General features: G+C 39.2%; 1 protein-coding gene and 1 pseudogene across 2 annotated transcripts; both read right to left on the bottom strand.

Annotated features, from left to right (window-relative positions):
• Window positions 1-7646: 7646 nt before the first annotated feature.
• On the bottom strand, window positions 7647-44337 carry RNF11 (ring finger protein 11). The gene is made up of 3 exons (XM_079696708.1): window positions 44197-44337; window positions 9689-9858; window positions 7647-8354 (listed from the first exon to the last, which is right to left on the bottom strand). The coding sequence occupies exons 1-3, from the start codon at window positions 44317-44319 to the stop codon at window positions 8183-8185; spliced, it is 465 nt and encodes a 154-aa protein (XP_079552834.1). The 5' UTR covers window positions 44320-44337; the 3' UTR covers window positions 7647-8182.
• An 11530-nt stretch (window positions 44338-55867) lies between these two features.
• On the bottom strand, window positions 55868-58247 carry LOC307064295 (serine/threonine-protein phosphatase 1 regulatory subunit 10-like; annotated as a pseudogene). The gene has a single exon. The product of its transcript is annotated as a serine/threonine-protein phosphatase 1 regulatory subunit 10-like (transcript).
• Window positions 58248-68367: the final 10120 nt, after the last annotated feature.

The raw sequence follows: 68367 nt of genomic DNA, 5'->3' as shown, positions 1-68367 counted from the left end.
GAAGGGAGCATCAGGAGGATTTTAAAAAGCCCCAGCCTGCTGAGTGCTTGAATCATTCGACGAGGGAATAAAATCCAAAGACACTTTTCTCTGGAGTTACTCCCAAGTTTATCTCTTCTAAGATGATAGGGAGTGGACAACAGTCTCTGCTTCAAATTTAAAGCCCAACAGTGTGCCTTTTCAACAGTTTTCTTATGTCCTTAGCACCATCACACTAATTCAGTAATAAGTGAGAGGTGCCTGGATTCTGAAAACCAAGCAGCAGATGGGAACTTCTCACCCTCGCCCTCAGATGCAGCTTTCCAAGGTTGGAAAGTGCCTTTCTTCTTGGGTTAGCACAGCTCTGTGGAAATCTGGTACAAAGTTCATCACTGTCCAACAGGCTAAGTCAGTCCACAAACAAGGAGCCTCATTTAGGGGCCTGAAAAATCCATTTCGAAGTAAGCAAACTATGAGTTGCTTCTACTGTCAGCTCTTAAGTGACAAAATATAATAGAGCCCTTATTTTGGTAAGACATGCAATTACAGAAGGTCGCTATGGACTTCTAAAAGCTGACGTTCAAACTTAATCAGACACATCACAGCTAACACCTCACAGATGACTGGATAGGATGGTTTTGTTTTTCTTCATGTCCCGAACAAACACTTCATAACACCAGATACCATATGCCCTCGGGGGAATAATACTAGCTAATATTAAGTGCTATTTACCAGTTGTGATTCTAAGTACTTTACATTTGAAGTGGAGCTATTATTGCCATTTTACAGATGAGAAAACTGAGACATAGGTTAAATAACTTGCCTTAAGACCACACAGCTATTATGCATCAGAAATATTTGAAGTCAGGCAGCTGAACTCTAAAGCTCATGCTTTCCTGAACAGCTAGTCAAGCTTTCAAATTATCAGCTTAAAGTCGGATCTGACTTACATTGACTCTTGGGCCACTGTTAAGTATGGAAAAGGTACTGGCTGGTAACTCAAACACTAGAAATCCTTGGCGTGGAGCACATGGAGCATATGCCTGTGTGGCATGGTTCCCCTGTGGCACTTGGCATCATGAGGTAGGGACAGGGTCTATCTTGGACAAAGGCAATCCTTAAGCAACCATATTGCTCATAAAACCATCAGGATGTTGAAGGAAAAGGCATGATCTAATCCCCAGCTGGATAGGTAGAGTTCCAGTCAGCTACTCCAGAGATGGGTAGTGAACAGATGCAGAGGCTCAGGCCTGGACTGAGGCTTGAGTCCAAACCATATGCTAGAAGAGGTTTGCTGTAAGGCAGTAAGAGGTAGGAACACTGACAAACTGGGAAGCATATGATGCTGAAGTCACTCTTAGGATTTTAAGTTTAAGCACCTAAGAGTGCTGGCTGGCCAAACATATCACACCTGTGGGTCTAAGTGGTCCATGGGCCAGAAATCTGCCACCCTTGGGCTAAAGGTGACTTTCAGACAACTATCTATGGAAAAGAGGCGGGGAGCAAATTCATAAGAGAAAAGCCTGATGTACTAAAAACAGCAACTTTAAATTCTATTAATTACATGGGATAATAGTGGATAAAAGTACAGACTGAATTCAAATTATTCTGCTGCTTTGAGAATCAGTTTACTCTTCTATAAAAATGGGGCCAATGCCAACTGCTTCACAGGGCTGCTGAGAATAAAAAGAAATCAACTAAGCAAATAGCCCGGCACAGTCCTTAGGATATTAAGAAGGTAAATGTATTGGCCCACACATACTGTGGGAAGGCAGTGGTGAGTTTGGCCTAGGGGATGACTGAATCAATGGCTCTAGTGCATCCATTAGGCCTTCTCCATCTCTTGGCTTTGCTCGTGTTAGACTTATTCTCTTGAACTGACTTCTCTGCGTGGCAGTTCAGACCTTACGTCCTTACAGCTCTGTGACAAGAAAAGGGCTCCTTTTCCTACCTCCAGTATGAAAAATCCCCAGATAAGGACTCTGATTAGTATGACTTGGCTTGAATGTCCATCCCTTAGGCCAGTGGTTCCCCAGATCAGCATTAGATATCAGGGAATTTGTTGGAAATGCAATTATCAGCCCCCCTCCCCCTGATGCAGGGGTGAGGCCGAACCACCTTAACAAGTCCTCCAGGTGGATCTGATGCACACTGAAGCCTGAGAACCACTGCCCTGGAAAGGGAGTGAGGTACTACAATGGGTCTATCTTGGATTACATGCTCAGTTGGGAGTTATTACTAAAAAAGATGGGGTACTGGGCAGACAAAAACATGTATCCAATATGTCCTTTCTTTCAAAAGTTGATATACAGGAACTATGACCTGCCAACATTCTCAGGTGAAGGGGAGGATGAGGGCAGTACTGGTTAGAGACAAGGCTTATTAGAAAGCTGCCCATTCAGGAAGAGCTTTGCCTCTGTCCTCCTTGCAACCCTCAACAATCTTTGTAAGACCCCAATTTTCCAATGGGAACCTCCTTGATGGTGGCTCCCACTCCATCAGAAATGCTCAGATTCCTTAGGGCTTCTCTTCTTCCCTGCTTTCTCCTTCCCTTCACTTAATAAACATCTGTTGAGCACCTAAATGTCCTGCTCTCATGAAAGTAAACAAATTAGAGCCATGGAGTAAATAAACAGGGGCTGTTGGTCCAGAGGGTAAGAAACCAGCCATCAAACAATCCGGGCAAGTGAACTACAGGATGGAACTACAAAAGATCTAAGACAGGAAAGAGCTTGCCATTTTAGAAAGCACACAAAAAAGTCTAGAAAGTAGAGTACTATGAAAGGAGAGAGGCAGAAAGTCTACTGTCTTCATTAAGAAGCTTGGATTTTATTCTCCACACAATGGGAAGCAATTAAAAGTTCTAAGCCGATGAAAGACATCATCCAATTTACTCAAAACTATTTTAACTGCTGTGTGAAGAAGGTACTATACAGGGTTAAACATGGAAGTTGGGAGGCCAGTGCCATGCCAAAGGCCAACAGCACCAATTGCTTCTGCTTCATGAGAATTGCCATTAAAATACCTCCTCTTCCCTGCACCAGCTACCACACTTAGGGGGAAAAAATACTTTCAATATGCTGCTAAGTGATAATCAGGCTCTAAGAGTCAATGTGAGTTGGCATTTCTTGTTCTTTACTCTTCATGAGAAATCATCAACCAAACCCATAAACATGATTTCTTACTTAAAAGATATCTTCAATGCCATTAATGCAAAGTTTCAGAAATAAATAATCCTGAGAACAAGGCTTGCAAAAATGCCCAACCTGACAATGCCATTAGCACCCATCTCACTACTGAAAAGAAGAATGGTTATTATTCCTCATATCAAAATAACATCATGGACAGTGATTGTCAAAGGCCATGAGGACAAATGGTTTGTGAAAAACAACTTCCCTTCACTGCATACCCTAAAATTGTAGCCATTAACTTACCTGTCTGCTTGAGTTCAGCTACCCTCATGGAAAGAAGATCATTGTTCTGCACTATCTCAAAGCTGAAGACTGGCTGTGATCCTGGAATTGGCAGAATGTAGCTTATCCCCATACCTCTGGTATGGACAGTGCTGGAAGCCAATATGATAGCACAGTCCAGGCTTTCCAATTCACACAACACCTAAGACTTGCTTTTGGATCCTGAATGACTAGATTAACTACTATATGGCCCCCCCCAGAGAAAAGCTGGGCCCATCACTTGCTTAGCCAACCACATCTTCTCGTAAGCATTCATCACTATGACCAGACTCTTGAGGTAAACCCTCAGTTATCTTTTTCAACTTCTTTTTCTCAGCATGAAGAAATCTAGTCGATAAGCACTGCTGTTACACACTGATAAGAATGTATTCAAAGTAAACAGGCACTGCTCATCTTTTGATCACAATCAGTTTTAAATGCCTAAAATCTGTACCTTATTGATAATGCTGCTTCATTCATATGCAGAGAAAACCAAACTTCCTGTGGAAAGCATCCAAAGATGACTAAATCTTCCAGTGGACAGTTAGTTTTCTCAAAAAACAAAAATGTAAAAGAAAGTTAGTATCTCTTAAAGTTTCCATAAAAAATTTATGAAATGGTAGATGGTTTCAGTCTATCAGTAACATTAATTAGATGGATCCAGTTATTATCCTAGGCTAATGACCATTGCTTAGCGTGATAAGGCAAACAAGAACAATGTGGACAATTAAGATGTGCAGATAAATCCAAACCCCTTTTGTAAAATTTTACTGAAGCCTCTAACAAAAATTTTATGGATCAGGAAATGGGTTGTAAAGGGATTCATCTGGATTTTCATCCATGCTAAAGAGCAAGGAAACAGCCAAAGGATAAATGGAAAAGCAAAGTCTGGATACTCGTATCAGGACAATCAATATCTGAATAAATAATCACCCAGCACTGCTGTTTTTAGAACCAGAGGCTCTCAGAAAAAGAATTACAAAGTATATTTAAATTAATATTCCCCAGATACATGTGCCTCATCCATTTACTAACTTCTATATGTCATTTTAATATAAAAGTTAATGTGTTACAATGTAACTCTTAGGAGCTTAAAAAAAAGATGTATTTTTCTCTAGTTAAAAATAGTACTTTATGTGAAGAGAGAACCAACAAATAGTCCAGTTAACTTTCCCTAAATATGTAAAATGAACTTACCACATCTTTCAAACCACTCAGAAAAAGTAGTTTTAAGGTGTTTTATATAATGTAATCAAGCACTTACAGTTACTCCTCCCATTAAACCCTTATGTTTCACTTGAATTACTACAAACTAAAGTCCTCTCTAAATCTGAATTATGAGCATTAAACCACTCACTGCCTGGCCATAAGCAAACACCTATTCTGACAATACAGAACTGAGAAAAAATTCTTTCAGAGACCATTTCTTGGTAGCTCTTAGGTAAATCACCTAACAGTGGGTCAATCAGTAATGACATTAAATGCAAAGATGGAAATTTTTGTAGTTGGACATTTTTACTCCACACTTATTAATTTAATGATGGCAAAATACTTAGAAAGTGGGACCAAGGGGGAAGAAATTATAAGGAATTCAGCTATGTCCTCAAAAGGAATAACATAATGCAGTCAGAATAAGACTGCATAGGATGCTGATGGCTCTCATGCCCATGCCTCACATGATGGGGACATCTGAACCAGGCCTGTGTCTTAGGGAAGTCTAGTTGAGTGTAAGACTAGAACAGGGGAGCTAGATAGGGTATAGAAGGAGGGGTTACAAACTATCTTCACTAACTTTTTCCATACCCAGTAAAAGAATAGATGATCTTTAAATTCGGGTGGGTAAATTTAGTATTACTTCAGAAGATACTAACCAAAATCCACCTTTTCTCATGTCCACCAATTTCAAAATTAAAGGCTTAAAAAATTAGCTGATTAGCTCTGATGCATTTAACATGCAAGTGTCATCAGCTGACTCTGAGAAACTGATTGCTAGCCAATGCCTTTGTAAGCAAACATGGCCACCAATTGCCTACATTTCCGAATTATGCCAAAGAAACTTACCTTCTTTCCTGTTTGCCATTTTCAGTCTCAAGACCATAGGCAGTTCTGCTTTGGACTCCTTATTGTTATTCCTTTTTTAAAATGCATGCTTCCTTAAGAAGGAGCTTTGTTCACAGAAAATTTGTTACCTCAATGCTCACTATATTCTGTTTTATATTACACAGACACCGAAAGTAGTTGGAGAGTCTTCTAATACCTGAGATGTCTTATAAAGAATACTCATAGCATTTAAAAGGTTTGTGTGAACCAAACTACAAGTATCTGAAAGTATTTCAAATTGTTCAGTTTACATTTAAAAGAGTAAGATTCTTGTATTTTTTCCTGGTCAGGCTTTCCAGACATCTCAAATCCTACAGCCAAGCCTGAACATATCTTGCCCAAATCCAAATATGTTGTACCTATTATTTGGCTTAAGAAAATTTAGATGCTATCAAGCTTCTAAATTTATGATTAGATGGTATTAAATGCCAAGCCATAAAAAAAATACTTCCCCAAAAGTATATATACCTAGAAATTTTTAAGTAATTTATACATGTGTTTTAAAGAAAGGATTAGAATATTCTTATGTAATCAATTCTAACTTTAGCCCTTTACAACTGTATTATAACTTTATTTAACTTGGTAAAAGCCAAAACTGATGGTTCTTAACATGGTATGTGGAGATCAAAATTAAAGAATACAAAATACCTTAAAAAAAAAGCATTCAGCTCAATCCTGGTTCCTTCAATATTACTGCCAAACTTCTGTGAAAGAAGCCTTGTAATAAAGACTAACAGCAACATAGAAGATGATTAAAAAAAAAAAGTTCATTTACCAATTTTAACAATCTAGAAAAAAAGAAAGTGACTATAATACTTGATGACAGACATCATGTTTAAGTAGAAAACACAAAGATAGAAAAAGTAATACCGCTGAAAATATTGCACAACTTCAGGTGTTTCCTCCAAATTTGCTTTATGTAATTGGATATAAATTAATGAACAAAAACTTAAGCAAGATACATGTAACAATTTAACAGAACCTGATCATCTAATTTCTTTCAATTTTTCTTAAACTCATCATGGGGCTCCTAAGAAAATTAACCAACATGGATACTGCTACAGTTGAATGTCAAATCTTTAAGTGCTTATGACATACTAAATTCTTCTATAATGCAATTATGAAGAACCCTTCGAGAGACTTGTGTTTTGTATGTAGAAAAGTGTTAAAGTCAAATATTCAACTCAATATAAAATAAAAAGAAACATTTCTGATTTGTTGGGTTGAAATTGCTTCTCCTTTTGCTAATGAATGATTTTTTAGCTGTAATATCACTGAGTTGAACAAATACGTCACCTTCGAGTACATAAAGAAAAATAAACACATGCTAAATGGATAAAACATTACAACTACATCTTTACTAGACCATCTCTACCTCTAACACTTCAGAAGCTTAGAGATTCAGTGTTCTTATATTAACTGCAAGAAAAAGATAAGAGAAATTCCTTCTTTTTTGAGATCACAACTATGAAGTCATGTGGTTATACAAATTCTGCATTTGTGTGCAAAACATGAAACACATTTATCTTAATTCTCCCTGCTTAGAATTGTCAGTCAACTAGCAGGACTGTCCTTCCAACAGAAACAGAGATGTGTTTTATATAACTTCAGTAACCTCAGCACTACAATAAGAAGAGATGCAGTATCCTTTTGCTATGTTCAAGACAACAGGGAAGGAGGTCACAGGAAAGAATAAATCAAAATTGTTGCAACTGTGAAATTTTCTCAGTTTAACCATGGTGCCACTTTCATTTCTACATAAGCATGGTGGCATAATTCAAGCTCAATAAATCAGAATTCTTAATATTTAAAATTTACCTTGACTTTTAATTATCACCACATTAACAACCAAAATAATTAGGTGAAACACATAAGAAAGGGTAATATTAAACCCCACTTTACTAGAGTTGGTTTCTTGACACATTAACTCATTTTTTTATAGAAAAGGGATAGTGCATCTCAGTTTGCTTACAAGCTAGGAGATCACTTTGAATTCTGCATTTCCTAACTGCAAACAGATATAGCACTTATAACAGGTTATAAATAAACTGGTTTTCAAGCATAGAGCCAGCCCCAACGATAATAATACACTATTTAAAAAGACCTAAGGCAATGAATTCCATTTCCAATGGAAAAAAAGAACTGTGCAAACAAGCTTAAAACTACTTTTTTTGTGCCAGTGTTATAAAATGTAGCTTTTAATAAAACCTTGACCCAAATGCCAGCAACTTGAGAAAAGAATTTGGGTGGGGGGAAGAAGAAAGTTATTTCCTTTAGGAAAAACAACCACTATCTTTTTCCTAATCTTCAACATACACAATTTAAACACATACAGCTGCTGTTTAACACTTTACACAATTCCTATGTACTGGAGCAATAACAAGATCTAAATACAATTATATTTTTGAACACTGGGTCAAGGCTTTACATAAAAATACCTTCCTACTTTTCCCCCTAAGTTTCTAAAATATCACATACTTTTTTTCCCCAACATCTGCAGCCATTCAGGAATTCCTGCAGCCATGCAGGAATTTTTAGGAGACTTTTGTGCATGATCTTAATTCCTAATCCCTGGCTCTTTGGGCTCAGTGACAAAAGATCAAAACCACCAAAAATGATGGTTCACTTGAAGTCAGATGAGAGACCCTGGCTCAATTAGTCTCGTAGGACGAAAGCAGTGCTGCATCAACTGGCTCCATGCAGGAGGGGCACGTGAAGGATCTCATCAACCAGTCATCTATACAGTCCAGGTGATAGATGTGCATGCACGGCAGAAATCGAATTGGGTCCCCGTAAACAAAGTCCATCATACAGATCACACACCTGTTGAGGGTGAGGGAGAGAAATAAGAAAGCATTTTTAGAGAAGTGATCCATCTAGAATACTCTTTAAAATCCCCATTACAAAGACAGTGTTAATATGAACAGATGAAAATGGCTTGCCTGTCATCCTACCACCTAAGCATCCAGATTGAATTTTTTCCTAATAAGTGTTATACAGCCACAATCTCTTATTTCAATCACTTGGGAATTTGAAGAGTTTGAGAGCAATCAACAGGGCAAAGAGAAAGGTATCACATAGGGATCAAGACCACTGCTAGAATTTTACTTGTAAAACAGCTACATATTACAGAAGAAACCTTAAGGAGAATGTGAAGCTTTAGTACGTAGGAAACCATGTTAGATTAATTTTATTTGAACTGCTTTTTTAGTGTAAGCCCATATAGTTTTCACTTTAATAACTGTATGTAAATACAGAACCACTAATTTCAGCCTACTTACTAGGCTGCTACAGGCTAAAGTTCTCTTCAATAACCCCAGTTTCAAGCTCACTGCACTCTTCTACAGGTTCAAGAAGCAACCCAATTCAGCAGTCAATATTCTAGATAGGTTATAATCTTAAGTACTAGCCCTAAATGGTGCTACAGCTCAAACAGCCAAACACAACATAGTAAATTACTTTATGTCTGTGTTGGTAAAGACCATTCTCAACCTAAAAGGAGAATGGCTGTCCTCATTAGGGATTCTCAGACAATAATGAGCTCTGAGGACAAAATCTCCCTTATATTTAACTAATCAGGCTTAGTACAATTATTCTACAAGTTAAGAAATGGATAAGATTTTCCTCATATCACTAAAACCCTTAGCAAACCATTTTAATGGCTACATAACCTACCAAAGTATTCCTCTACTGTTATTTTTCACTAAATAAAACTATGGTGACTATCTTTATGCATAAAACTCTAGGGATTGAAGTGAGGTACATATTTTAGGGTAGATCTCTAGAATTAACTGTTTCAAAGGGTTTAGATCCTTGATATCCATTTGGCCAGTCCTTGACATCTGGCCAAATGGCTTTCCCAACTGATTAGGCCACCAGCAATGCTGGTACTAGTTCACAGTTATTACACAGGTAAATCATTTTTAACGGACATTAACTGTCATCCAAATGGACAGAGGCAACATATAAAATGGTCAGAATTCACACCATCATTTATTTCTTAGCTATTTTTACATGAAAATTCTTCTTAATTGCTACATCTAAACATTTCCTTGTAAGAACTGATTAAACATCTGACTTCCAAAATGCAGGAGAGTATTTTTAAAAATCAGATCCCTGAAGATAGATCTTTGAAATATGTATAAATTAAAACTTACTCCCGGATCTTTTTTTCTGATCCATCTCTTCCAGGGTCATAAACTCCTTTAGGCAGATGCTGTATAAGGCCTATTCTTTGAGCTATCCTAATTTGTTCCTCTTCAGTCAGCTGAGTTGCTAGGCGAGTCTGGCTAGGTGTTGGATGATAGACCGGAACTGGAACTTGTTCCTAAATTTTTTAAAATGGAGAAAAGAATTATTTTTTAAGAATTTGTTTTCTGGGGTAGTGTTTTCCTTTTGTTTCTTCCTTTTCTGGCTGGGGGAGGGGGCCTTGGGGAGAAGGAGACTGGAAAAGTATGCAGTAGCATGAGATTCTGTTTTACCCTGCCTTAACTTTAGCATATCTGACCTACGTTTAAAGGATACTGAAACACAGCTTTACAGAAAAACTGGAATGGAATGTTACTTCAAGTATTTCTACAGGAAAACCATATAACACAGACATATTCATTCCTGATACACAAAAAGATAAATCAATGTAACTAATTAATTAACCAAATGGACTGTATTCAATATTCTGTAGGCCACAATGGAGTTTTGTGGCCTCAGTATCATTATTTACATTAGAATTGGCCACTGTAGATTCCTCTTATTTTCAAACTTTTTCTTTCCATACAGACAACAATCTTAACATTAATTTATTATTTATTTGGAAAGACTGGACATTATTGCAATAAACTTCTGTAAAATTTCTTTTAGGCTTTTGGATACATATTTAGATATGATAATCCAGTGAGCCAAATGAGGCCACCTTCCTTCCAAATGGAATACACATCCAAGGACTCAACCAACCATGGATCATGTAGTACTGTAGTATGTATTTGTTGAAAAAAAAAATCTGTGTATAAGTGGACCCATGCAGTCCAAACCTGTGTTGTTCAAGGGTCAACTGTATTGCTTTTTTTTCCTACTCATATTTATGAGATAACTTTATTCACACTCTATACAGTCTTTCAACAGATACTTGAGTATCTATTATGTGCGAGGTGATGGGGAATGAAGAGTAAACAAAATCAGGTTCCTAGATTGAATGCTACTTTAGGTAAGATACTCAGAAAAAAATCTCTCTGATGAGACATTTGGGAAGAGACCTCAATGAATACGAGGGAAACAGTGCATCTCTGACCTAATGATTTCATTGTGGCTAAAACCATTTTTGAGCCACCTAATATGGTGTTTCAGACAACATCTCTACTGCATAAACTGAACCATAACACTTTCAATCCATGTATGATGTTTCCATGGGAAAATTTATGTTAAATCACAACTACCTAATCACATTACACTAGAAAATGTTATTTTCATTCATCCTGTACGATCACTCATAATTTCTACAATTTAAGCACTCATTTACAATGACAGCCAATATTTGCAAGTATGAGATTATGTCTCCAGGAATAATTGATAAATTTGTGTTAAGCTTTAAAAAAAAATTCTGTGAAATAACCTCCATAAGCATTCAGAACTAGCATCAGTTGAAGCTGTTTTGAGCCAATGGCTTCTGGGGTTCAAAATAAAATAATTAAGAATGCACCCATAAGCTGTGACAAAGCGAGAGAGAGGCATGGACATATATACACTACCAAACGTAAGGTAGATAGATAGTGGGAAGCAGCCACATAGCACAGGGAGATCAGCTCGGTGCTTGGTGACCGCCTGGAGGGGTGGGATAGGGAGGGTGGGAGGGAGGGAGACGCAAGAGGGAAGGGATATGGGAACAGATGTATATGTATAACTGATTCACTTTGTTATAAAGCAGAAACTAATTTAAAAAAAGAAAGAAAAAAGAATGCACCCATAATTAGAGACTTCATAAGGGCTCAAGTATAAATATCCTTTTCAAAGAGAAATTTTAGGGGAAAGTCTCAGATACATATAAAGTAGGCTCAAATACTGAAATATCTAATTCAAGGAAAAAGGCACTTCACTACAATGTCGCTTAAAGATACCATTATGTCCCTTTAAATTAGCCTTATTCTTATAAACCCCTTTTCTGACAGTAGTTATTATTGAGTTTCTTATCAAAGGCAGTTCAACTTAAGACTTTAAATAGGGCTTCCCTGGTGGCGCAGTGGTTGAGAGTCCGCCTGCCGATGCAGGGGACACGGGTTCATGCCCCGGTCTGGGAAGATCCCACATGCCGCGGAGCGGCTGGGCCCGTGAGCCATGGCCATTGAGCCTGCGCGTCCGGAGCCTGTGCTCCGCAACGGGAGAGGCCACAACAGTGAGAGGCCCATGTAACGCAAAAAAAAAAAAAAAAAAAAAAAAAAAAAAAAAAAAAAAAAAAAAAAAAAGACTTTAAATATTTCTCTTCTCTGAGATTCAGAACAAATCTGTAATTAAAGATTTCAAAACACAGTAAATCCTTTATCAAATAATTAAGATTACATTCTCTGGTAAAATGTCAGTAGTTCAAAGTTTCATGTTTTATGAATTTCCACATAAAATCATTACTGGTTACTTTCATACTTCTAGCTCATGATTTAGGAAATAATAACCAAGCATGTGAAGTGCTTATCAGAACTATATTCTTCATCCAAATATTTATTTAGTTCATATTACATGCAAAGAAGATTTATTATTAATATGGTTCTTGGATCCAGATAACCTTGGGTTAAAGTCACCTCTCTGCCACTTCACAGAGTGACCATGTTGACGTGATTTAACCTATCTGGGTTACCCTATCTTATATGGTTGCTATAGGACTTAAATGAGAAAGATGGTGAACCTTGGAATGGCAGGAACTCAATAAACAGTAGCTATTATAACTATTAACACTGCATTCGAAGAGCTGTTTATTACTGCAGCCCAATTAGCTGTTTCCTATGTTTCATGCTTGTCCATCTTACTGGCTTTGTTCTTGCTATCCCCTCTAGTATCCCCTGCAGGTCCCTTGGTCCAAATTCTACCTCGTCTAGCAGCTTGTTGACCTAAAGCTTTCCCCAATCCTCCTCCCTACCACCCAATATTGACAGACTCTGCCTCTAGCCTCAGCTGAATTACATAGGTGTCTACCTATAAAAGAATTAAGACGATTATACAGAATACAGTAAAACTTTTAACAAGTGCAGTCATCAAGTGAGAAGAGACTGTCAATTCTTCTAGCTTTCAAAGAGGAAGTGAAGTACAAAACTGGCTGCATTTCAGGACTTCCCTGGTGGTGCAGTGGTTAAGAATCCGCCTGTCAATGCAGGGGACATGGGTTCGAGCCCTGGTCTGGGAAGATCCCACATGCTGCGGAGCAACTAAGCCCATGCGCCACAACTACTGAGCCTGTGCTCTAGAGCCTGAGAGCCACAACTACTGAGCCCGTGTGCCACAATTACTGAAGCTTGCGCACCTAGAGCCCATGTTCTGCAACAAGAGAAGCCACTGCAATGAGAAGCCCATGCACCGCAACGAAGAGTAGCTCCTGCTCACTGCAACTAGATAGCCCGTGCGCAGCAACGAAGACCCAATGCAGCCAAAAATTAATTAATTAACTAATTAAAAACTGCATTTCTTTTTTTTTTTTTTTTTACAGTACACGAGCCTCTCACTGTTGTGGCCTCTCCCGTTGCGGAGCACAGGCTCCGGACACGCAGGCTCAGCAGCCATGGCTCACGGGCCCAGTCGCTCCACAGCATGTGGGATCTTCCCGGACCGGGGCACGAACCCGTGTCCCCTGCATCGGCAGGCGGACTCTCAACCACTGCACCACCAGGGAAGCCCAAAACTGCATTTCTTTAGCACAGTATGAAAACTTTCTTTCAGCCCTATATATCTACACCACTGTGACTACAGGCAATTTTTTGCTTTATAAAAAGTTATTTTTTTAACAAATATTTCCTTTTAAACAAGTCTGTATATATACAAAAATTTTCAGTTTGTAGGTCAAACTCAGAGAATCTTTTATGCACTAGAAAAATAACTTTGTTGACCAGGCTTTATAGTGCATATAAAAGTTACATGACCCTTCTGTTATTAAAGATCATAAAAATGGCTGTTGCACCTCTGGTTTAGAAATTCACCTCTTTAAGGTTTTCTACCTAGGAGGCTAACTTTCGATGCAGAAAAGTTTCATAGTTCAGAGTCAAAAAGGCTGTCCCTGCTCTGGTACTTATCAGTCATAAGAACTTGAGCAAGTTATTTACTTAACCTCTATTAGACTCAGTTTCTCTATGTGTAAAGTACCAGGACTACTGTAAGAATTAAAAGAGACTTGTAACTGCTGTCCCAGTACAGCATGAGACACACATACAAAAGCTCATTAAATAAATGTTAGCTAAATAAATGTTAGCTGCTACAATATTATTCTGTCTCTACTAGTATGTGACTATAGAAAAGCATTGCAACGTTTAAGAAATGGACTGAATTTTCAATTTTGTATGTCAATTATAACTCAATAAAGCTGAAAATGAAATAAAACAATTTTTTTAAAAAAAGAAGAAATGGACTAGACTATGACAGAGGTAAGTAAAACTTGTCAAAAAAGAATCTTAGAAATTCACTTAAGAACAACTCTCTCATTTTATAGGCCCAGGCTTGGCCTACGGTCACAAAATTACTGACAATGTTGGAATTAGAATTCTGGTCTCCCTTTTAAGCTGGTAATTTCCACTACATCATGCTTGGTTGCTGGATAGGAAGGAGATTCTCCAAGTTAAATGATTTGGAACTTGTCCATTTATATTACATTGAAATGACATTTTAAGAAAGCCATCAAAATAAAGAATTTCTAATAAAGTTATAAAGATCTTTCATCTTCAATAAAGGTTTTATCATTTCAAAAACTTCTAAAATTTAAGAATTTCAAAGAACATCAAATCCATTTTGAAACCGCCCCATAAAATATATTCTATTGCTGAAAGAAAAACAGAATCCCACACCCCCACTCCTACCTGGGGTACCTTCTCAGAATCCTAGGAATCAAAAGAATACCGTTTTTAAAACACTGCTATTTATGAATATGGAATTTTCAGTCTGAAAAATTAAATTATAAGATTTGAGTCTCTGATACTTCCTGCAGTGAGTAAGTTATTCTAACCCTCTGCTTTCTCTCCAACATCAAATGACTCTGGTTTGCAGACTTGAAGCTAACTACTATTGCCCCTGGCTTTGGTCCTATCTTTCTGGCTTGTCTCTGAATACAAGAAACTCTTCGGCCTCTGTTGTAACCCCCGCCAGGTCAGATTTCAACCCTTGAATTATGATTTCCAGTCTAGACTACCTTTCATTATTCTCAGTCCCAGACCAACTGACCAGTCTTGATGAGCTGCCATCCACATCAAGATATGACTCATAACGGAAGTCAGCAGAACAATTAGTACAAGACTGTGGGTAATGAGGTACTCCTTAATCCTTGAACATACCTACTACAAACAAAAAGACCTATACTACAAACAAAAAGACTTTAACTGTCTCTAGGCATGTGCTTTTTAAGAGGCTAGATTTCTTTGGTCTTGTGGTTCACATATGGGAACAGGGAACACAGAAAGCAGAACAGAAAAGGAAAGCTCTACCTTACGAAGAAGCATATTAATAGAAAAACAAAACCCCTATCTCTTGTTCACATTATGGATGTATTTTCGTTAAATGAAAGAAACCCTCTAGATATTTTAAGTGATTCACCATTCTAATTTCAGTTTATATGCAACTTTTCAGAAACCCGCTATAGGGAAGAAAATGACTAAGAGCTCCTGATATTTTAAAGATAGCCTCACCCTTCTTACCACACACACCTAGTTTTAATTCCCATCATACTTATTAAAAATGACCGTAAGTATGAATTACTATTTAGTAACTAGAGATCCAATGGTAATTTCTAGGTGGCAAAATGTAAACTTGTTTCTCCTGTCAGCTAGAAGACACTGAATGGAAGATTGGACGGGGATATAAAACCAGCACTGTTGAAAAGATCTGGACTCTGGGGCAGTTCTCAACACTCCCTAACTGATGGCTCACTGTGCCTAAACGCTTTGTGTGAACAGTACGATTTGTGCTGAACACCTGCTTTCCCTCTGGGAGTCTAGAATTTTGTTATACGTTAGGCAGTGGCTCAGTACTTTGGGCTTCCCTGGTAGACAACACTTCAAACATGTTGGCACAATTCAGTGCTGGAGAATTAAGCACATTCCGTGTGACTCCACTAGAAGAGAACTCTTAGAAGCCTATGCCTTTCCTATGGACCTATGCGCCTTTTCCCTTTACCAATTTTGATTTGTGGTCTTTTGCAGTAATAAATCATAGCTATGATTACAATTATATGCTAAGAACTATGAATCCTCCAATGGAACTGAAGATCATTCTAGATAATGTTAAGAGTGATAGGGGGAATTCCCTGGTGGTCCAGTGGTTAGGGCTCTGCGCTTCCACTGCACGGGGCTCGGGTTTGGCACTTACCCGCCTCCCCCATCCAAAAAAAGAGTGATGGATAGTGCCTGCATTGACTCCTTTGTTTTCAAGCAATTTATTTGGTGATGTTCATTAGAAATGCTCCTTTGTGGACTTCCCTGGCGGTCCAGTGGTTAAGACTCCGCACTTCCACTGCAGAAGGCATGGGTTTGATCCCTGGTCGGGGAACTAAGATCCTACATGCTGTGTGGTGTGGCCACAAAAAAAAAAAGAAATGCTCCTTTGTGAAAAATGTGTGTTTTGACAATGGCAGTTACACAGTACTTCTGTTATTCCTTTTTTCAAAGCAAGTTTGAAGGAACTAATATTTTGAACATTTATTATTTAGCACAGAGAAAAACACCTTTGACATAGAAGGGTTATATGCTGAACTGTGTCCCCCAAAATTCTTATGCTGAAATTCTAATCCCCAGAACCTCATGATGTGATGATATTTGGAGTGTGTGACTGTTTTTGTCCTGGTCTCTTCTACTGCCCTATACTCTTCATCAAAACTATATCCATGTTGACAGCTAAAACTACCACCTAGATATAAATGATTCACAAATTTATATTCCAGTCTAGATCTCGCTTTTAAACTCCAGGCTCTACTTTGACAGTTCTAATTCGATGTCCAAAAATGAACTCCCCTCCAAAACCTGGTCCTCTTCCCTATCTCAGTAAATGACACAACCACCTTTCTAGTTCTGGAAGACAGAAACATCCTTGGTACCTCCCTTCCCTTTACCTTCCTATATTTAATACATCACCGGGTTCTAGTGAATTTATTTTCTATTGAAATGCTGATGGAATCTGTTCATTTCTTTCCATGTCTATTGCCAATACTCCAGTCTAAGTTCCCATTTCTTTCCTGGTGTACAATATTAGCTAGGAAAATCTCAATTTGTTCTCTACCCAGAAGTTACAGCAATCTTTCCAAAACAAATCCAACCCTATGCCCTCCTCAACATACTTTAAAACTCCTTCAATAGCTTCCCACTGCTCTTAGGATGAAGTCCAAAGTCCTTAAGAAGACCTCCAAAGCCCTGCATAGTCTGGACACCTACCTACCTACCACTCACCCTCTCCTTCCTCATCTAACAACTCACTCACTGCTTTCTAGCCCCACTGGCCTTCTTTCAGATATTTAAAGAAGCATGATCTCTCTTATGTGAAGTCATAGCACCTGCTGTATTCTCTGCATGAAACACTCTCCTCCACCATCTCTCTGCTTAAATACCTCTTTTTTTCTTCCTTCTGAGCTCAGTTCAACTTCTATTTTTTCAGAAATCTTCCCTAACTAACCATTCTCCTCTATTATAGGCTCTTACACAACAAGTAACTTTCCTTCATAGCATCTGTCATATTTGTAATTTTATATTTAGTTATAGTAATTTAAATGTTGTCTTTCCCACCAGACTGTAAGATCAATGATAAAAATTGTGTCTGTTTTTGCTCCTCACTGAATGGATAGATGAATAAATGACCTACTAAAAATGTTATCTACTAATAGCTAAAAATAGTCACCCATTAACTTACTCCCGTGTTCCTTCTCATTTCAGTGTTTCTATACTTATTAAAGTTAGTATACATGCTATAACACTGGAATTACAGTTGTTTTTGCTTTGCTAAGTATATTCTTTAAGAATGACTGATAATAATAGTATCTCCACCAATCCCTCCAAAAAGTGAACACTAAATATGACTTTGAAGACCTGTGGAAAATAACGTTTACAAATTAATCATTTACAATGTACAAGGGCACTTAGTACAAAATGAATGGGTTTATGAAAATCTAAACCACCAATGTAGTAAATTGCTAATTAATATAAATGCTGGCAACCTTCAAGGGTGGTTCAGTCGGCTGCCCTCACCTCTATCTCTATGCCTATGAATATGATTCATGAAGTATTTTGTCTCTGGGCTAAAAAGGTGATTGCGTGACTATTTTACTAATGTATTCCTTCACCACTAGACTATAAGCTTGATAAAGGTAGGGATTATGTCTGTTTTGCTCACCAATATATACTATTTACCTAGCACAGTATCTTTCACATAGTAGGGATTCAAGCATTACTGGATAACTGAATGATTTAAATCAAAGCACTCATGTTCCTGTAATCCATGTCATATATTCTTATCAGGATTTTGTAAACATGCTATGAAAATTTTGCTAAGGATTTGGATTATGCCACAATAAAACCAAAAAGGAAAACCTGATATAAATTACAACCAACATTCCTTCTCCAAGTGATAACCTGGTTTGTTGCCTCTCTGAAATTTCAACCTACCTTTCTATCCCACAGTAACTTCAATTTGTCCAAAATCAAACTAATTATCTCCTTCTACTTCTACAATCCTTCTCAAGCTCAGAATTTCTATGCCCACTATCTAGGTTAATAATAGAAAAGTATAGTGGAAGGAATACAGACATATCATAGAATTTCAGCCTCTGGCACTTATCAGGTATGTGACCATAGGCAAGTTACTTAATACCTCTAAGCCTAAGGTTCCTCATCAGAAAAATGAATAGAATACCTATCTTAGAAGAATGTTATAAGGAATAACTAAGAAAATGTACCAACCACGATAGGGGCTCAAATATCTGGGCCTTCCTATAATGACATCATTAATCACCCAAGGTACACATCTCTTCCCCCTTTCCCTTTATCCCCAGCATCTACTTAAATGCCTTATCTAACTACCATTTTCTCAATGTTGATAGGAGACATACATGTACCTGCCCTGTGAGTTTAAATTTTGAGAAAGAGGGGATTCACAGTAAGAGAAGCAAATATATTTCAAGTAAATTTAAACATTTTTTTCCTCTTTAATGCTTTAATTCTCTACGTCTACATGCAAAAAACAAAAAAACAACAAAAAACCCCAAAGAGAATCCAAGCAAAAGCATTTGCCTTAAAGAAAGGGAAAAATTTAAATTAAAATGTGTTAGGAAAAGAAATGCAGCATCACGGAAAGGGGTAGAATAGACAAGGAACAAACGATTACAAAATGTGCTGAGGCAGAGCAAAGGGCAAAGACAGGGTCAGTCACACAAAAAAGCAAGGTTGACCTTCTGATGAGGAAAATCTCTGAAGCGTTCCAACTGTTTGTTAATAAATAATGTATCATCTATAAAATGATGAATGTTGTGAAAAATAAAATGGGCCCCAATCTCAGAATTTACAAGTCAAGAAAGAAACAGATCAAAGTGTGAACTTGTCTATCTGAAAGGCACTGCATTAAAAGTTGGACCCAGGTTAGGGAATATGATATAATTTCAGAAACTAAATAAAACAATGCAGTGGGGAAGTGCCTAAATAATGTGCTGAGGCTGGAAATAGTACAAGTCTGGTTTGTGGTGAAGGAAAAATAAAGTCACTGCCAAAGAATGCAGCTTGTCACCAAAAGCTGTATCCTTTCCTCCAGAAGAGTCAGCTCTTCTGATTTTCTCCTTACAGCCTTACAAACTGCTGCTGGCACCACCCCCTCCCCAGCTGCAGTTTCCTACTGGGAATGTTTTTTTCTGAATTTTGCCAGACTGAAACATAAGGCCATAAAATGGAGGATTTGGAATAAATGATCTCAATGCATATTCTAACTCTGATGTTCAATGAATCTTGACCAAAAACCCCCAAACCAACCAAACAAACAAAACCCCAAAGACTAGCATTAATGAAATTCCTGAACCATAAAGGATAACAATTATACATAGAGGGGAAAAAAGCCAGCATCCCATCAATGATACTGACAAATGATATGTTTTATTTAATGAGATCAAACCGAAGTGATCTGCATGGAAAAAGAGCATTGCTTCCAGGGAGGCGTTTTGGCATTTATTTGTTTGCTTATTTTTTAAAGAAATGAAAAAGTTGGCTTCTTTTATTCATTACATAAATATTTACTGAGCACTTGTCATACAGGATTATATACAGTATCCTAATTGGTGGAGAGCTGGTAGGCATCATCACCACAGGCACTCAGCATTAGCAAGTCATAAATCCATCTAAAGGTCAAGACAACTGAAATCAAGGTCACATTTTGAGCCTAGGCACAAATTACAGTATTTCTTGAATACTCAACCATATTTCAGATGCTGCTTTAGGCAAAGGAGATACAGTGGTGACCAAGACAGATGAGGTCTGTCCTTACAAAGCCTAAATCCCCTACAGTAGGGGGATACAGAGATATAGCAAACAAGAGAAGATGATTACCTCACCCATGGCTCCTACTATCCCTAAATTGCCCATGACCTGGCAACTCCTGGGACAGGCATACATTCCAGTGGACCCATAGGCTAGTCAACATTTGATGACTTGCAACCTCCTGACTGGTGAAGAGAGGATGAATCAACAGACTGTCTTCTCTGAGAATTAGAATTGGAAAACTGAATTAACTGACCTGAAAGGTCATTGAGCAGCAAATACAAGGTGTGTAAACTGAGGTTTGAGGAAACTGTATTAAAGACAGATTAGAAATGCTGAGTGAAGCAGACATTAGGAAAGCCCACAAATGAAAAATCCTGAAGCCTCTGGGTAAGAAAAATGGGAGAAAGTGGCTGCCTTGATTCCTTGACAGCTGTCTGATTCTAATCCATGTGTATATCGTTAAAATAAAGCACGTTTCCTCTGAGTTAATTTTGTCTAAAATAAGAGTCTCCTAAGCACCACCACTATTTTCTTTACTGAATGAGACCTAAATTAGACCACCTTTTCCTTCTCATCAAGCAAACTGGTTTCCAGAGGGGAAATGGTACCCACTTACTAACAAAGAATTGCTTACCAGTGGGGCAGATCTCCAGGGTAGTTGTGGGCCTAGAGATATCCAATCTGACTTAGTGCTTGAGTTATTGTTGGAACCACTTCTTTGCTACAGCCAAAAAAATACTGGAATTTTTCTCACTTAAGCATCCTATCTTTGAATTTTACCAGTTCAAAGAATAAGAATATACATTTCAATAACTATCTTTCATCCTTAAATGGAAGATTCAAATATATGACAACTTGAAAGCTAACAGTAATAAGCCCAAGAATTTTTTGCAAAACCAGAGTCAGGATATACACAGCCTTTATGGAGTTAAAAGACAAAAGCTTAAAAAGGTGTTAATTCCAAAAAGAATATGTTTGTCGCAGCCAAGCGTTGTCTTTGGAGCTCAGGAAGTCTGTTATTGCATTTACTGCACTAAGTTCTCTAACAGATACCTTCCCCCCTCTTTTTAAGGGTTATTTTTTGAAGGGCTAACATCATCAAAAAAAATTAATTCCCTCTGAAAACTGGTGAACTTCAGTTGCAAAAATTTTTTTTTTAATTTTTAAATTTTATTTTATTTTTGGCTGCATTGGGTCTTTGTTGCTATGTGTGGGTTTTCTCTAGTTGTGGCGAGCAAGGGCTACCCTTCGTTGTAGTGCGCGGGTCTCCCATTGTGGTGGCTTCTCTTGTTGTGGAGCATGGGCTCTAGGCACACAGGCTTCAGTCGTTGTGGCTCGGGAGCTCTAGAGCGCAGGCTCAGTAGTTGTAGCGCACGGGCTTAGTTGCTCCGCAGCATGTGGGAACCTTCTGGCCCAGGGCTCGAACCTGTGTCCCCTGCATCGGCAGGCGGACTCTCAAACCACTGCGCCACCAGGGAAGCCCTGTTACTCCTTTTTAAAACTGGGATTTTTATCTTCACTGAGTTGTAAAGAGTTCTGTATATATCCTGAACATAAGTCCTTATCAGATAGATGATTTGCAAATACTTTCTTGCATTCTATGGATTGTCTTTTCACTTTGCTGGTGTCCTTTGAAGCACAAGTGTTTAATTTCATGATATCCACCAAATTTATTTTTTGGTCAGTTGTGCTTTTTGTATCATATCTAAGAAGGCTTTACCTAATCCAAGGTCAAGAAGACATCTATATTTAAGAGTTTCATAGTTTTAGCTCTTACTAAAACTATAGTATAGGTAATATGAACCATTGAGTTTATTTTTGTATATGGTGAGAGGAAGGGGTCCAACCTCATTCTTTGTGAGTATGCAGGTGTCCCAGCACCAACTGTTGAAAATTGTTTTGAAAAGGCCTATATTTTAATGTGAGTTTTCCCAGAAGCCTAGTGAAATATTTCAGGGAGGAGGTTAAAGGAGTAAGGATTTTATAAGACTGCTTATTTTAAGCAAACGTGGTCCCTTCAGGAGGCATAAAAAAAAAATTACTCTGACCAAGTATGTTTTCTATGTCCTCTAGTCAAATCAGCTGCTGAAGCTTCTACATAGCTGGTTCTTATTTTCTAATGGACTATGCATTCAGTACCGTATCCCTGGGACTTCCCTGGTGGTCCAGTGGGTAAGACTCCATGCTCCCAGTGCAGAGGACCTCGGTTCGATCCCTGGTCAGGGAACTAGATCCTGCATGCATGCCACAACTAAGAGTCCACATGCCACAACTCAAGATCCTGCATGCCACAACTAAGACCTGGCACAGACTAAATAAGTAAATAAATAAATAAATAAATTTTTTAAAAAGCATGATCCATAAAAAAATACTGCTCAACCAGTCTTAATGAAAATGAAAATTTAAGAAAAATACCATATCCTTAATACTTGCCTTCTAATTGTTCATGTTGTTTCATGTAACATACCCTAACATAGAAAACGAAGAAAAATTATAATTGTCTTTACAGTGATCCTCTTTAAGACACAGACACCTCGGATCTCAACTTTGAGACTGTATTAAATAAATACTGAGATGCTGATACTTGTCCACTAGACTGCTCAGATTATGCTGAGTATCAGCACCTACAAGTCTTAAACTAGAAAATCAGGTTTAGGTTTAGATTCTCCCTCAAGCTCAATTCCAGGGGTCAGGTCATCAGGAAATCTCTAACTAGTAAGCAGAATATGGAATACAGAGTGCTTAAGTCCTTTTGCTAATGAACCTCAAAAAAAAAAAAAAGGCTTCCTAATACAAATGTAAGTAAAACGAAAGTTAAGATTACTAGAGAGATACTAATGTTCCCAAATGTAAAGTTGCCCTAAGCAAGGCTATCTACCCATCAGCCAGCTATTTACAACTTATTTTCAAACTGAAACTGTCAACACACTACTTTTTCATAAAAGCTCCCCTGGTACAATTTCTAGATGAGAAACACATCTCAACATCTCCTCTACCCCTACTACCATCAAGAATCAAGAAACTTATCCTGGAATATCAAGAAATAACCTGAATGTATAGGAGAGTAATATGGACTTAATAGATTTATAGATTTAATGGTTTTTTAAAATTGGAGCTTTCAAAACTACAGTAACATGAGAAAATGCTTGTAAAATGACACTGAGTAAAAACTAAAAGTATGCAAAAAATATTAGAGAGTAATATTATACATACTTTAAAATATTTGCATTTGGGATAAAAGTATAAAACTCAGTACCCTTTAGGTAGTTACCACCCATTCCTCCTTTTCCCCAGCCTGTTTCTATGGACTTACCTATTCTAGATATTTCATATAAATGGAATCACAGACTACATACATGACTTTTTTTTGGGTGTCTAGCTTCTTTCACTGAGCATTATATATTTGAGCTTCGTCCATGCTGTAGTATGTATTAAGTCCAATTTTAAGATACAGTGAACCAGTCATACATAATTCTTTTGAGTTTCTTGCATGTAGGGTACTATTAGCTAAACAATATTTGGTTTCAACAATGCAACTTGGAGTGCAAAGGTATACAAATCAGTGGAAATTAACTTTGTTTTTTATACTTAAAATTGTAAAACTACAAAGAAAAAGGATTGTTAAATTGCACTATATCTTTTTAAAGTATACAAACCACTTCTAGTTTAGAATTATGTAATGAAATCCAATGATACACGCTGTGTACCATAAGTCAGGAAAACATGGCTCACTGTGGTGTTACAAAATAGCTGTGTGACCCTGTCACACCCATTCAGTCAAATATCCAAGAGTACAGGACATCAAATGTTCTTAAATTTTTGTTCTTTATATTAAATAGCTGGCACTGAGGGATCACTGTTTAATAGGAGACCTGGCAGCAGTAGACAAGATATAATGAAGAAGGCAATGAAAGAAAGTAAGAACAGAAGTTTGAGATGATAGACGAGAGGTTGTTAATTGAGATCTGGGCTTAAGGGAGGTACATAAACCCCTTGAAATTGCATGCAAAATTCTGTGCATCTTCCCAGGAAGAGGACTTATGGTTTTCAGCTTCCCAAGAGTTAATAAATAATGAAAGGGTTAAGAGACACTTCTGTGAACTTGGATGGCTGCCACAGAACAGAAAAACCAGTTGAAGGAATATAAGGAAACATTTCAAACAAAGAGATAAAAGAAATCTTGGTTTGACTCCTTGCCCTTCACTTCAGATGGGCTAGATCTATCTAACCTTGAATGGAGGGTCCTAATTTGAGGCTACCAAAAAATAGTCTTAATCCTTCACTATCAAAAGGTGACTTCTGAAAGTGACTTTTGACTGACAAACATGTAGTTTAAGGAGTTTTCCTGGTTATTGTCTCCAACTTTGGTCTAGTGACTGACTCCCTTACCTCCATCTAGTTTATTGACCTGGCCAGATTTCCCTAGATGTGGTATTTTAATTCCGGCTTATTTGAGCAAGTGAGTCTCCACATATCAGCTCTTTAACCTGAATATTAAAGTTCAGTCTGCTGGCCCCAAAATGGACCACCTACCTCTCTGTATCCAGATCATTTGGACCACTTAACTTTTAGAGTCAAACATACAGTCCTGCTCACATGTGCACCTATCTCCAGTTAGTCTTTTCATCTTGTTAAAATAGAGGCACTAACAAAAGAATGGTAATGACCTAAATGTCCATCAAATAGGGAACTGATTAAATAAATAACAGTACACACAATGAATACTATGCAGCCCTAGAGAAGAATGAAGCTTTTTATGTACTGATAGGAAAACAGCTTCAAGATACAGTGTGGGAAAAAAAGCAACATGCAGAATTGTTTTGTACTGCGGGCTACTTTTTGTTTAAAGGGGTCAAGGAGGACTACTTGTATTTGTTTGCATGTGTATAAAATCTCTTGAAGGATATACAAAAAACATTAACTTTAGTTGCCTATTGGATGTGGAACTGAGTGGCTACAGAACAAATAAGATGTCTCATCCATACTTTTCTAGAATTTTACCACATGAATATATTATTTAAAATCATTAAAAAATAAATTTAAAGATTGTTTTCTTTTGTGTAGGCCAACCCTACTACCTCTGTTTGGATTCCATGTGCTTCCACCTTCTCAGAAACCTTATACTACAGATTTTTGCTGCTCTCCATATTCAACTTCTTTTCACTGCATCCTTCCCATCAGCTTATAAACATAAGTCTTTCTCATTAAAACAAACTAATCCACCGGCGATTCCACATCTAATTATTGCCCTATTCCTATACCCCTCCCCTGCTTCACAGCCGATCTTCTCCCAAAATAATCTGTTCTTGATGTTTCTATATCTTAATCTCCTGGAAAAATTCTTACCATACAATCCATTACTAAGTTCTGCTGTTTTTGTCTCTCAAATATCAATAGAATTCATTTATAACTCTTCATCTCTATTGCCAACACCCTAGCTAACAATATCTGCTAATGCAGTGGCTTCCTAAATAGTATACATACTCTTTGTTCTCAGAGACCTTCTTTAAAAATACAAATCTAATTTAATTTACATAATACCCCCTCCCAACCCCACCTAAAATCCTTCACTGGCTAGCTTTCCTCTGTTCTAGGATAAAGTCCAAAATCCTTAATAAAGATAAGAAATGTAAAGAACCTGGCACAAGCATCTTAATGACTATTCCCAGGGTACAAACATGTACCCACTTCTCTAAAATGCTCTTTTTAGAGAGGCAAGTTTGAATTCCTAAGGGATTTTGTTTGAAATGCCAGACATAAAAAATATTTTAAATGTATTTCATAATCTTATCCTTTTGGTACAATATCTTGGAGTCTTTCTCTGGACTGCAGGTCATGACCATTGTGGACTGTAAAATAAGTTTTAGAGGGTCAAAGCTAGGACTTTTCAGAAAATGAAATAGAATATACAGAATATATAATAGTAAGGGTCAATACTGTTTTATGAAACTTGTTTCCGTTTTTACAAACTGAAACATGGTATAAAATGTATTTTTTCTATTTTGAGTTGCCAAAAAAATATCTGAACCCATGGTCTAAGCAATTTGAGATTATGATACTACTGTTTTCCTACGATACAATGTTTTTCATCTATGACTAAGAAATTATACTTCAAGTTAACTTTCAATAGGTTTCAGAATTTCAGCCATTTTAAAATGGCTCTATTTCACACTATCTAATCTTAAATAAGGTCTGATAATTTACCTAACAGTGTTGCAACAGAAAAATTTAACTGAATACCTATACCACACACCTATCAGAACTCTGTGGTTCAAACCCCAAAGGCTTTGCGGTTTCTGGCAGCAGAGATATGAGCTCATTACCTGCAACTCAGAGACTGCCTCTCAGGGATTCTTAACCTTCTTTGTGGCATGGAAACCTTTACCAATCCGATGAGAAGTCATGGATCCCTTCTCAGACAGTGCTTTTGAATGGATACATAAGATTACCAAGGAAATTAGTTACACTGAAATATAGTTCTATTCTTGACCCTATAAGGATCTGTGGACCTAAGGGTAAGTATTCATCAATCTAAAGATTACACTGAGTTTAAAATTTATATGTAAGAAGTCCTAGGTAACTAAAGCACATTTTAAGAAATACAAAGCATTTTTAGAAAAAATATCTAGGAACAAGAGAAAATTCCAGATAATGAAACACAGTGGGGGATGGGAGGTGTATGTGAAAAATGAAATACTGATAAGCTTACCCCAATATTAAGGAAGGTTTCTTCCCTTTCTCTATTTCTCTACTCTCATGTATATATGGACTTCCTGCTAAAATCAACTTTATTTACTTAAGCAAATTTCTGCAATGGAAACTCTAAAAATAATTTTTTGAACCTTAAAAAAAAGTACAAGGTGCCTATATATCCAAATCCCCAAACAGTTTATTCACAAATAAAAATGCTGCTCTACTCATAGGTACTACCTTTGGGCTCTCTTCTACTGGCAGCTGCTAGGAAATATTATGACAAGCCTAATTATCTGATTTTCCAATAGGCAGAATATTAGAAGAGTTACTATAAGGGGAGCTGCATTAACAGCAGATGAAGAACCATCAGACAGTGGGAAGACAATGAGAAAAAAAATTATAAAATGCTGGTACAAGAATTAAAAGCAGAAGGACTTCCCTGGTGGTGCAGTGGATAAGATTCCACGCTCCCAATGCAGGGGCCCTGGGTTTGATCCCTGGGCAGGGAACTAGATCCTACATGCATGCCTCAACTAAGAGTTCACATGACACAACTAAGGAGCTTGAGTGCCGCATCTAAGGAGCTGCTGAGCCACGACTAAGGAACCTGAGAGCCAAAACTAAGGATCCGGCAAGCCGCAACTAAGACCTGGTGCAACCAATTAAAAAAAAAAAAAAAGAAAAGAATTAAAAGCAGAATAGATTTCATTCAGTAACACAAATATTCCTACATAATAAGACTCTGGGGCACCATTCTATCACCTACAGAGAATAATAAACTAATCCTTCTAATATGTTTTGAATCAGTAAAATGAGATGAAAATCTGCTCATAAGTCAGAATTTCAGTGATTTATGGGGGAAGGAGTGAGAATGAAAAGGGAGCATTGTGAAGTTTGAAAAGACCCAGCTGCGAATCAGTCTTAGAAAGACACTGTTACCAAAGACAGTGTTCTGGAATAAAAAAAAAGTTAAAAATGTAAAACATATTTTAGAAGGTTTCTATCCAAAACTTATCTATCCAAAATAAATTGTTTGAATTGGAAAATTTCACTTAAATCTAATTGCAGTTGTACTTTCTACAACTGGATCCATTCAGTTCTCCTGTGTGATTTCAATACCCCATCTTTTTAAGTCTTGTTTTTTAAGTCTCCTTGCTCCTTCATTACCCTGAACAGAATACTTATCAGTACCTATGGCTTCAGGGCCCTCTTAAGCTTCAAATCTACTTCTATTACTTCTACGTTTAAAAAAATATCACAGGGCTTCCCTGGTGGCACAGTGAAGAATCCACCTGCCAATGCAGGGGACACAGGTTCAAGCCCTGGTCTGGGAAGGTCCCACATGCTGCGGAGCAACTAAGCCCCGTGCGCCACAACTACAGAACCTGTGCTCTAGGGCTCGCGAGCCACAACTACTGAGCCTGCATGCCACAACTACTGAAGCCTTGTGCCTAGAGCCCATGCTCCGCAACAAGAGAAGCCACCACAAGAAGCCAGCACACCGCAACGAAGAGTAGCCCCTGCTCGACACAACTAAAGAAAGCCTGCGTGCAGCAATGAAGACCCAACGCAGCCCAAAACAAAAACAAACAAAAAAAAAAATTAAAAAAAAAATCACAGTAAAAGGCAAGAAACTAGGATACAAATGACTAGTGGAGATAATGCTAAATAAAACACATTCACACTATACTATAAATTAGCCTCAATCAGGAATTGGTGCCTTAATATCAATTAATGGCAAATGTACAATGTTTGATTTGAGAGAGAAAGGTTAGACAGGGAGCCCTGATCACCTAAGGGAGAAAAGAAAGGTGAAAGGGGAATCACCAATTGAGGATAGAAAAGAGGACACTGGAACACCAAAAACACTTTGTTAACTTTAGCATTTTACTGAGTGACAGTGGTGTGTATTTTCAAACGACAAAATAGATGTTATGCACAGGGATGTTTCTGTCAATTTAGCAGAACATTGCTGTGCTATATGAAACTTACCTTTATATGATTTAAGAGATCTTTTTAGAAGACCCACTTTATTATAAAAGGAGTCTCATTACCTCAATTATCACGTATAAACCACTTCATTCCAATATTCCATTCTTCTGACAGATTCACTTTACTGGAAAAGGACTCCCAGGTCCCCATGACTGCCTTTGAGTCAAATCCAGTGTTACCATATCTATTTTTTTTTGTGTGTGTGTGGTAAGCGGGCCTCTCACTGTTGTGGCCTATCCCGTTGCGGAGCACAGGCTCTGGACGCGCAGGCTCAGCAGCCATGGCTCACGGACCCAGCCACTCCGCAGCATGTGGGATCCTCCCGGACCGGGGCACGAACCCGTGTCCCCTGCATTGGCAGGCGGACTCTCAACCACTGCGCCACCAGGGAAGCCCCGCCATATCTATTTTGATTCTTCTACTATTCCTCTGCCACACTGTGCAATTACCTCTACCATCTAAAACTCAATTCTCATAGCTGACTAGCTCTACTGCTAAAACCTATTTCTTCATCTATAAGATGGGAATAACATTCACTTTCATATAATTATTATGAAAATTAAGAACTCCCAGTTTCTGATCTAGCATGTAAGCTTAGAAGTCACCACACCACCCTAACAAAAAAATCAACAACTCTTCTTAGATTGGTCAGAGATGTGAGGTCACAGAGCAAACTGCTGACCCCAAAACTTAAGAGACAGACAGATGGATACAGAAAATCACAACTTACCAGAGCAGAAACCTGTCAGCAGAACCAGTGCTGGGGTAGGAACACCTGAACTGTAATTCTGCTGGGGACTGTATGATTACTAGGGGTTCAGTGTGAACAAGTCTGAGTTAAAAACTCCAGGGGGACCCCACAGTCAATTTGTAAGTTTTATTTCCATGAGCTTTACCAGGTGTTCCCAGCGAGTATCAGAGAAAAATTCCCCTCATGCTCCCAAGAGGAGTGGGAAAGGAACCATTTTGATATATGCCAGAGCATTCTATTCTTCTTCACCTAAGGGGGTAGAGGCGGACACTGAGAAGCACTGGGAATTGCAAATTAAAACAAGCAAACAAAAACACCACTTACACCTATTAGAATGGTGAAAATTCAAAACACTTGACAGTATCAAATGCTGGCGAGGATGTGGATGGAGCAACAGGAGCTCTCCCTTACTGCTGGTGGGAATGCAAATGGCACAGCCACTTTGAAAGACAGTTTGGCGGTTTCTTACAAAACCAAACATACTCTTACCACATACAATCCAGCAATTATGCTCCTTGGTATTTACCTAAAGGAGTTGAAAACTTCTATCCACCCAAAAACCTGCACATGGATGTTAACAGCAGCTTCAATCATAATTCCCAAAACTTGCAAGCAACCAAGATATGCTTTAGTAGGTAAATGGATAAACTTGTGGTGAATTAAGACAATGGAATACTATTCAGTGCTAAAAAGTGCTAAAAAGAAATGAGCTATTAAGCCATGGATAAACATGGAATAAACTTCATTGCATGTTACTAAGTGAAAGAAGCCAATGTGAAAAGGCTACATGCTGTTTGATTCTAAACATATGACATTCTGGAAAAGAAAAACTATGGAGACAGTAAAAGATCAGTGGTTGCCAGGGGTTAGGAGGAAGGGATGAACATGTGGAGCACAGAGGATTTTTTAGGCGGGCAAAATATTCTGTATGATACTATACATAATGGAGAATCCATGTCATTGTACATTTGTCCAAACTCATAGAGTATACAACATCAAGAGTGAACCTTAATATAAACTATGGATTTTGGATAATAATGATATTTTAGTGTAGATTCATTTAAAAAAAATCAAATGTGGCCCTATCAAAATCCCAGCTGATTTATTTTCAGAAATTGACAATTGATCCTAAAATTCATATGGAATTATAAGGGACTAAGAATAGCCAAAATAATGTTGAATAATAAGAACAAAGTCTGAAGACTCACACCTCATGACTTCAAAACTTACTGCAAAACTAGTGTAGGACTAGCATTAAGAATAGACATGTAGGGCTTCCCTGGTGGTGCAGTGGTTGAGAGTCTGCCTGCTGATGCAGGGGACACGGGTTCCTGCCCCGGTCCGGGAAGATCCCACATGCCGCGGAGCGGCTGGGCCGGTGAGCCATGGCCACTGAGCCTGCGCATCTGGAGCCTGTGCTCCACAACGGGAGAGGCCACAACAGTGAGAGGCCCGCGTACTGCAAAAAAAAAAAAAAAAAAAAAAAAAAAAGAATAGACATGTAGGGACTTCCCTGCTGCTGCAATGGTTTAAGAATCCACCTGCCAATGCAAGGGACACAGGTTCGATCCCTGCTCCGGGAAGATCCCACATGCCGCAGGGAAACTAAGCCCGTGTGCCACAGCTACTGAGCCTGTGCTCTAGAGCCCGTGAGTCACAGCTACTGAGCCTGTGTGCCACAACTACTGAAGCCCAGGTGCCTAGAGCCCGTGCTCCACAACAAGAGAAGCCACTGCAATGAGAAGCCCGTGCACTGCAACAAAGAGTAGCCCCCACTCACCGCAAATAGAGAAAGCCCGCACACAGCAACGAAGACCCAACGCAGACAAAAATAAACAAAATTTAAATTAAAAAAAAAAAGAATAGACATGTAGGGACTTCCCTGGTGGCGTGGTGGTTAGGAATCCGCCTGCCAATGCAGGGGACACGGGTTTGATTCCTGGTCCATGGAAGATCCCACGTGCCGCAAAGCAACTAAGCCCGTGTGCCACAACTACTGAGCCTGCACTCTATAGCCCGCACACCACAACTACTGAAGTCCACATGCCTATAGCCAGTGCTCCACAACAAGAAAAGCCAAGCGTAGACATGTAGATCAATGGAACATAACTGAAGAGTCCAGAAATAACCCCTTAACACTTAACGGACAATTAATGTGGGGCACAACAATGGGGAAATATTGAACAAATGGTGCTCTGACAGGATAGTCACATTCAAAATAATAAATTTGGGCCTTCCTTACACTACACACAAAAATTAACTCTTAAAAGAAAACACAGGAGTAAATCTTTGTGAATGTGGGTTAGGCAAAATTTTCTTAGACACAACACCAAAAGCTCAAGTGACAAAAGAAAAAATAAATTGGATCCACCAGAATTAGCAATTTTTGTGCTCAAGTAACACCATCAAGAAAGTGAAAAGAGGGCTTCTCTGGTGGCCCAGTGGTTGAGAGTCCGCCTGCCGATGCAGGGGACACGGGTTTGAGCCCTGGTCCGGGGGGATCCCACATGCCGCGGAGCAACTAAGCCCGGGAGGCACAACTACTGAGCCCACGTGCCTAGAAGCCGTGCTAGGGAGAAGCCACTGCAATGAGAGGCCTGCGCACCGCAATGAAGAGCGGTCCCCGCTCGCGGTAACTAGAGAAAGCCCACGCGCAGCAATGAAGACCCAACGCAGCCAAAAATAAATAAATAAATTAAAAAAAAAAAAAAAAAAGTAAGTGAAAAGACCATAGCAAAGGAAACCATAAACAAAACAAAAAGACAACCCACAGAATGGGAGAAAATATTTGCAAAGAAACTGACCAACAGGGATTAATCTCCAAAATATACGAACAGCTCATGCAGCTCAATATCAAAAAAAAAGCAACCCAATCGAAAAATGGTTGGAATATCTAAATAGACATTTCTCCGAAGAAGATATACAGATGGCCAAAAAGCACATGAAAAGATGCTCAACAGGGCTTCCTTGGTGGCGCAGTGGTTAAGAATCCGCCTGCCAATGCAGGGGATGTGGGTTCGAGCCCTGGTCCAGGAAGATCCCACATGCCACAGAGCAACTAAGCCTGTGCACCACAACTACTGAGCCTGCGCTCTAGAGCCTGCAAGCCACAACTACTGAAGCCAGCACACGTAGAGGCCATGCTCCGAAACAAGAGAAGCCACCGCAATGAGAAGCCCACACACCGCAATGAACACCGCAACTAGAGAAAGCCCACACACAACAAAGACCCAATGCAGCCAAAAATTAATTAATTAATTAAAAAAAAAGATGCTCAACATCACTAATTATTAGAGAGATGAAAATCAAAACTACAATGAGGTATCACCTCACACCGGTCAGAATGGCCACCACCAAAAAATCTACAAACAATAAATGCTGGAGAGGGTGTGGAGAAAAGGGAATCCTCCTACACTGTTGGTGGGAATGTAAATTGGTATAGCCACTATGGAGAACAGTATGGTGGTTCCTTTTTTTTTTTTTTTAACATCTTTATTGGAATATAATGGCTTTACAATGTTGTGTTAGTTTCTCCTGCATAACAAAGTGAATCAGCTATATGTATACATGTATCCCCATATGCCCTCCCTCTTGCATCTCCCTCCCACCCTCCCCATCCGACTCCTCTACCGAGCTGATCTCCCTGTGCAATGCAGCTGCTTCCCACTAGCTATCTATTTTACATTTGGTAGTGTGTATATGTCAATGCTACTCTCTCACTTCGTCCCAGCTTACCCCTCCCCCTCCCCATGTCCTGAAGTCCATTCTCTACATCTGCGTCTTTATTCCTGTACTGCCCCTAGGTTTGTCAGAGCCAATTTTTTTTCTTTTAGATTCATTATGGCGGTTCCTTAAAAAACTAAAAATAGAGCTACCATATGATAAGCAACCCCTGGGCATATAGCCGGAGAAAACCATAACTGGAAAAGATACATGCACCCCCATGTTCACTGCAGCACTATATACAACTGCCAAGACATGGAAGCAACCTGGATGTCCATGAACAGAAGAATGGATAAAGAAAATGTAGTACATATATACAATGGAATATTACTCAGGCATAAAAAAGAATGAAATAATGCCATTTGCAACATGGATGGACCTAGAGATTGTCACACTGAGTGATGTAGGTCAGACAGAGAAAGACAAATATCATATGATAGCGTTTATACGTGGAAGCTAAAAAATGTTACAAATAAACTTATTTACAAACAGAAATAGAGTCACAGATGTAAAAAACAAACTTATGGTTACCAGGGGGGAAAATGGGGGGGGGGATAAATTGGGCAACAGGGATTGACATATACACACTACTATAAATAAAACAGATAACTAATAGGGACCTACTGTATAGCAAATGGAACTCTACTCAATGCTCTGTAATGACCTATATGGGAAAAGAAGTTTAAAAAGAGTGGATATATGTATATGTATAACTGATACACTTTGCTCTACAGCAGAAACTAACACAACATTGTAAATCAACTATACTCCCATAAAAATTAAACCACCACCCCCAAACTAGTCTATCTGTAGGAACAAGCAGGAGCAATCACTCACAAAGATCTAATAATGATATTTGAAGGGTGTTTTTTTGCGGAAATGATGGAAAAGTACAAATAAAACATGAAATTGAACAGGGTATGCTTGTTAGGGTCTCTAGAAGCAGAAAACAGCTTTATAGGGTATAATTACAAAATCTACTGGCTTTTTGTTTGCATTCGCTTCCAAAGATTCTGACAACAGTCTTAAAACAGTCTCAGAGTAGATGACTATCGCTGTCTTTATTTGTCCAAAATTCTGAAATTCTCATCACCAAAACAGCTGTCAGTCTGCTCCCAGTAACATTATGTTCTTCTGAAAAATACCACTTCATACCCTTTCTCTGAGCGCTTTCAATGGAAGGATTATTCATGTCACATATGTTCTCTGTCTGTAATTAACTAAGAGGAAGGGACATAAAGATTTAAAGGAAGGTAAACTCATGGTTACCAAGGAGGAAGGGGGGAGGGGATAAATTAGGAGATTGGGATTGACAATAGATAACTAATAAGGACCTACTGTATAACACAGGGAACTCTACTCAACACTCTGTAATGACCTATATGGGAAAAGAATTTTAAGAAGAGTGGATATATGTATAACTGATTCACTTTGCTGTACAGCAGGAACTAACACAACATTGTTAATCAACTATACTCCAATAAAAATTAATTTTTAAAAAGTGAAAAGACAGTCCACAAAACAGGAGAAAACTTGCAAATCTCATATCTGACAAGGGATCAGAATATATAAGAACTCTTACAACTCAATAAGGATCTGAATAGACATTTCTCCAAAGATGTACAAATGGCCAAGAAGCACGTGAAAAGATGCTCAACGTGAGCCTTTACGGAAATGCAATCAAAACCACAATGAGGACTTCCCTGGTGGCACAGTGTTAAGAATCTGCCTGCCAATGCAGGGGATTCGAGCCGTGGTCTGGGAAGATCCCACATGCCACGGAGCAACTAAAGCCTGTGTGCCACAACTACTGAGCTCGTGCTCTAGAGCCTGCGAGCCACAACTACTGAAGCCCGCGTGCCTAGAGGCTGTGTTCTGCGACTAGAAGCCACCGCAATGAGAAGCCCATGCACTGCAATGAAGAGTAGCCCCCGCTAACCGCAACTAGAGAGAGCCTGAGCACAGCAACGAAGACCCAACACAACCAAAAATAAATAAACAAATAAGTTAATTAATTTTAAAAAACCCCAAAAACCACAATGAGATACCACTTCATAGGCACTAGAATGGCTATAATTAAAAAAAAAAAAAGATAAGTTTTGGTGATGATGTGCAGAAATTGGAACCCTTGTGCACTGCTAGTGGGAATGTAAAACCATACTACAAGTGTTTTGGAGTTTGGCAGTCCCTCAAAAGGTTAAACATGGAATTACGTGACACAGCAATTCTATTAGGAAGTGTATAACCAAGAGATATGGAAACATATCTGTACAAAAACTTGCACACAAATGTTTATAAAAGCATTCATAAGAGCCAAAAAATGGAAGCCCAAATGTTCATCAATGAAGAATGGCTAAACAAAATGTGGTTGATCCACACAATGAAATACTTCACAATAAAAGAAATGAAGTCCTAATACATGCTACAACATAGATGAATCTTGAAAACAGTAAGAGACCATTAGAATGCATACTGGTATGCACTTCTCATTGGGGAAATGCAAATTAAAACCACAATGAAACACTTCTACACACTTATCAGAGTGTCTAAAATAAAAGACTGACAATTCCAGGTGCTGGTAAGGATGTAGAGCAAACAGAACTCTCGTATATAGCTGACAGGAGTGTAAAGTGGTGAAACCACTTTGGCAACTTATTTTGAAATGCATCCAAAAATAGGATGGATTGATAAAGGGGCTGGATATGTGTTAAAACAAACATAGCAAAATGTTAACTACAGTCTAAGTGGTAGGAATATGGGTATTCAAACAATTCTGTCAACTTCTCTGTTTTTGAAATTTCCATAATAAATTATTTCGGAAAAAACTAAATATATACCTGTTCCATTACCCAGCATTTCCACTCCTGAATATAAACCAAATAGATATTTACGTATATTTTAAAAAATGTTCACAGCACATTCATACAGTCAAAAACTAACACAACCCAAATATGAATTAATAGTAAAATGGATTTTAAAAGTATATTTATACAACTGAATCCTCTACAGCAATGAAAAATAATATGAGCTACTGCCACAAATATGGAACTTCATAACCGAATTTCACAAACAACGCTGAACAAATTAAGTTCAAAACTGGGCAAAACAAATAGAAGGTGGTAAGAGGTCAGAACAGTAGTTACCTTTGGGGAAGGGGTATTGACTGTTAGAGGAGATATGAGGGAGCCTTTTGGGGGGTTGGATATTGGCTATATCTTGATGGTGGTTATAATATGTAAAAGGTCACTGGACTATATAGTTAAGATGTTATTTATACTATTAAAGATATACTCTTTATTGTATATAAGCAATAAAAAGGTTTTACACACACACGCACATATTATACTTTAACTGTACAACATTATACAACTCCCTCTAAATTCATGCTCACCACCTATTGATTATTCTTCCAGCTCCAAGCTCCCCAACTCATAGTTTAATCAGGGCAGTTCTTTTGCTTTTATTATTTTTTACATTTATGTTCATCATTTGATGTCTTCAGAAGCTAAAGAGTTATTTTGTGATTCACTGCCCTATCATAAATTGATCCTCTAACTTAAAAAGTCTCAAGTTTAATACTTGATTATACTGTTTCACACTGAATAAATGCTTCATGTATATACATTAATCTTGTCTCCTTAAAGTGGTAGCTCCTTAAGGGTAAAGGACTCATTTCTCCTTTCACCTTGGTGCCCAACACATACCTGCTGACCGATAGAAGAAACGAAGTATCAAGTGTCCTGGTTTTTATCCTTAAATCCTTGCTATTCAGTTTACGGTAAACTGCTTTTTTTGCCACATATGTAAGAATTAAATTGTTATACAAAATTACATGTAATTTTAACTAAATGGATCAATTATAAAAGTCTCATTCTTCTTAAAGCCATTCAGCTTCATAAGAATTCATAAAGTTTTAATAAATTTAGGAACTAATATATCTGGAGGATTGCTTTCTTCATTCCCACACCTTCATATCCCTTACTTACCTTACTGTATGCTCTCTGGATTAAGTAACAAGATAATTACTCAACTGCCCCTGGGAGCACACTCCATGTTGGCTATTTAATTAAAAGATAGGTATATGTGCATTCATATTAAAATAAACTCAAAGTATTTTTAATTGGTTACAATAAGGAACTCTTCCAAGACTTGAAAAGCAACATACCATAAAGTCAAATTGAATATCAAAACCAAAAGGTCAGGCAGATTCTCCAAGAGCAGAAAATATATTTAGTTCTCCCTTATCACTTTACTTTTCAACTGCATGTAGCAATTTCTTCTGCCATTAAAAACACACACACTTTGGCTATCTATATGCTAGCTTTTCCTCACATTTCCACTCTGAGTCTTTAGTATCTTTACCACCTCACTCTTGAGTTCATTTACATCACAACTGCAAAAATCCTGAATACTGAACAGGTTAACAATGTCATAAATATTTGTTAAATTCAATATTAAAAGTTACTGACAAGGAATCAACTTCTGGAAATTTGTTACAGCCTATTTTTTAATAATCTGTTGATACAGGACAGAAACACATAATCCCTAACTCTTTGCTTTAAGAAAGGTAATACAGAAGATAATTACATTCAGAAATGGCTTGAGGCAAGATGACAAAGAAATACAACATCTAATTCCAACTGTATTTACAATCATCCTCTTTTCACTTCCTTCCTCATTTCTAGAAATTCTGAACTTGGCTGAGACAGTAAAGACAGAAAGAAGTGGTACAAGTTGAAGAAAAAGTCAGGGAAAACCTATAGTAGCCATTCTGTGACAATTTTTCTATGTAGAAGGACCCAAATAAAATTAAGATCTTAAAAAACAATCCCCTTCTACCTAAAGTATTATATTATGATTTTTAAAAGATCTAAATTTTACAAAAATATATACTAGAAAGTGCTAACTAAAAAATATTTTAAGAAAGTCTCAGACCTTATGTACCAAGTACTCATTACCCCTATCTTCTCAAGTTACCCTATAATTGGCTCTAGAATTAAATTGACACGCAGACTGTCCTACTCTTAAAGGTGCTCATACATTCTTAATGGCAAAGAATCAGCCTTAATTAAAGGACATCCAGAGGGGTAGATCATGCATAAACAAACAAAACCCTTGTAACAATGGTTACAAATAAATAAGCAAAGATATTTGCTTAGTTATTAAAAAAAAAAGAAGAGGCAAGCTGAGCTACACAGAACACAGACTAAACTCAAATGAAAACGAGGTAAACAGATTAACTTTCCCAAAGCTTATGCACATTATAAATTAGAAGTGATAGGACAAAACTGAATATAGTCAGATAAAATAGTTAATGTGGGAGAGAAAAATAGCAGAATCCTTTAAAGTACAAAAGCCTAACACTAAAGCACAGGATTCTGGGAACAATTTATAAATAATCGAACAACCGTAAGACTTCACACTCACAGAAAAACACAATAACTGATTTTCACATTTACTCAAGTATTTGAGTGCCTGCTATGTGAAAAGCACAGTTCTAGCAATGCAAAGATGAATCATCAGACTTGGATTCTAGTAGGGTACAGGCAACATTGTTATAAATAAGTTAAATCAAATAGGAAGGGTAAAGAAGTGTATAAAGAGGAGTATTCTGGGCAACAGGAATAGAATGAGCAAAGGCAGAGGCTGGAAAGCAGAAGGCACATACAGAACATAGCAAACTCCAGTCTGACCAGAGTATAGGTTTTATATAAGACTACGAAAAGCTGGAAAAGTATAAAAGAAGCCAGATCATAACTCTGAATGCTACGACAGATCTTCAGTGATGAGTCGGGAAGAATCATTAAGGATTAAGAGGCAAGGGAATCTGATATGGATAGAATTTACTGAACAATAAATGGTTGGGGATGAAATGCATGGAAGAGGAGACATCAAATAGGTAATTGTGAGAGGTCATGAAGACCTCAGTTCCAGTGGTGACAGTGTAAGAGGGAGAAGGCAGAGTTCTAAGTTAGACACCAGGTGTCTACAATGTGTAAGGTACCATTCCACTCCACTGAGAAACTTTTAAAATCTTAACACATCATTCTCACTTTTAAGGAAACAGTAATCTGGAAAAATAATAAATGTTAAAGCACCGAGAGCTAATAAGATAATATATGATTTCCAGATAAATATTACAAACAGAAAATACTGCACTTGAAGAAATCAGGAGAGGGGAAAAAAATGGTCAGTGGAGGCTTTATTAAAGAGGTTGGAGTTGATCTGCACCTCAATGAAAAGGTAAAATTTCAAGAGGGGAGGGATAAAATTTCACACAAAGGGAGTTTTTTTAAGTTAAATAATTTGTTTAATAAGAGCAAGATATGTGAGATACATTGAGGTAATTTCCAACAAAATAATAAACAAAACACTAATACATAAAAAAAAAAATTCAACTACCTGAACTTAACTTCATAAAGATACCAGAAAAACAAGGTATTATTACTATTACAGCTCTGAATGCTTAAAAATGAGTATTTTCTTATATTCTAGATCTTTAAACGAGAGGGGTTACTTTTAATGAGTTCCATAGGAGAGACCAAGCCTTAAAAAAAAAAAAGTAACCTTCAGTCAGTTTGAAATATCCAAAATGTTATGTTTTGTTATTTGTGAAAGAAGTTCCTCAAGACACAACATAATCTGATAAACTCTTCATATTTTACACGTAAGTGATATGAACTCAGACCCATCTGACTCCAAAACCAGAGCTACACTTGCACTCAGTGCTGTATTACCAATAATTTTTCTTTTGATTTTAAAATCTCAAATGTATTAATCACAAAGTGCACGGCAGAAGGAAGAGATGAGTAAATCTCAAACTACATAACTACTGCAAAAGTGAGAGATACCACTTTATTTATATATGTATATATATATTCAGATTAAAGTACTGTAAAGTGCTTTTTTGTTGTCAATGAATATTAATTTAAGAGTGCCACTCCCAAATTAGCCATGAGAAATGGGGGTTTTAGAGTGACTAGTTAGTGGTTTCTCAATCTGTTCACTTACACCTTTCAAAGCTGGGCTACCTACCTGGCCCTTTCCTCTTATCAACCTTCATTCCTCAGCCTTTCATGACTTATCCTCCCTCTCACAACCCTTCTAAGACTGCCCTTGATGGGCAGATTTCCTCTGTATTCTTTTTAAACATTCAGGAAGGAAAGAGTAGACGGCATGCCAAATTTCTTTGTTTTTTACCTTCTAATTCAAGAAAAGCTCTAACCTCTTCCCTCCAATTTCTTTAAGGACAAAGATTTAAGTTCTTTCTCACAAAATAAACATTTTGTTATAGAATATAAACAAGGTGGAAAAAACCTATTTTATCAATAATTATTTTAAACCAATTCCTATATTTAGTATTATTGGGATTTGATCTTTAGAATTGATTCCTTAAAAATGATCCATTATAAAGGAAAAAGGCACTAGGAATGTGCATAATTCTTATAAAACATTTTACTGCACTTGCCTCAAAATAAATATATTAATTCATTTAAAAGAAATCCAGTCATTCAACCAACAACTGAGTGCCTAATGTGTGCCAGGCACTATTTAGGCACTTGGGAAACAACAATTTTTTAAAAACTCCCCTTTCCTCAGGGAGTTTACCACCTAGCAGGAGGAGACAGATAATAAACAATAAATATAATAAGTAAAGGTAATGTGTTAGAAAGTGATAAACGCTATGGGAAAAAAATAGAACAGGGTAAGCGAGAATTCCAGGGTGCCAAGGCAAGTGCACTTTTAAATAGGGTGGTCAGAGAGGGTGTAAGAAGGTGTCATTTGACTAAAAACTTGAAGGTAAGGGAGTCAGCCATGATGATACCTGGGGGAAGAGTGCTCAAGGCACAGAAAAAACCAGAGTAAAGGTCCTGGAGTATCCTAGAAACAAGGAGGCCAGAGGAAGCCAGCAAAGGGCAGAGTAGTAAGAGGTGTCATAAGAGCTATGTATGGGAGCAGAGGGTATAGATCATGTAGGGTTTATGGGACACTAAGGAATTTGCCTTTTACTTTGAACGAAATGAGGATCCACAGAAAGTTGAGTAGAGTGTCATGATCTGTTTTACCATAATCACTCTGGATGATGGGTTAAGCACAGACTAAAGGGAGGGTAAGGGTGAAAGCAGAGAGACCAGTTAGGAGGCTACAAAAGAAACCCAGGAGAGAAATATGTACTTCCCATCAACTTTGATCACAGTAGTGCAGTGCTTACATTTAAGCATAAATAGATAAAACAAATCTCAGATCCTGCTAATAATAACTGGATGTTACAGAAGTTTTTATATAGAGCTCTTGGCATATAGATACATTGTACATCTTTTCTTTTAACCACTCACTACAGAGAAATGCCAAATGTGTTCCTTTATAATCAGTTATTCCCTCCATGAATTTTTAAAAAATCCTACTGTAACTGAGACTATTCTTTAAGGAAATAAGCCAATATTTCTGTAGCTCTGTCAATTATACACTATTTTTGAAGAAAAAAATAAGTCACTTCTATCCACTGAAAATATAAATCATTTACCTTGGATTAGTGTTTCTCAGATCACCTGATTTACATTCCTAAAAACTTCAATTCCTTCAGGTAAGACAAATTTCTACAAAAGTACCTCTTTTTATGCTTCTATCTTTAAAGAAATTACTTCTTTCAAATTGATGCCAAATTTGCATATCAGTATCTGGGTCGTTCATTTCAGGAAATGGCAACCACAAAAAACTCCCGCTGTCACAAACAACATGTTTCAAAAAACGTTCCTTCATGACACCAAAAAAACCCTCTTATCATCTTATCCTCCTGGAAAAGGCAAATACAATTCCCATAAATTCTACAGAAGTTATTCTTAACACTGTATTTATCATAAGGATATAAGAGAAAGAGTGTAGAAAGTCAAAGATATTTGACTTGCCTAGAAGGGGGCTAGGGAACATGGAAGGAGATTTTGAAATAAAAACTCATACCTCTAAAAAAATTTGCTTATGAAACTGAAATAAGCACACTGTCCTATAGCATTTAAGAAGGAAACCAAGAGTGAAATATAAACTATTTACTTGCTTCAAAGACTCAGAAAAACATCTAGGCTTAGCTTGGATTTTTTAAGAGACTTCCCTTGTGACAATTCTTTGGAAGAAATGGGTGTGTAAATTTACAAAACAACTGAATTCAAATTCATTAATTCACTCAACATTTAAGTGCTTATGTGCCAGAAATTGCACTAAGGGGGCATAGTCCCTGTTCTCAAGGGCTTACAGTCTTCACTCACTCCAGTTACTAAGCATCTACTATGAGCCAGATGTTGCGTATACAACAAACAGGAAACACAGGGTCCCTACCTGCATACAGCTTACACTGGAGAAGGAGGGAAATGCCTCAAGAATGAGACACACATCTAACTAAACAAGGATAACATTCAAGTGTTAAATGGGCTGCTTATGAAAGTGTGGACACTTCCTTCAGGGGGGACACAAAGAAGGGAGTAATGGATTCAGGGTGAGAGGGAGGGGAATGTAGGGACTTCAGATACAGTTGAGTCCTCAAAGAGGATTACGTGTTCACGTGCTGACCTTGGGGGAAGGGCTCCAAACAGAGGGGGCAAATGGAGCTAAGGCAGAGATGTGTGAACAGGCTGTTGTATTTGATAGGCCTGGAATATGAATGTGGGAGAGAAATCATGGAGACTTCTCTATGCCACAATTAAAAGACTAGACTTTACTGGCATATATGAAAGGCCCCTGAAGGGTTTTATTCAGAAAACCAGCATATGTGATCAGGTTTTTCTGGTGTGGTGAGACACTGATTTACATAGGAATGAGAAAAGAATAACACTAGATAATGATGTCACCACATGAAACAACAAAGGAGACTGCCCAGTTTGAAAATTAAACCCCATTCATGAAAAAAATTAAGCCACTTAACTATCCAAGCCCTTCTGGGGAAAAAGTTTTTAATCAGCATCATTTAAAATTGAAAAAGTAGAGGAAAGGTTTATATATATTACGGATTATAACATTTGCATATCTATTTTGAGTTTTCTAAAGCAGTCTTTAGCTCTTTATTAATTGTGTAAAGATATCTGGAGCTGCTGATTGCTGTACAAAAAGCAGTGAAGCTATTTAGAAGACAAGTCTTTGATACAAAGAGAGAACCACGAGTAACATAAGGTATTTCTCAAGTAAGGTTTGAAGGTTTCCAAAGTTCACGATAAGCAAGTTCTCTTAAGTCAGCGCGTTTAAAAGGTGTGTCACAGGGGTGGAGCAAAAGGAGGGATTAAAAATTAATATAAACATATATAAAAACAAGTAACTCCATGTTGCTGGAACCAAAATCTCTACTTGGAAATCTTCTCCCAAGCAGAGGGAGAAATGAACGCCTACCAGATCCAATGAATACAGGCAGACAGGAGGGAGGAAAGGATGATCGCACTTGAAAGTATAAACGGGGGGGGGGGAGGGGGTAACCACCTATCCAGAACCCAAAATCCAGCTGGCGATGCGATGAGGAAATCACCTCCAAACCTCACAGTTCAGGCATAAAGGCAGGAAAATATCACTTCCAAACTCCACCATCTAACCACCAGCCACAGGCCAAGGGGATATCACACATACTCGAATACCAGAACTCAAGGACAAGTACCATCCCCACGCAGTGCTTGAGGGGAGGTGAAGGATTCCCCCTATCCTGAGGGTGGGGAGCAATCACCCTCATATCCAGCCCTAAGGGGGTCAGTGCCCCTCAGGCCAGGGGCAGTGACAGCCCCGAAGATCCCACAATCTCAGCCAGAGCTGCCTCTACTCCTCGCACCCCCGTTGCCCAACACACACCCTCCCCTACCTGATATGGCGGCGGCGGCTCCTGATCCGGCTCCGTCCCCTCGCCAAAGCTAGCCCGGTCGGACTGAGACTCGTGAAGCAGGGAGATGTCATCCGAAGTGGGGGACTTGAGGCAGTTCCCCATCTTCCGGGACTGGGATGTGTGATCTGAGGGAGGGAGAAAGCAGTAGCGGGGTCGTTCGCACGCTCCGCGCTCAGCCTCGGTCAGCGAGGTGGGGTCGGGCGGCAGGCCGGGGCTCAGGCGGCGACGGCTAACCCGCCCCCCGGCGCCGCCGAAGAGCCGCTCATGCCAGCCCCCGGGGTTGGGGGCTTAAGGCTGGGCCGCGGGTTCCCTGGGGTCGCGGCGGTAGCCTCCTACGAGGCGGCGGCGGCGGCGGCGGCGGCGATGGGGGGGGGGGCGGGGAGACGAAGCACTTCCCCACCCCGCCCCCCCGCGGGGCGGCGGTGGCCACGGAGCTGCTGGGCCTAATCCAGGTCAGGAGGGGGGGGCGCGGCCGTCGCGGCTCCCTCAGCTGCTGCCTCAGCTGCTGCTGCCCCCGCCGACGCCGGAGCTGCAGCCGCGGGCCTCATCCTACTCCGCCTGAAAGCGGCGGCGCCGGCCAGAACGAGGCCAGCTGCGGTCCTGCGTCACGCCGCCGTGCGTGCTCTGGGCCCGCCCCCGGCGCTGGGAGGCGTGGGCGGCTCTCAGCTGCGCGTCCCCCCCACCCCGCCTCTCTTGTCTTCTCCAGTCCCCAGCAGCTGTTCCTGGGCCTGCGTCAGTTTCTGCTTCTCTGACAGTCTGAGACGTGACTCCGAAACCTCTCCTGCCTCTCCCGTGCCTCCCCAGACGCACTGCGCCCACCTCGCTTGTCTCAGCCCTTACCTGTGCGCTGTTTTGACAGTCTTCTCACCACCTTCAGCCAAGTGATCTATTTTTAAACCCGTATCTGAATGGATCACTCCCATGATTAAAATGTTAAAAGGTTTACCATTTATCCCTTCAGAATAGAGTCCAAACTCACTAATGAACCTTCCCTACTTCCCCAGTCACTTCCTAAACCTCCTACATCACAGCCAGAAAGATTCTTCTACCAATTGTTCTATTTCTTTCCATTCCCACCACCATAGTACAAGTTACCATCATTTCTCTGCTGTAATACTTTGAACTCTTTCCCCTGCATTCACCATTGCTCCCATTCAATCCACTATTTGTACAGTTGAGTTATCTTTTTTTAAATGTAAATATGATCATGTCATTCCCCTAGGGGGAATTTAAGCCTTTTAAAACCTTCAATGGCTTCCCAATGCTGTTATGACTAAATATTAATTGTTAGATTGTTTACAAATCTGGCTACCCCTCCGATCTCATTAGCGGCATTGTTCCCTGCATATTCTAAACTCTAGGATGTCTAAATAAAGTAGTTTCAGTTGTCTAGAGGACTATTCCCTCTGGCTGAGGCCTTTACCCATATTTTTTCTCTGACAGAAACTCACTTCTTCCCACTCCTGACCTTATACCTCCCATTAAGCTAAACTTTATCCCCACTTGTCTTCCTGGACTCAACTTTGGTGCCACTGGGAAGCCTCTCCTAACCCTCCAGTCTGGGTTAGTTGCCTCCTCTGTGCTCTCAGTCCCTGAGCTTCTCTCTGTCACAGCCTGATCAAGCTGAATCATCTGTACCTCTTCTGTGCAAGGCCTGGCACATTGCCTAAGGCAGTGTAGGCTTTCTTCTTGGTTGAATGAACAAAGAGCTCAAGAAGCAATGTATGTAAAGGAAGGAAATAAGAAAGATGAGAATGCTCCTAATAGTCATTCATTCAACAAGAGACTAAAATTGGGTCTTGACTCCATTTCTTTCATTCATCATGTACTGATTTTTTTTTCCCTAGACCTTATGCTAGGCACTAGGGAAACCTGGCTAGTTCCTGATGGAGCCCAGAATCCAGCTGGGAAGACAAGTAAACAGATGAGTTCTTCAGTCACCCACCACCAAACGTTTTTAGAGGGCACAGAAGGGAGTGATTAGACCATTGGGTGAGGATCAGATAGGATTCTTGGAAGCAGAACTGTGTCAAACTGGCATGGGCCTAAGTGCTCTAACTTTGGAGTCCCTATTCTATAAAATCACATATTTTATTTAAATGCACTCATATCTCATATTAAATATAACCATTTTGCTATTTACCCTCTTCCAAGACTTGCCTTCCTTCCTATTAATGGCTTCCACCTAAATAGGTGTATCCCTAATGCCATGTTTTTTATCAGAATCTTTTACACATCCCCAAGAATCATTACTTGATTCTCTGGCTTGGACAAATAAAATTATTGGATCATTTGGGAGGAAATTTTCAGGCATTTGCCTCTTTTCTCCTATTGCCATTTTCCTTGTCCCCTCTGAACTATTGCGACAACTTCTTAATGAAGCCCTTGCCTCTGCACCATCAATCCATTCTCCACACTACTGCCATGAAAAATGTAATCAGAGAGCATTCATAGACTCATGGTTCAGAAATTTAGCATGGCATTAAGGCCTTGAACCATTTGGTCCCATCCTGATCTCCCATATGACTCTGACTCCAACCAGGCATTCTATATTCCAGCCATATCACACTACTTACCATGCCCTCAGTTTTCACCGTGCTTTTCCACTTCTGATCTTTTGCCATGCTGTTCCCTTCTGTTGAAATCCAACTATCTTTAAGACCCTCCTTCATGTAGCTGACCTTTATTTCACTTAGTTGGAATATATATAACTATGTAAAATAAATGGGATCTATTATTGTATTATATTGTGTATATCTATAAAACATATGTGAATATTTTAACATAATTCATATATATAAACAGATATGTATGTATATATGTGAGTGTATGTGTGTGTGTGTGTGTATATATATATATATATATATATATATATATATATGTAAAATCATAACTTCCATTTATTAGCCTGAGCCTTGAAAGGTTAATGTTGACATTCCTGTTTTATAGGAATAGAAACATGGCTATTCAGGGGTAAAGCCAAGATTTGAATTATATACCAGTTGCCTTTATTAGGTTGTGGGAGGGAACTACAACTTTTTTTCATCCTGATATTCCTTTCTCAGTGTATAAAAACAAGAAAATGGGGGAAGACTTATCTTGAATGCCTTTAGCATCTACATGTACCTTTGTAAGGAAGTAGTTATTCAATGATCTTTCTTCCTAATCCAGATTTAGAAAAGAACCCTTGGGAAGTGTCCTGCAGACCAGAGAGTGTGATCTAATCACAAAACATAATTTTAAATAAAACAAGTAACCAAGACTATTGAAGTGACAAAGACTCTCCTAGACCCAACTCTAGTCAGGCTCCTCTAAGCCCTCAAGGCCCTAACCTTGGGTTCTGTGCTTAGCCCACTTATTCCAGTTTTAGCAAGATTCTAGCTGAGTTAGTTTAGCCAGAATCCCCCTCCCTCAGTATCTGACCACCTTGGCCTGCCTTCAGCAGCAATCCTATCAATGGGTTTAGCCAGAATTCCCTTTCAACCCTGATGTTTCCTCTTTGTAATTTTCTACCCACTTTCTCCCACCCTAGTCCTTGCCCATAAATCCCCACTTGTCCTTTTTGTATAATACAGAGTGAAGTCCAGTTCTATACTGAGGTTTCTCTTCCCCTTTTGCAATAGGTCCTGAATAAAATTTGCCTTCACTGCTTTAACTTGTCTGGTTCTGGTTTTCTCTGACAGCAGGAGATCTAATGCAGAAGCCGATATGAAAATCTAGTACCCTCTGTTGAGCCAGATTTTTTAAAATAGTCTTTATCTTTTTAGACCAGTTTTAGGTTCACATCAAAATTGAGCAGAAGGTACAGAGATTTACTATATACCCCTGCCCCTGTACATGCATAGCCTCTCCCATTTTCAACACCCTGCACCAGAGTGGTACATTTGTTACATTGATAAGCTATCACACAAAATCCTTGCTTAAGTTAGAGTTCACTCTCGGTGTTGTACATTCTATGGGTTTAGACAAATGTATAATGATGTGTATCTACCATTATAGAGTCATACAGAATAGTTACACTGCCCTAAAAATCTTCTGTGCTCAGCCTATTCATTCTTCCCTTGCCCCTAACCCCTGACAACCACTGATTTCTTAACAGACTCCATAGTTTTACCTTTTCCAAAATGTCATACAGCATGTAGTCTTTTCACATTGGCTTCTTTCACTTAAATGAAAATTAAGGTTCCTCTGTTTCTATCCATGGCTTGATAACTAATTTCCTTTTAGCACTGAATTATATTCCACTCTCTAGATGTCCCACAGTTGATTTATTCATTTATCTACTGAAGGACGTTTTAGTTGCTTCCAAGTTTTGGCAGTTATGAATAAAGCTGCTATGAATATCTGCGTATAGGGTTTTTTCCCCAATTTTTTAATTGTAGTAAAATACACTTAACATAAAATTTACCACCTTAACCATTTTTAAGTGTACAGTTCAGTATTTAATACGTTCATAATATTTTGCAGCCATTACCACCGTTCATCTCCAGAATGCTTTTCATCTTGTAAAACCAAAACTACCCATTAAACAATAACTATCCTTTTTCCCCTCCCCTCAGCTCCTGGCAATCACCATCCTACTTTCTGTCTCTATGATTTTGACCACTCGAAGTATCTTATATAAGTATAATCATACAGCATTTGTCCTTTTGTGACTGGCTTATTTCATTTAGCATAATGTCTTCAAGGTTCATCCATGGTATAGTATATTGCGAATTTCCTTCCTTTTTAAGGCTGACTGCTGTAATATTCCATTATATGTATATACCACATTTTGCTTATCTATTCATTCATTGATGGACACTTGGATTGCTTCCACATTTTAGCTACTATCATGCTGCTATGAACATGGATGTACAAATATCTCTTCAAGACCCTAATTTCAATTCTTTGATTATACACCCAGAGTGGAATTGCTGTATTATATGGTAATTCTATGTTTAATTTTTTGAGGAACTGTCATACTGTTTTTTCACGGTAGCTGTACCATTTTACATTCCTTCAAACAGTATGTTTGCAGGTTTTTATGTGAGCATAAGTTTTCAACTAATTTGGATAGTACCAAGGAACACAATTGCTGGATTGTATGGTAAAAGTGTGCTTAGTTTTGTAAGAAACTACTAAACTGTCTTCCAAAGTGGCTGTACCATTTTACATCCCCACCAGCTATGAATGAGTGCTCCTGTAGCTCCATATTCTCACCAGCTTTTGATGTTGTCAGTGTTTGGGGTTTGGCTATTCTAATAGGTACATAGTAGTATCTCATTGTTATTTGATTTCCATTTCCCTTAAATTTTCCTTTCACATGCTTATTTGCCATCTGTATATTTTAATTGGTGAGGTGTCTGTTGAGGTTTTGGCCCATTTTTTAAAAGAATTGTTTATCTTCTTGTTGAGTTATAAGAGTTCTTTATATATTTTAGAGGACAGTCCATTATCAGATATGTCTTTTGCAAATATTTCTTCTCAGTCTGAAACTTGTATTTTCATTCTTTTGAAAGCATCTTCTGCCCAGCAGAAATTTTTAATTTTAATGAAGTCCAGCTTATCAATTCTTTCTTTCATGGATTGTATCTAAAAAATCATCAGCAAACCCAAAATAATCTAGATTTTTCTCCTATGTTATCTTCTAGGAGTTTTATATATTTGTATTTTACATTTAGATGTGATCCATTTTGAGTTAATTTTTGTGAAGTGTGTAAGGCCTGTGTCTAGATCCATTTTTTCACATGTGGGTGCCCAGTTGTTCTAGTACTATTTGTTGAAAAGTTTATCTTTTCTCCATTGTATTGTCTTTGCTCCTTTGTTAAAGATCAGTTGACTATATTTATGTGGGACTATCTGGGCTTTTATTATGTTCCATTAATCTGTTTGTCTATTCTTTCACCAATAACATACTGTCTTCATTATTGTAACTTTATAGTAAGTCTTGAAGTTGGGTAGCATCAATCCTCCAACTTGTTCTTCTTTTTCAATAATCTATTGGCTATTCTGGGTCTTTTTGCCTCTCCATATAAACGTTAGAATCAGTTTGTTGATAACCTCTAAATAACTTGCTGGGATTTTCATTGGAATTACATTGAATCTATAGATCAAGTTGGGAAGAACTGACATCTTGACAATATTGAGTCTTCCTATCCATGAATATGGACTATCTCTCCATTCACTTAGTTCTTCTTAGATTTCATTATCAACATTTTGTAGTTTTTCTCATATAGTTCTTATACATATTTTATTAGGTATGTATCTAAGTATTTCATTTTGAGGAGTGCTAATGTTAAGTGACAGTGTGTTTTTAATTTCAAATTCCACTTGTTCATTGCTGGTTATATAGGAAAGCAATTGACTTTTGTATGTTAACACTGTATCCTCCAATCTTACTATAATCACTTATTAGTTCCAGGAGGGGTGTTTTGTTGATTCTTTTGAATTTTCTATAGAGATAATCATGTTTTCTATTACCAAAATCAGTTTGATTTCCTTCTTCTCAATCTGTATAACTTTGATTTCCTTTTCTTTTTTTTAACTTTTTATTTTATATTGGAGTATAGTGATTAACAATGTTGTGATAGTTTCAGGTGCACAGCAAAGGGACTCAGCCATACATATATGTGTGTCCTTTCTCCCCTAATTATTTCTTTTTCTTGTCTTATTGCATTAACTAGGACTTCCAGGACAATGCTGAAAAGCAGTGGTGAGAGGGTACATCCTTTCCTTGTTTTTATCTCAGTGGAAAATCTTCTCACTAATGTTGGAATCTCACCATTCAGTATAATGCTACTGCAGGTTTTTTTGTAGATATTGAGGAAGTTCCCCTCTAGTCCTAGTTTACTGGGAGTATTTATCATGTATGGGTGTTGTGGGCTCAGTAGTTGTGGCTCACGGGCTCTTAACCATTCTTAAGTGTACAGTTCAGTGGTTTTAAATACCTTCACATTGTTGTACAGCCATCACCACCATCCATTCCCATACCTCTTTTCATCCTGTAAAACTGAAACTTAATAGGTATAGTGATACCTATTTAAAAAATAACTCTCCAGTTATCACTGTGCACAAGCATTCCAATTTCTCCACATCCTTGTCAACACTTTTTGTTTTCTGTTTTTTTGATAGCAGCCATCCTAGCTAGTGTGAGGTCATATCACATTATAGGTTTTTTTTAATATTTATTTTTATTTACTTATTTGGTTGTGCTGGACCTTGCTGGCTTCTTTTGCTGTTATTGTTTTTATATTCATTTTTTCTTTTTTTTTAAATTAAATTTAATTTAATTTTTTTATACAGCAGGTTCTTATTAGTTATCTATTTTATACATATTAGTGTATATATGTCAATCACAATCTCCCAATTCATCCCACAACCCCTCCCCCAACCCCGGCTGGCTTCTTTAATTGCGACACCTGGGCTCCTTAGTTGCGGCTTGCAGGCTCCTTAGCTGCAGTTCGCCAGCTCCTTAGTTGTGGCATGCATGTGGGATCTAGTTCCCTGACCAGCAATTGAACCCAGGCCCCCTACATTGGGAGCGTAGAGTCTTAATCCATGCGCCACCAAGGAGGTCCCCACATTATAGTTTTTTTGTTTGTTTGTTTGTTTTTCTGGTACACGGGCCTCTCACTGCTGTGGCCTCTCCCGTTGCGGAGCACAGGCTCCAGACGCGCAGGCTCAGCGGCCATGGCTCGCGGGCCCAGCCGCTCCGCGGCATGTGGGATCTTCCCAGACCAGGGCACGAACCCATGTCCCCTGCATCGGCAGGTGGACTCTCAACCACTGCAACACCAGGGAAGCCCCACATTATAGTTTTGATTTACATTTTCCTAATGATCAGCAATGCTGAGCACCTTTTTGTGTGCTTCTTGGCTATTTGCATATCTTCTTTGGAGAAATGTCTATTCAAGTATTTTGCCCATTTTTGAATCAGGTTGCTTTTTTATTGTTGAGTTTTAGAAGTTCTCTATATATTCTATGCATTAATGCCTTATCAGATAAATGATTTGCAGATATTTTCTCCCATTCTGTTGTTTTCTTTTTTACTCTGTTATAGTGCCTTTTGATGCACAAAATTTTAAATTTTTCATAAAGTACAATTTGTCTGATTTTTCTTTTTTTATTTATGTTCTTAATTCATAGCTAAGAAATCATTTCCAAGTTCAATGTTGTGAAGCTTTTGTCCTATGTTTTCTTCTAAGAGTTTTATTCTTTTAGGTTTTACATTTAGGTCCATGATCCATTTGGAATTTTTTTTTTTTTATATTATGTTAGCTAAAAGTCCAACTTCATTATTTTGCATATGTATATCCATTTTTCCCAGAATTCTTTGTTGAAAAGACTGTTCTTTCCCCATTGAATGATCTAGGGACTCTTGTCAAAAATCATTTGACCATATATGTGATAGTTTATTTCTGGGCTCTCTATTCTATTCCATTGGTCTATATGTCTGTATTTATGACAGTACCACACTGTTTTGGTTACTGTAGCTTTTTAGTACGTTTTGAAATCAAGAAGTGTGAGTCCTCCAGTTTTGTTCTTCTTTTTCAAGATTGTTTTGACTATTTGTGGTCTCTTGAGATGTCACGTGAATTTTAATATGCTTTTTTTCTATTTTTGCAAAAAAAAAGTAGTTGATATTTTGGTAGGGATTACATTCAATCTGTAAATTGCTTTGGGTAATATTGACATTTAAACAATATTAAATCTTCCATTCCATAAATACGAGCTGTGTTTCCATTTATTTATGTCTTATTTAATTTCTTTCAGCAATGTTTTATAGTTTTCATTATACTCAACCTCCTTGGTTAATTCTTAAGTAATTTACTCTTTTTGATGCTATTGTAAGAGGATTTTCTTTGTAACTTCCTTTTCAAATTGTTCATTCTTAGTATGTAGAAATCCAACTGATTTTTGTGTTGACTTCGTATCCTGCTTTTTTGCTGAATTAATTAATTAGTTCTAACAAGTTTTTTTGGGGGGAGGAATCTTTAGGATTTTCTACATATAAGATTATACCATCTGAAAATAGAGATACTTTTACTGCATTCTTTCCAATTTGGATGCTTCTATTTCTTTTTCCTTGCCTAATTGCTCTGTCTACCACTTCTAGTACTATGTTGAATAGAAGTGGTGAAAGTGGGCATCCATCCTTACCTTGTTCCTGATCTTAGATGAAAAGCTTTCAGTTTTTCACCATTGAATATGATGTTAGCTGTGGGTTTTCATACACAGCTTTTGTTATATTGGGGTCATTTCCTTATATTCTTAAGTTTGAGTGTCCTTTATCATGAAAGGGTGTTGACTTTGACAAATGCTTTCTCTGTGCCACTTGATATGGTCATGTGGGTTTCTCCCCCTTCATTCTGTTAATGTGATGTATTGTATTGATTGGTTTTCATATAATGAAACATCCTTGCATTTCAGAAATAAATTGCACCTAGTCATGGTGTATAATCCTTTTAACATGTTGCTGAATTTGCTTTGCTGGTGTTTTGTTGAGGATTTTTGCATCAATGCTCGTAAGGGATATTGATCTTTAGTTTTCTAATAGTATCTTTGTCTGGCTCTGGTATCAGGGTAATGCTGGCCTCACAGAATGAGCTAAGAAGTGCTCCCTCCTCTTCAATTTTTTGCAAAAGTTTGGGAAGGATTGGTGTTTGTTCTTTTTAAAATGTTTGGTAGAATTCACCAATGAAGGCATCAGGAAGGGAGTTTTCCTTTGTAGGGAGATTTTTTGGTTGTGAATTCAATCTCTTTACTCGTTATACGTCTATTCAGATTTTCTGTTTCTTTGTGATTTAGTCATGGGTTATTTTTCTAGTAATTTGACCATTTCATCTTGGTAATCCAATTTGTTGCTATATACTTGTTGATAGTAATATCTTATAATACTTATTATTTCTGTAGAATCTGTAGTTATGTCCCCACTTTCATTTCTGATTTTAGTAATTTTAGTCTTTTCTCTTCCTTTTTGGTCTCTCTAGCTAGAGGTTTGTCAATTTTGTTGATTTTTTTGAAGAAGCAACTTTTTGTTTCATTGATTTTTTTCCCATTGTTTGTATGTTCTGTTTCATTTATCTCTGCTTTATCTTTATTATTTCCTTTTTTTTCTGCTAGCTTTGGGTTTAATTTGTTCTTCTTTTTCTAGTTCCTTAAGTTGTACAGTTAAATTGTTGATTTGAGATCTTTATTTTTTTTAATGTGTTTATAGCTATAAATTTTCCCCTTAAAACTGATTTCACTGATCCCTATAAGTTTTGGTATGTGTGTTTTGCCAACTATTGTTGTAGAGCATACTATTTTTTTAATAAGCTGTTTCTCTTTCCACTGTTTATTATTAATGTACAAAATATACAAAATGAAAAGAAAAAGAAAATGCTCATCCTCAAATTCTTTGTGGCTCTAACCCAAGACTGTGCACAAAATCCAAACAATGCACTGTTTTCTTAGAAAACAACTGATGCTGAGACAAGTGAAGGAGAGGGCTGTGAGAAGGCAAGTCATCTTATTGAATCCACCCAGGAAAGCACTTGGTGGGGATTCAGAGATGGCTGACAGGGCAAGGGAGCTGGAGGCCTCACACTGACAAGGTTCCAGGTGGAGGCCAGGAGCAAGCTAACTCCCAGAGGAGTGCAAGTAGTGTGACTGTCAGGTCCAGCACACTGGGCTTCAGCTGATAGAAAGCTGGTCTCACTGAAGTGTTTTACAGTTTCCAGAATGAGCTGTAGACCACCATCAATGGCCTCACCTATGCAAGCTGAAACTTTCACTGGATGCCAGTATGAATTTGCCATCATTGAGCCTAGCAGATCCATGATGCAAACTTGGGTATTCACAGAAGATTGCAAAGTCTTACTTGAGAAAGGACTCAGAATGTAAAGCTTGTGTCAGAGGAGGGGTGGACATGATGTGTACTCCAGAACTCAAATCCAGCTGGATTGAGCCTTCTCAGTGCAGTAAGATACACAATGCCCCTTTTGCCATCTCCTCACCCCATAAGGAAGAATGAACTTGACTGGGACGATTTCATAAGTGCAGTTGATCTTGCATCAGAGTCCTGTGTGCATGAGGAGGACCCACAATAGGAGAGTAGAGGTATTCTCCAGGATAACCAGCTTTAGGTTCTCAGGCATCAAGGGTAATACCAGAAAGGGGCTTGGGATACAGGGCAAATCTCCTCAAAAAGTGAAGGCAACTGGGTCTCCTCTTAAGCAGTCCAAGGTACAGAATGTGTCCAGTCTCTCTCCTCCCCAGATTGGAGGAAAATATGTACATCAATGTGCACCAGTGATCAGAAAACCCACAGGAACCCAGGCAGGTGGGCCCTGAGGGGGCCAGCTCATCAGCTGGGGAAAGGGGAAAATGGGCCTCAAAGAAGCCATAAAAGTGTGGAAGGAGAAAGGCTACAGTACATAAGGGCGTGTGTGGATGGGGCAGGCAGTTGATTCCCTAGGACAGGAGAGGCCATTGACACTCGGGTGGTAGAAGGCACAGTTGTTCTCATAGCAGCAGTTGCTATGAGAACATCATGATATGTCAACAAACAGGGCAGTTTGACATGTTTCATCCATGGCTGTGGCCTCCATCATGCCCTTGGTGACCCCCTCCTCCATGGCCAGGGCCATCATAGCCACAGTACTTATAAGGGGGTGGCCTTCAATGGTCATGGCCTCAGTGACCAGGGACATAATGAGGCAGTGGCCATGGGGCCCCTATATACAGGGCTTTCATGGGGCTGATGTCCATCACCAGCACCCATTCCTCCACCAGGGCCTTCATGGATACCATGCCCACTGCCTCCAACCATGCCCCCATCAGGGTCCCCTCGTCCATTTGGGGGTCCTCCTGCAGAGCAGCCTCTTCTGGTCCCTCAGAACGGAAGAGGAGGAAGAGGTTCATTTCCTCCTTGGCCACCATGGACTCTATGGGATGGTCCAGGACCTGGTCCTGGTACCTCCAGCGTCAGGCCACACTGAATGGGGAAACCTGGGTCACCCTAGAAGGGATTGCACTGCCCCCAGGGAGGGGGTGGGGGACCCAGGAGATGTGGACCACTGGCTCACCAGGGCCCCCAGGGCCTCCATGGGGACCTGGCATAGGTCCCCTAGGTCCAGGGGGGGAAGTGCTGTATGCCCTTGGGGCTCCCGGGGCCTCCTGGTAGAAAACCATTGGCTATCAGATCAGGGCCTAAGAGTATGTGTGGCACCGGCATCTGCTTGACCTTGTCTGAATAGTCTGTTTGCTTCAGCAGTTCCTCTGCGGTATGACTGTTAGGGCTACGCATGATGGAGGGAGGATCTCCTGCACATCGATGCCTCCTCCTCCAGAACCCGGGGGGCTCTTCCCAGCACCTATGTTTTCCATAAGATCGTCCAGAACAGAAGGCAACTTGGAAACACTTACCCCGTCGGGTGAACCACAGCCCACCCAACCTAATAGGCTCCAGGGTCTCAACATATGGGGTTTTATCCATGGAACATTCCTCATCTAGGGGCATGAATTTTGGAGGGATAGGCTCATAGGGCTCAGGATCAGGATTGTGAGGACTTTCCTTTCTCAGGAAGAGCTCCTGAAGCATCCCCTTCTCCTACTCAGCCTGGATGTACTGATCCTGGCTACTGCTTCCAGGGGTGATGAGAGGCGAGAGCAGCACCGGGAGCCGGGGGCACACCCAGGACACATTCTCCTCCATGTTGTTTTTGCTCAGACACCGGGCTACCTCAAATGCGTGTTGGCCTGACAGTATCTCTCACTTAGCTGACTTGCCAAAGTCCTTGATCTTATTCACATTTACTCGTTCAGTTTCATTCAGTTCAAAATAGAAATACTCTCTGTTTGCCCTCCTCAGGTCACGTCACAGTTTTCCTCTTCCTGCCTTTCCCGGTCAGCTGGCTAAGATCTCCACTGGCTTTGCATCCCAAGCTCCTGGTTCCAAAGAGGCGGTATCCATGAGTTCTGGGACTTCAACAGGGGGAACTGGGGTCCCTGGACATTCTGTGTCCATAGCCGCAGAAGGAGGTGCTGGCTCTGGGGAAGAAGGTTTGCTGTGCTTGGTTCTGTGCTTGTTTTCCATTCAAACGGGCTTGACTTGGCAGCTGTGGGTGACAGCACCTTCTTCTTAATTTTGATGCCTGGAACAGGTGCTGAATTTAGCGCATCCAGAAAGCCCAGGCCCTCCATAGGCTATGGTGGGATGATCTTCACTTTGATCTCTTTGGTGGCATTGGGTGTCATGTTGAGTGGCTTGTATTTCTTCTCTGCAGGGGGTGCAGCATCTCCTGGGGCAGCTGTGGAACTCTGACACTTGAGGGAGATGGGTTTAAGGTTGTACTTGTCAGAAACCACCACTGCACTGGCATTCTTCTTTAAAGGCACCAAAGACAGAGTCTCCAGCTCTAGCCTAGTGGAAAGGAATGTGACGTGACGGGGCACCATGGTTCAGAGAGACCTGGGCTTCTCCCTCTTCTTCTCTGGGGCCTCCTCAGTCTGAGTTTCAGCCTTCACGTCAGTCAAAGGTCACTCAGGAGGGGTGGTTCAACTCTTTCCCTCTTCTTTCCATTTCTTCTTATCTTTCTCAGCAGGCTGGGCACTGCTCTGGGAGTGGATGACAGTCATTCAGTCGCTGATAAGGACTGAGGCCAATTTCCAGAGCTCTTCATCCTTACTTGACTTGCTCAGTTGCTTCACCAGTTTGGCTGTGTTGTGCTGCTTGAGATGGTCAACAGTGAGTGGTAGATGCTGCAGCATCAGCAGAATTTGCTTCAAGGGGGGAATGTTGTTGGTTGTCTTTGAATACATCAGCCAATTGTTAAGAAACTTGTAACTACCAACATCAGTAAACTTGACCAATATTTCTAGTGAACAGGTCTGCAGGAGAGTGTTCAAGTAAATACATCGACTCACTATCTTTCGTGCTTCCTTTATCATACTGAAGATCTTTGAAATCCCATCCACACTCTTGATTTCCCCATCTCAGTTAAGGAAGCTATCCAGCTTCCTTAAGCTTAAGGAGGCTCTTTGGGGTCTATGGGACCTGAAGCCATGATCGAGGTTTTATCGGGCTTGGGGTGGAGGGGGTTAAAATTTGGGAAAAAAAATAAAACAACCAACCAGAACCCCAAACTCAATTATTTGGGGGGCCTCATTGGCTCAAAAAGTCTCTTTAAAAAAAACTAAGGCTAGCTCAGTATTCATCCCCCCACAACCAACTCCATTTAGGGAGGGGGGTTGTAGAAAAAAGTTCTGAGTGGATTCAAAAAAGTAAATGCTGAATGAGTGAATTTGGGTGTGTTTGGGAAGGGAGGGTTGTTAATTATTTTTGAAGCTACGTGGTGATGGTCCTTCAGCCACAGATTTCAAGTCCCAGGCAGAGTGGGCTGGTGGGGTGGGCAAGATAGGTGGCAAGGGGTAGAAGACACAAGTGCTTGGGCTTGTGGCTGCTGTTTTCCCTCCCCTGACACCCTCAAGTTCCTTTCAAGGTCTTCGATGTTGCTGCCGTTTGTTTCTTTTTTCCTCATGGCTGTCCTTTCTCTGAGAAAATTCAAACCTCTAAAAGAACCCCAGAATCGAGCCTTCTATTTCTCCCTTCAATTCCATCAGAAGGAAAAGAGAAAAATGCGGGGGGGGAGGAAATAGGGGTGTCAGCCCTTTAAATCCCCTGGAATTTAGCTATATGGGTAGGAGCTTGCAACAGGGTGGGATTTGCAGCAACAACTGCCTGCCTCTTTGTCTGCAGCTCTGTGATCAGAAGCAAGTCTTCCCCTGGAAGTTGTAAGCAAACCTTCAATAGACTCCAGAATTCCAAATAGTTACATGAGGCAGATTCTGCTAGTGAAGTTGTTGTCTAGGTGGGGAGATAGAATACTGGTGCTTTCTACTTTGCCGTCTTCCCAGAATCCTCTCTTGCTAACATTTTGTCCTCTGAAGATGAATTGTGGTGATTACAATCTTTACAGTAAAACCAGGAGCTGAAACTGCCAGTAGTCCTCTTTTGGAGTTTCATTCTAAAGGAAAATTTAAAATAAAAAATAAATACATAGGGCTTCCCTGGTGGTGCAGTGGATAAGAATCCACCTGCCAATGCAGGGGACACGGGTTTGAGCCCTGGCCCGGGAAGATCCCACATGCCACGGAGCAACTAAGCCCGTGAACCACAACTACTGAACCCTCATGACACAACTACTGAAGCCTGCACTCCTAGAGCCAGTGCTCTACAAGAGAAGTCACTGCAATGAGAAGCCCACACACCACAACGAAGAGTAATCCCCGCTCGCCACAGCTAGAGAAAGCCTGAGCAGCAATGAAGACCCAACACAGCCAAAAATATAAATAAATAAATAAATAAATAAATAAATAAATATATATATATATATATATATATATTTCACTGACAGCTAATCTCAGAAACAACGATCTAAATGTTTGATCATAGGGAAATATTAAGTAATTGTGTATTTACTACAAGAGGTATTTTCTAAAATGGTCACTCTCTACATTACTTTCTGTTCCATTGCCTTGCTTTAATTTGCTTTATAGCACTTGACATTTGCACTGTTTGTTGTATGTCTCTCTCACTGGCATTAAGTCCTCAGGGTAAGAGCTTTGACATATTTATTACCGAATCCTTGTCATCTAAAATAGAACCTGACAAATTATAAGAACTAAGCAAATATTTGTTGGGTATATGCATGAAGGAAACATGAAATTTTGGGGGTCATACTATTTAGTAAAAAGTGCAGAAAATGAAATGTATTCTTCCATTAAAACAATAAAAAATGACACACATTGACAGAGTTTGGAATTTAGGAACTTGGAGACAGTGGTCACCAAGGTTATGTGGAGAAATGAAAACAGTTTATACGATAGGAGACAGGATTGTCGGCAATGTTTTCTCCCCCTCTTTCTCTTTATTCCTGGTATTAGTGATTCAAAATTGTCTGTACACTGAAAAAAAACAACTTTAAAAAAAAGTCATTTTCCTGAGGCAGATGAAAGTATGGATAGAATATTATGCTTACCAAACTTATTCCTGACAAATTGGGCTCTATATTCCAGGTAGGAAGGAACAGTCCCTGGAACTTTCAGAGAGAGGACAATAAAGACAAAGAAGGAGAATGATTTGCTTAGTGTTTGAACAGTAAGTCACAGAATACTTTATAATTAAAGAATGTGGGGAGCAGGGGACAGAAACTAGCTTCTCTGGTCTGTTTCCACAGGCTCTATTCTGCATTTAACAATAGAACACCAATAACTAGCCAAAGCCAGAACATTAGAGTCACACATTCTGTACATGTCACAAAGGTGCCAGAGGCAGGAAACAAATGGCAGCTGATATTCAGACCCTGCTCTACTCTCCAAGCCACTGAAACCTGGTGTGAGCCTGTATCTGCCCAGAGAATATACATTTTTCTAATTTTCACACAGGCATTGCAGGGGACAGGTATTGGAATGGGTCTTTGACTTAGCATGTTGGAGTCTGTTGCTGAGTAAAATACCTCTTTGTTGAACCACGCCAATCTCCACTCCACTAAGGACTAAGGTCAGGCTTAATATGTAGCCTTCAAATAACCATATGAAAAGGCAGGATGAATATTTATGACACACAGTTACCCAGACTTGCACACATGTTGGAAAACCGAAGTTTATATGCTGGATGTAAATATAGAATATTAAATGACCTTATCTTCCTCTGATCCTATGCCATGATTTAATGAAGAAACAGGGTGGGAGGGTTGCAAATAGAAACAGAGAAAGAAAAGCTTTGGAGTCACAACTCTTAGAATCAATAGGAAAAACATTAGGTTGAAATGAAGTCTCCAATCACCTTCTCCCTATACCTCTCTGACTACCTCAGGAAAAAAACATTAAAATAATTTCAGGTTTGTACTCCTCACATTCTCCACATCAATCACATGAACTCCTCAGTGTTTCTCAAACATACCATGCTCTCTCACCCCGCCTCTTCTTGACCCATGCCTAGAAAGTCTTTCACTGTCTTCTCTTCTCAGCAAATTCTCTTCAGCTTTTAAATCTCAGCTCTAAGATCATTTCTCTAGCAAGCCTTCCCAATATTCCCTCTTTCCCAGTGTAGATATTCCCTCATCTTCGGTGTTCCCCCAGCATTTGGCATAACTCTCTATTAGTATCTAGCATTATCTGTGAACATATCTACTAACCTCATTAGACTGTGGGCTATCTTAGAATAGAAGATAATGTTTATATCCTGCTCAGCATCTAACATGGTACCTAACAGACAGCAGCATTTCAGAAATGTTTCTTGGACATTGAATGAAAGAAAGAATGAATGAGTGCTATGACCCATGCATGCATCTGAAGGCAGAAGATCTGGGTTCAACTCTTTGTTTTACTGCTAACTTTCTTTATGTGGCAGATTAAATATGGCCACAAATTCTTTGATGCTCCTTCTATTAAGAGATGATGTCCATATACTTTCCTCTTGAATCTGAGCAGAGTCTGTAACTGCTTTAGCTAATAAATAAAATATGGCAGAAATGACATTGCCAGTTTCCAAGCCCAGGACTTAAAAAACTGGAAGCTTCCATTTCTTATCTCTTGGAACGCTGCCTCCTGGATCCCTTGGGTGTCACATAAGATGTTTGACATCCCTTCTGTACACACTTCATGAGCAGGTTTTGAGACTACATGCAGAAGAGAAGGGCCTGACTGAGCCCAGCCTTCAAGAGAGAGAAAAAGAGAAGGCCTTCAAGAGAAGGCTGAATCTATCCTTCCAGTTGTCCTTGCCAATGTCTCAGTCATGTGAGTGAAGCTATCCTGGATCCTTCAGACCAGCCCAACTGCCAACTGAATATCAAAACTGACCCCAGTTCACTTCATGTGGAGCTGAAGAACTGGTCATTCAAGGCTTACCTCAAATATTGACACATAAAATCGAGACATATAATGATTTTGTTTTAAAGCTACTAAGTTTTGGGGTGGTTTGTTAGGCAACAACTGATAACCACAACAGAAGTTGATAACTGGGAATTGGGCACTTCTATAACCCAAAACCCCAAACATGTGACATTGGCTTTGAGACTGGGCAATGTGTGGGGACTTGAAGGGCCTTGAGGCGTCTGTCAGTGAAAGCTAGAAAGACTTGGAGGAGGTGTTGGTGATCACTTTCAGAACAGTAAAGGAATTGTTACTGGAAGCTAGACAAAGGTTTGGCAACAAGGTTACTTGTGGTAACAGGGAAAATAGAAAGGTACCTAATGAATTTGAGGATCTGTTTGGCAAGTTTCCAGGCAGAAAGTCCAAAGTGTCAGCTGGCTTTTTCTAGCTATTTATAATGAAATATGAGAAGAGAGAGGTAAACTAAAAAAGGACCCAGGATAGTATTTCCAGGCAGCACAAGAATCTCAGTGGAAAAAAATGGCCTCATAGTAAAGATCAGCTCTAAGGTGTTGCTAGCAAAATGAGATCACAGGGTAAAGACAAGTCGAGCATGCAACCGTAAAGTCCTTTGTTAAGACCTCAGAAAGATTTTTTTAATTGAGGTAACATTGGTTGATAACAGTCATGTGTATAACATTATATTTAGACTTCTATATACACTACAACATACTTACCACCAAAAGTTTAGTTTCCATTCACCACATACAGTTGATCCCCTTTACTCATTTCACCCTCCCCCCATACCTCTTCCGCTCTGGAAGCCACTACTTTGTTCTCTGTATCTATGTGCTTGTTTTTATTTTACTTTTTAAAAATATTCCACATATGAATGAAATCATAAGTTGTTTGTCTTTCTCTCTGACTTATTTCACTTAGCCTAATACCCTCAACGTTCATGCATGTTGTGGCAAATGGCAAGATTTCATCTCTTTTATGACTGAGTAGTATTCCACTGGTGTGTGTGTGTGTGTGTGTGTGTGTGTGTATGTATAGCACATCTTCTTTATCCATTCTTCTGTTGATGGGTACTTAGGTTGTTTATATATCTTAGCTATCATACATAATGCTGTAATGAACATAGGGGTATATGTACCTTTTCTAATTAGTGTTTTCATATTCTTTGGATAAATACCCAGTAGTAGAATAACTGGATCATATCATAGTTATATTCTTAATTGTTTGAGGAAACCCAATACTGTTTTCCATATGGCTGTACCAGTTTACATTCTCACCAGCAGTGTAGGTCAGAAAGATTTAAGGCAGTGTCTGCTAGATGCTTTCAAAGTTATTCCTAGTGGAAAAAAATTCTTTCTGTGGATCTTAATGCTGTGCCTCATGGACCCTCTATGTTAAACAACAGGATTTCTAAGAGTCTTAAGGGTGTTGTTCCACAACAGGTTCATAGGGGGCCCAAGGTCGAGAAAGGCTACCTGAAAGATTTGTGGGTGTGTTTTTTGGATAATGGAGTAGAGTATAATTTGATACACAGGAAACCCCCCCAAATTTAAAAAGGATTACGTTAGCTTGGCCTGAAGCTCACAGAGACAGTATGAAATGAAAAGAGGTCTTTGGACTCCCAGTCTACTATGGGCAGAGAGCAGGCTGAGAAAACTACTCAACTATAAAAATGGGCTATTTCTTATGGAAAAAGAATGGTGACTCAGAGGGCAGAACCAAAAGTCACAGAGACTCATTCCCAGGGAGCAGAACTAGCCCTTAATTAAAGCACTGGCATCATGTGTTTGGTTAGATTTCAGAATTTCTAAGCACCAGTGATTGCTTTGTGCTTCCACTCCTTCTACCCACCACCACCACCCCACCCTCTTTTGAACAGGAGTGTCTACAGCAGTTACCTTATGCCTGTCTCACCATTGTAGTTGGGTATATATGGGGAAGATAACTTTTCTCTTTTGTTCAGAGATTTTCAATGGAAAGGAACAGTGCTCAAGAAACTACACCTTAGGAACTACACCTGAGGAAACTCATCCACATCTGGAACTTATTCAGATGATGAGATCATGGACCTTGATCCTGAGCCTAACACTGTAATAGGTTGAGTTTGGAGGGGTAGGTCCTTTGAGGAAGTGAATGTATTTTGCTGTGGGAAGAATGTAAATGATTTGTGGCCAGAGGGCAGACGGTGACAGATTAAAGATGGCTGTAAATTCTTAGATCCTCCTCCCATTGACAGTGGGGTCTATGTCTCCTCCTCTGGAGTCTGGATGGGCTCTATGATTGTTTTGACCAATAGAATACTGTAGAGATGACACTGTGCTAGTTTCCAAGCCCAGGTCTTAAGAGACTGGTAACTTCCACTTCCTGTCTCCTGGGAATATTTTCTCTTTGAGCCCTGAGATACCATACACTCTGCTGGAGATATCACATTGAGACACTCTGGAAGGGGAGAGGGGGCCAAATGAAGCCAAGGCTCAAGGCATTGGGTGAAGCCAAACAAATACCATGGAGAGATCTCATTTGACTCTATGTAGAGCAGAAGAAGCAACTAGCCTAGCCTTGACTAGATTCCTGACTCATAAAATTGTGAGAAATAATATAGTGGTTGTTGATCTAAGCTGCTGAACTTTGGGATACTTTGTTACACAACAGTAGGTAACTGAGATCTCCATGACCTTGGGTCAGTCTCTTCTCTCTAGAACTACTTCTTCAACTTGGGCAGTGTTGGGCTAGGTTAGCTGAACTCTAAGGATCTTAATAGCTCTGATTTTCCGTCCCAATGCAGTTGAAGGCAGTTGAACTACACCAGGTGACATTTGGACATCTGTTGAATGACCAGCAGGACATAGAACATATATTATTAGGTATCCAATAAATATTTTAATGAATTTTGAAGGACGAAGAAGAACTGGGTAAGTAGAAGTGAAGGGAGGGACATTTCAGGCAGAATGAACAGCATGTACAAAAATGCAAAAACCTGGACAGCTTAGGAAACTGAAAGCATTTCAGAATTGTTGAAGTAGCAAGTACAAGGGAGAATGGGGACGATGAAGCTGGAAAGATAGACAAGGGCCAGATGATGGAGGGACTTGTGTGCCTGGCCAAGTGTTTTAGGCTTTTTTACAGACCCAGAGAGACCTCTGAAGGAAAATTATCACTGAATCCTCAGTCAGATAAATGATGTATTTCTTCTTTTTATACATATAGAAACTGAGGTTTTGTCACTTGCTGAAGATCACATTATTAATAGGTGGTTGATCCAGGATTTGAATCCATGTCTAACAGCTTTGAAACGATATTTTAAAAGACTTCAGAAGTTAATATAACTTTATTTTAAAAGTTATTTTGAACATATTCTACATGACTGAAATTGTATAAAGTAGAAGAAATGTGAAAGTAAATGTCACAAGCAATATGAATTACCTATGATTTATTTTCCTTGTGGGAAATAGAAGGAATGATTAATTTTCCTTGGAGAAGTGAATAAAGCTTCCTAGAAAAGAGGACATTTGTTTATTTGTTATTCATTTATTATTATCTTAAACCAGAGCTAACATTCACTGAGCTCAAACTACGTACCTGCCATTGTTCTAAGCATTTTACGCATGTTATTGATATCTCACAACAACCCTGTGAAACAGGTACTGTTATTTTCTACTTTTATTTCTAAAGCAAAGAGAGCTTAGGTAACTTGTTCAAGTCACACATTTAGTAATCCTGGGTTGGATCCTGGTGAGTCAGACATCATGTTTTAGCCATAAGTAGGGACATTTAAACTGGGCCTTAAGACAGGGAGATTTGTGGACCAAAGGGCATTTAAGAGAGAAAAACAAATGCAAATACTTGATGGTATGAAAGTTCACTGTGTTCTAAGAATAGGATTTCAGGGAAGTTTAGGGAAATTTAGAGAAAGAACATTGTGTGTGTGTGTGTGTGTGTGTGTGTGTGGTAGGAAGTGGAGAGAGAGGGTTACAGAAGAATGATAGAAGAGGGTGCTAGAAATGTATTGGGTTGCACAAAAAGTTCCTTTGGTTTTAAAATAAAAATAAAAGACACATTTTTCATTTTCACCAAGAACTTTATTGAACAACGTATTCACCATTTTGTTCCACTAACTTCTGTCATTTTTCAGGCAACTTCACAATTCCATCTTCCCAAAACTTTTTATCTTTTTGAGCAAAGAACTGTTCCAGGTGCCTTTTCCAGTTTCCAGGGAACTGAAATTTTTTTCATTAAGAAAATTTTTTAAAGACCGAAATAAATGGAAATCTGAAGGTGCAATGTCTGGTGAATACAGTGGATGAATCAGAACTTCCCAGCCAAGCTGTAACAGTTTTTGCCTGGTCATCAAAGAAACATGTAGGCTTGCATATCCTGATGGAAGATTATGCGTTTTCTGTTGACTAATTCTGGACACTTTTCATCGAGCACTGCTTTCAGTTGGTCTAATTGGGAGCAGTACTTGTTGGAATTAATCGTTTGGTTTTCCAGAAGGAGTTCATAGAGGACTCCCTTCCAATCCCACCATATATACAACATTACCTTCTTTGGATGAAGACCGGCCTTTGGTGTGGTTGGTGGTGGTTCATTTCACTTGCCCCACGATCTCTTCCATTCCATATTATTGTACAATATCCACTTTTCATCATCTGTCACAATTTGTTTTAAAAATGGAACTTTTTTTTTTTTTTTTTTTTTTTTTTTGCGGTACAGGGGCCTCTCACTGTTGTGGCCTCTCCCGTTGTGGAGCACAGGGTCCAGACGCGCAGGCTCAGCGGCCATGGCTCACGGGCCCAGCCGCTCCGTGGCATGTGGGATCTTCCCAGACCGGGCACGAACCCGTGTTCCCTTCACCGGCAGGCGGACTCTCAACCACTGTGACACCAGGGAAGACCAAAAAATGGAACATTTTTGTTACATTTAAGTAGAGAATCGAATGCGGAAATATGGGTTTTTTTCACTTAAGGTTTTTTTCGCTTAACTTACGTGGAACCCAAACCTCAAAGTGCTTAACATAACCAAGCTGGTGCAAATTATTTTCACTGCTTGATTTGGCTATTTTGAGTATGTCAGCTATCTCCTGCATGGTACAGTGTTGATTGTTCTCAATTAATGTCTCAACTTGATCACAATCAACTTCGACTGGTCTACACGACTGTGGAGCATCGTCCAGCGAGAAATCTCCAGCACGAAACTTTGCAAACCACTTTTGACACGTTCAATAAGTCACAGCACCTTCTCCATACACTGCATAAATCTTTTTTTGCGTTTCAGTTGTGTTTTTACTTTTCTTGAAATAGTAAAGCATAAAATGCCGAAATGTTGTTTTTCTCCTTCCATCTTCAATATTTAAATGGCTACACAAAAATTCACCAATTTTGATAAGTTTTTTCAAAATGCATGCTGAGATGAGAGATGTCACAATACTATCTAACAAAATTGTTTATAATGAAGTTAAAGACAACTAAGTGTTACTAGAGACATCTTATGGAAAAAACCGAATGAACCTTTTGGCTAACCCAGTAGTTTGTGGCCAGGTAAGAAGGCCTGGATGCTAGACAAAAGAATTTGGACTTGATCTTGTAGGCTATGTGGAGGCATTGAAGTTGCTTTTCTTCTTTTGTTCTTTTTTTTTTTTTTTTAATAAATTTATTTTATTTATTTATTTATTTTTGGCTGAGTTGGATCTTCGTTGCTGTATGTGGGCTCTCTCTAGTTGCGGTGAGCGGGGCCTACTCTTCGTTGTGGTGCATGAGCTTCTCACTGCAGTGGCCTCTCTTGTTGTGGAGCATGTGCTCTAAGCATGTGGGCTTCAGTAGTTGTGGTGCCTGGGCTCAGCAGTTGTGGCTCCCGGGCTCTAGAGCGCAGGCCCAGCAGTTGTGGTGCATGGGCTTAGTTGCTCTGCAGCATGTGGGATCTTCCCGGACCAGGGATGGAACCCGTGTCCCCTGCATTGGCAGGCTGATTCTTAACCACAGTGCCACCAGGGAAGCCCTCTTTTTTTTTTTTTTTTTTTGTTTGTTTGTTTGTTTTGCTGTACGCGGGCCTCTCACTGTTGTGGCCTCTCCCGTTGCAGAGCACAGGCTCCGAATGCACAGGCTCAGCGGCCATGGCTCACAGGCCCAGCTGCTCCGCGGCATGTGGGACCCTCCCGGACCGGGGCACAAGCCTGTGTCCCCTGCATTGGCAGGCTGATTCTTAACCACAGTGCCACCAGGGAAGCCCTCTTTTTTTTTTTTTTTTTTGTTTGTTTGTTTTGCTGTACGCGGGCCTCTCACTGTTGTGGCCTCTCCC

Source organism: Hyperoodon ampullatus (assembly GCF_949752795.1).
Source record: "Hyperoodon ampullatus genome assembly, chromosome: 2".
Lineage (NCBI taxonomy): Eukaryota > Metazoa > Chordata > Mammalia > Artiodactyla > Ziphiidae > Hyperoodon > Hyperoodon ampullatus.
This window is presented reverse-complemented; position numbering and strand designations above follow the sequence as displayed.

Bases quoted from the DNA above. Each gene is read 5' to 3' on its own strand.
- RNF11 (XM_079696708.1), bottom strand. From the start codon at position 44,319: ATGGGGAACTGCCTCAAGTCCCCCACTTCGGATGACATCTCCCTGCTT. The intron at 9,859-44,196 runs GTAGGGGAGGGT...TAAAAAATTTAG, and splicing joins AGCCGCCGCCGCCATATCAG to GAACAAGTTCCAGTTCCGGT. The intron at 8,355-9,688 runs GTAAGTTTTAAT...CACCCTCAACAG, and splicing joins TCAGAAAAAAAGATCCGGGA to GTGTGTGATCTGTATGATGG.